The sequence below is a fragment of the Camelus bactrianus genome, chromosome 16, assembly GCF_048773025.1.
Source record: "Camelus bactrianus isolate YW-2024 breed Bactrian camel chromosome 16, ASM4877302v1, whole genome shotgun sequence".
Classification (NCBI taxonomy): domain Eukaryota; kingdom Metazoa; phylum Chordata; class Mammalia; order Artiodactyla; family Camelidae; genus Camelus; species Camelus bactrianus.
Genome location: NC_133554.1, coordinates 8114959 through 8184958, shown reverse-complemented (window position 1 = coordinate 8184958; position 70000 = coordinate 8114959). Strand labels below are relative to the sequence as shown.

General features: G+C 45.1%; 3 protein-coding genes and 3 long non-coding RNA genes across 13 annotated transcripts; 4 read left to right on the top strand and 2 right to left on the bottom strand.

Annotated features, from left to right (window-relative positions):
- The first annotated feature begins 8603 nt into the window (after positions 1-8603).
- Positions 8604-15351, top strand: LOC141573508 (uncharacterized). The gene is made up of 3 exons (XR_012499302.1): positions 8604-11522; positions 11766-11964; positions 13764-15351. It is a non-coding gene; the product is annotated as an uncharacterized LOC141573508 (long non-coding RNA).
- Positions 15352-22471: 7120 nt separating this feature from the next.
- Positions 22472-37788, bottom strand: LOC105077468 (uncharacterized). 3 transcript variants are annotated; one of them, XR_012499394.1, is made up of 4 exons: positions 37697-37788; positions 37248-37341; positions 28649-28753; positions 22472-22703 (listed from the first exon to the last, which is right to left on the bottom strand). It is a non-coding gene; the product is annotated as an uncharacterized LOC105077468 (long non-coding RNA). The 3 variants fall into 3 exon arrangements; XR_006728610.2 differs by lacking the exons at positions 37248-37341; positions 37697-37788 and adding an exon at positions 30892-34252; XR_006728611.2 differs by lacking the exons at positions 37248-37341; positions 37697-37788 and adding an exon at positions 30473-30868.
- A 9787-nt stretch (positions 37789-47575) lies between these two features.
- LOC105077466 (uncharacterized) lies at positions 47576-61319 on the bottom strand. The gene is made up of 5 exons (XR_012499393.1): positions 60969-61319; positions 59056-59136; positions 53489-53734; positions 51639-51764; positions 47576-50736 (listed from the first exon to the last, which is right to left on the bottom strand). It is a non-coding gene; the product is annotated as an uncharacterized LOC105077466 (long non-coding RNA).
- ALOX12 (arachidonate 12-lipoxygenase, 12S type) lies at positions 48548-59742 on the top strand. 3 transcript variants are annotated; one of them, XM_074342334.1, is made up of 14 exons: positions 48548-48682; positions 49328-49529; positions 50681-50762; positions 50867-50989; positions 51105-51208; positions 51465-51625; positions 52458-52601; positions 53424-53633; positions 55718-55804; positions 56004-56173; positions 56670-56791; positions 58730-58830; positions 58953-59123; positions 59246-59742. In XM_074342334.1, the coding sequence occupies exons 1-14, from the start codon at positions 48548-48550 to the stop codon at positions 59423-59425; spliced, it is 1992 nt and encodes a 663-aa protein (XP_074198435.1). In that variant the 3' UTR covers positions 59426-59742. The 3 variants fall into 3 exon arrangements, with proteins under 3 accessions (XP_074198435.1, XP_074198436.1, XP_010964160.1); XM_074342335.1 differs by lacking the exon at positions 48548-48682 and having other exon boundaries at positions 49136-49529; positions 58730-58799; positions 58991-59123; XM_010965858.3 differs by lacking the exon at positions 48548-48682 and having other exon boundaries at positions 49136-49529.
- A 31-nt stretch (positions 61320-61350) lies between the features above and the next one.
- Positions 61351-62925, top strand: RNASEK (ribonuclease K). 2 transcript variants are annotated; one of them, XM_074342339.1, is made up of 3 exons: positions 61351-61599; positions 62290-62366; positions 62772-62925. In XM_074342339.1, the coding sequence occupies exons 1-3, from the start codon at positions 61366-61368 to the stop codon at positions 62911-62913; spliced, it is 453 nt and encodes a 150-aa protein (XP_074198440.1). In that variant the 5' UTR covers positions 61351-61365; the 3' UTR covers positions 62914-62925. The 2 variants fall into 2 exon arrangements, with proteins under 2 accessions (XP_074198440.1, XP_010964162.1); XM_010965860.3 differs by having other exon boundaries at positions 61383-61603.
- Positions 62926-63187: 262 nt separating this feature from the next.
- BACC1 (BPTF associated chromatin complex component 1) lies at positions 63188-66211 on the top strand. 3 transcript variants are annotated; one of them, XM_074342336.1, is made up of 6 exons: positions 63207-63519; positions 63704-63798; positions 64419-64520; positions 65205-65395; positions 65600-65704; positions 65934-66211. In XM_074342336.1, the coding sequence occupies exons 1-6, from the start codon at positions 63499-63501 to the stop codon at positions 65996-65998; spliced, it is 579 nt and encodes a 192-aa protein (XP_074198437.1). In that variant the 5' UTR covers positions 63207-63498; the 3' UTR covers positions 65999-66211. The 3 variants fall into 3 exon arrangements, with proteins under 3 accessions (XP_074198439.1, XP_074198437.1, XP_074198438.1); XM_074342337.1 differs by having other exon boundaries at positions 63217-63519; positions 65938-66211; XM_074342338.1 differs by lacking the exon at positions 64419-64520 and having other exon boundaries at positions 63188-63519.
- Positions 66212-70000: the final 3789 nt, after the last annotated feature.

Sequence of the window (70000 nt, the reverse complement as noted above, 5' to 3'; positions counted from 1 at the left end):
CTAGCAAGTAGTTAGAAATCTTCCTTCCAAAACAAGCTAACAAGCCAACAGCAAAAAGAGCTATGAACACATGTACATAGAGACCTAGAAATTTTAGAGATGAGTTCTGCAAAGTATTCTAGGAAAAGATAATTCCAATCTTAGATAAGATATTTCAAAAAACTAGCCCCTCAAAATGAGGAATAGTATGCTAATAACTCAACTGAGCAATTCTAACCCTCTAGACAAAACCAGAGAAGGATAGCTTAAGAAAAGAAAATTATAGGCCTCTCTCAATGACGTAGCAGTAAAAATTGCAAGATATTAACAAATTGAACTCAGTGATGCATAAAATGACCCAGTTAGATCTATCTCAAAAACACAAAGTTAGCTTAACTTTTAAAAATTCATATAGAGGGTTCACATCTGAGGAAGAGATTAGATGGCAGAGTAGAAGGACGCTCGTGGCTCACCCTCTCCCACAAACGCACCAGGACTCACATCCACAGACCCACTCAGCCAACCAGAGCATCTGCAGAACTCCGATAGAACATCGCCCTCTTCAAAAGATAGAGACGCCAAAAATCTGGTAGAAGAAAAGGAAAAAAGAAGAAAAGGGAAAGCAGAGCGGGATGGGTCCCGCAGGGAGGGAGCGGCAAAGGAGGACTCGCGCTCGCTCGCTGGATCTCCGCTCTCCAACTGAGGCCAGCAGGACGGAGGGGGAGCCTCCGAGGCTCGGATCTGTACAGAGCAGCCCTTGACCGACAGAACTAAGTTAAACGGGCACAGAGGGTCCCCTCAACACCCAGCCCGAGACGCGGCCCGGCAGCTGGGGGCAGGGCCGGGCTGCCCGAGTTGGGCGGGGGACGGGGGACTGGAACGGGGGCATGGAGGCGGCCCCGGGGGACTGCAGGGGGCTGCGCGCCGTGCCTGTGGGTGCACAAGGCAGAACAACCCGGGCCCTCCATGAAACAGCATGGCTGATGTGCCCTGGGGGGAAGAGTGCACACCTCCATCTCTGAAAACCCGCGGAAAGTTTTCGGGGGAAGAGAGGCGGACCTCAGGCACAGCCACCAAATCCTCCGGCGCTGAGCACCCGGGCGGGGGCGCAACCTGCATCCGCACCGAAGGGCTCAGCAGCCTCAAGGGCCTGACGGAGACTTGTCTACAGCCCGAGGCAGGTAGGATCCTTCCGTCCTGGTCCCTCAGAGAACTTGCTCCCCCAAGACAAACAAGGAGCTGGGCTCTGGCCGGGAGCAGGGACAGGGCTGTCCCTCGGTGTTCCCCGAGCCTGCCTGCGGAGCGCCGACCCGGGGCGGAGCGCGCAGCCGCACAGGGCAGCGGAGCCACCGGCCCGGGATGGGGCGGGCGGCCCACCGCCTTGCGGGCGGGAACGCAGCCCCAACCGCGCTGCTGGGAGCGGGCGCCGCCCACCCTCCTACCCGGCCAGTCGGCATCATCTGACTGCGGCATCGGGAGGGGCAGTGACCCGCCCGCCCACAGCCAAGGAGAGCTGCACCTGACCCAGTGCTGGGAGGGGGCGCGGCCTGCTTGCCGACAGGCACTGGGAGCAGCACAGATGAGGGCGCTAACGGAGGGCCTCTGGTAACGGCAAGCTGAGCTTCCAAAACAGGGCGAAGACAGAAAGACTTCACATTAAAAGCACACAGTCTCCAGGAGAATACCGACCCCCCCCCCCTTTATACAATCTGTTTTTATCTGTTTTATTTTCTGTTACCCTCTTAATTTTTACTTCTTAATTCATTTTTCTTTCTGTTGGGTTTTGATGTCCTGTTATTGATTACACACAGGTTTCAAACACATCTTTTCATATTTTCCCCTTTTTTAAAAGGTTTTAAAAGGACGTCTCAACTCGATTGCTATTCTGCTTCAACATGCTCTTCTATTATTCATTATACACTGTTTTCAAACCTTTTTTTCTCCCTTCTTTTAAAATTCTTTCTCTCCCACTCTCATTTTTTCTTCTTTTTTCCTAAGTCTTATTCCTACATAGGCATTAGATAGATAAACTCCTTAAGGACCACAATAGATAACTGATACTCCATAAACCACAGTGCCAGAGAGGTAGGAGCACGATGAAGAAGCAGAGAAACCATTCCCAATTAAAAGAACAAGAGAAATCCCCTGAAAGAACGATCAATGAAATAGACATCGATAGCCTACTAGATCAAGATTTCAAAAAAGGAGTGACCAAAGTGCTGAAGGAACTAAAAGAGATAGTGTTTAGAGATATAAAATATGTCAAAAGTGAAATTGAAACTATAAAGAAGAGCCAAGTAGAATGGATAAACTCATTGACTGAGATGAGGAATGATCTAAAGGCTGTGCAATGCTGACTAGATAATGCAGAGGAACGAATTAGTGACCTAGAAAGCAGGACAACAGAAAGCACCCAATCAGAAGAGCTACAAGATAAACAAATAAAAACAAATGAAAATATCATAAGGGACCTATGGGATAATATAAAGTGTGCCAATCTTCGCATAATAGGGGTCCCAGAAGGGGAAGAAAGATCAAAGGGGACTGAAAAGGTTTTTGAAGAACTCATGACTGAAAACTTCCCAAACTTAAAGAAGGAATCAGATATCCAAATACAGGAAGCTCAGAGGGTCCCAAACAGGAAGAACCCAAATAGACCCACACCAAGAGATATCATAATCAAGATGACCAGAGCCAAGGATGGAGAAATGATCCTAAAGGCAGCAAGAGAAAAGCAAAGAGTGAGTTACAAGGGAACCCCCATAAGGCTCTCAGCTGATTTCTCTACACAAACACTACAGGCGAGAAGGGAGTGGCAAGATATATTCAAAGTCCTGAATGAAAAAAAGATGCAGCCTAGGATACTTTATCCAGCAAGGCTAACCTTTAGGATAGAAGGAGACATGAAGAATTTCACAGACAAGAAAAAGCTGCAGGAGTTTAGCAACACTAAACCCATGCTAAAAGAAATATTGAAAGGTCTACTCTAAATAGAAAAGCAGCGGATAATACAGAAATGATAAACTCACAACTGGAAAGGTAATAACTCATGAATTACAAATAAAATAAACACAAAATTATAAAAGAAGACATACAAATCATTGAGAGTGGGAGAGGGAGGCAGGGAAATATAGAATATTTTTTTCTTTCTTTTTTAAATTTTTTGTTCTCGATAGGATGGGTTTGAGATCATGTTACTATCAGTTTAATAAAAACAGTTATAGTAATGGGCTAATAGATTTATGAAAAAAGGTAACCACAAGCCAAAAACTTACAAGGGAGTCACAAAGATTAAATAAAATCCACGATAACACAAAGGAAAATTACCAAACCACAAAAGGAAAAAGAAAGGAACAAAGAGGAAATAGCAAATCAATTGCAAAGATAAGTTCAAAATGACAATAAACACACATCTATCATTAATTACTGTAAATGTTAATGGACTAAATGCTCCAGTCAAAAGACACAGAGTGGCAGACTGGATAATAAAGCAAGAACCTTCAATATGCTGCATACAAGAGACCCACTGTAGGGAGAAGGACACATGTAGATTGAGAGTAGAAGGATGGAAAAGGATATTCCATGCAAATGGACAAGCCAAAAAAGCAGGTGCTGCAGTACTGATTTCAGACAAAATAGACTTTAAAACAAAGGCCATGAAGAAGGACACTTTATAATGATTAAAGGAGTGATACAAGATGAGGATATTACACTCATTAATATATATGCACCCAATATAGGAGCACGTAAGTACATAGAGCAATTGCTAACAGAGATAAAGGGGGATATTGATGGGAATACAATCATAGCTGGAGATTTTAACACCACATTAACATCACTAGACAGATCTTCCAGACAGAAAATAAATAAGGCAACAGAGAAATTAAATAATACAATAGAAAAATTAGATTTGGTGGATATTTTCAGAGCATTACACCCCCCCCCCAAAATAGGATATACATTCTTTTCAAGTGCACATGGAACATTTTCCAGGATCAATCATGTACTTGGGCACAAAAGAAACCGCAACAATTTTAAGAAGATAGAAATTATCTCAAGCATCTTTACTGACCACAATACCATGAAACTAGAAATCAACAACAGAGAAACATAGGAGAACAAAAGGAAAGCATGGAGATTAAACAATATGTTATTAAAAATCCAATGGGTCAAAGAGGAAATCAAAGCTGAAATTAAAAAATACCTTGAGACAAATGACAATGAAAGCACAACCACTCAAAATCTATGGGACACAGCAAAGGCAGTGCTAAGAGGGAATTTTATAGCAATACAGGCCTTCCTCAAAAAAGAAGAACAATCTCAAATAAACATTTTAACCCACCAGCTGAATGAATTAGAAAAAGAAGAACAAAAAGCCCCAAAAGGCAGCAGAAGGAAGGAAATTATAAAGATTAGGGAGGAAATAAATACAATAGAGGTTAACAAGACCATAGAAAAAATCAAACCAAAAGCAGGTTTTTTGAAAAAGTAAATAAAACCGATAAACCTCTGGCCAAACTCACAAAGAAGAAAAAAGAGAGAGCACAAATTAGCAAAATAAGAAAGGATAATGGAGAAATTACAACAAATAAAATAGAAATACAGAATATCATACAAGAATATTATGAAAAACTACATAGGACCAAACTGGATAACCTAGAGGAGATGGACCGGTTTCTGGAAACATACTGCCCACCAAGACTGAATCAAGAAGAAACTGACCACTTGAACAAACCGATCACTAGAAATGAAATAGAATAGCAATTAAAAACCTCCCTACAAATAAAAGTCCAGGACAGGACGGCTTCACCAGGGAATTCTACCAAACATACAAAGAAGAACTCATACCAGTCCTTCTCAAACTCTTCCAGAAGACTGAAAAGGAAGGAATACTCCCAAACTCATTCTATGAAGCCACCATCACCCTGATACCAAAACTAGGCAAAGACACTACCAAAACAGAGAATTATAGGCCAGTATCACTGATGAACATAGATGCCAAAATCCTCACCAAAATCTTAGCAACTGGAATCCAACAACACATAAAAAAGATTATACATCATGACCAAGTGGGGTTCATCCCAGGGACACAATGGTGGTTCAACATATGCAAATTAATCAATGTAATACATCACATTTACAAGAGAACGGACAAAAACCACATGATCATCTCAATCGATGCAGAAAAAGCATTTGATAAAATTCAACACCCATTTATGATAAAGACTCTCACCAAGGTGGGTATAGAGGGAACATATCTCAACATCATAAAAGCTATATATGACAAACCCACAGCCAGCATAGTACTCAACGGTGCAAAACTCAAAAGCTTCCCACTAAAATCTGGGACAAGACAAGGATGTCCACTATCACCACTCCTATTCAACATAGTCCTGGAAGTCCTAGCCACAGCAATCAGGCAAGAGAGAGAAATAAAAGGGATCCAAATTGGAAAAGAAGAGGTAAAAGTGTCACTATACGCCAATGACATGTTACTATATATAGAGAACCCTAAAAGGTCCACACAAAAACTACTAGAGCTGATCAAAGGATTCAACAAGGTAGCAGGTTACAAGATTAATGTTCAAAAATCAGTGGCATTTCTTTACACTAATGATGAATCAACAGAAAAAGAAAGTAAAGAAACAATCCCCTTTAAAATAGCACCCAAAGTAATAAAATATCTAGGAATAAATCTAACCAAGGAGGTGAAAGAATTACACACAGAAAACTATAAACCATTGATGAAGGAAATTAAAGAAGACTTTAAAAAATGGAAAGATATCCCATGCTTTTGGATTGGAAGAATCAATATTGTTAAAATGGTCACACTGCCCAAGGCAATCTACAGACTTAATGCAATCCCTATCAAATTACCCAGGACGTATTTCACAGAACTAGAACAAATCATAATAAAATTTATATTTTATATAAACCATCAAAGACCTAGAATTGCCAAAGCATTACTGAAGAGAAAGAAAGAGGCTGGAGGAATAATTCTCCCAGACTTCAGACAACACTACAGAGCTACAGTCATCAAGACAGCATGGTATTGGTACAAAAACAGACATATAGACCAATGGAACAGAACAGAGAGCCCAGAAATGAACCCACAAACTTTTGGTCAATTAGTCTTCGACAAAGGAGGCAAGAATATACAATGGAATAGAGTCTCTTCAGCAAACGGTGTTGGGAAAACTGAACAGCAGCATGTAAAACAATGAAGCTAGAACACTCCCTTACGCCATACACAAAAATAAACTCAAAATGGATCAAAGACTTAAACATAAGAGAAGATACAATAAACCTCCTAGAGGAAAATATAGGCAAAACATGATCTGACATACATCTGAAAAATGTTCTCCTAGAACAGTCTACTCAAGCAATAGAAATAAAAGCAAGAATAAACCAATGGGACCTAATGGAACTTACAAGCTTCTGCACAGCAAAGGAAACCGTAAGTAAAACAAGAAGACAACCTACGGAATGGGAGAAAATTTTTGCAAATGAAACTGACAAAGGCTTGATCTCCAGAATATATAAGCAGTTCATAAGACTCAATAAGAGAAAAATAAACAACCCAATCCAAAAATGGGCAGAAGACCTAAACAAGCAATGCTCCAAAGAAGACATACAAATGATCAATAGGCACATGAAAAAATGCTCAATATCACTAATTATCAGAGAAATGCAAATCAAAACTACAGTGAGGTATCACCTCACACCAGTCAGAATGGCCATCATTCAAAAGTCCACAAATGACAAATGCTGGAGAGGCTGTGGAGAAAAGGGAACCCTCCTACACTGCTGGTGGGAAAGCACTTTGGTGCAGCCACTGTGGAAAACAGTATGGGGATTCCTCAAAAGACAAGGAATATACTTACTGTATGACCCAGGAATCCCACTCCTGGGCATATATCCAGAAGGAACCCTACTTCAGGATGACACCTGCACCCCAATGTTCATAGCAGCACTATTTACAATAGCCAAGACATGGAAACAGCCTAAATGTCCATCAACAGATGACTGGATAAAGAAGGTTGGTATATTTATACAATAGAATACTACTCAGCAATAAAAACCAACAACATAATGCCATTTGTAGCAACATGGATGCTTCTGGAGAATGTAATTCTAAGCGCAGTAAGCCATAAAGAGGAAGAAAAATACCATATGAGATTGCTCATATGTGGAATCTAAAAAAAACACACACACACACAAACAAAGCATAAATACAAAACAGAAATAGACTCACAGACATAGAATACAAACTTGTGGTTGCCAAGGGGGCGGGGGGTGGGAAGAGATAGACTGGGATTTCAAAATTGTAGAATGGATAAACAAGATTATACTGTATAGCACAGGGAAATATATACAAAATCTTATGGTAGCTCACAGAGAAAAAAAATCTGACAATGTTCATGTATAACTGAAAAATTGTGCTCTACACTGAAATTTGGGACAACAGGTAAAATGATTATAAATCAATAAAAAATGTTAAAAAAGGAAGAAAGAAAGAAAGCACTGCTGTACACCAGAAATTGACACAATATGTAAACTGTCTATATACTTCAATAAATATATATTATTAAAACTGAAAGCAAGCAAGCATTGGTGAACCAAGAAATGTCAACCCAGCAAAACTCAAAAGTGTTTTCGAAATTAAAAAAGTAATAATAATGAGGAAATTTACTTCTAAACTTATGCTTTAAAAAAAAAGGCTGAGAACGTGCTCCAAAAAACAAGGAAAATAACCCCATAAGACTTATCTGAGATGCAAGAATATAGTATCATGTCAGGAAATCAAAACAAACACTGCCAGATTAGAATGATCATACTTTATAATTTGCAGAGTTACTACTCTTTTAACGGCGTCCGGGGTCCTCTCTCTCTCCCTGAAGGCAACTATAAAGCTCTGGGTTAAACGTACGGAGCAGCCCTTTAAGGGCTCTGAAAAGTGGTACCAACATGCGGGTTAGGGGGAGACACCAGAGTGCAAACTGGCAGGAAGTTTACCATTTTTTTTCCCTCCAGTAGCCCCTAGGCTGACTTCAAGGCAGCCCAAAACCTGGACGTGTACATCAGCGTGGACAGAGGGAGCTTGAGGGGAAGCTCCCAGTTCTGGCCTAGAGAGTGGGGAAGGGTTCCCCTGGAAATGACAACAGTGGCAGCAGGGACCTGTAGGTACTTACAACTCTGAAGAAGGGGGAACTTTCCTCTCCAATCAGAAGAGGTGTGGCCCCAAGAGGATGGGAGGGAAAAAACCCCACGGATTAGTTTCCTCTCTCGTCTCTTGCTGCTTGAACCCAGTTGAGGGCACAACTGCAACATGTGTACAGCAGAGCAGGATAAATGAAGCCCCAACTTTCTAGCTGGCAGAACACAAAGGGAAAATCAAGGGAACCAGAAAGCACTGGAGATGTCACAGACAGGGAAGAACTTAGGAAAGGAACCCCAAAATGTTGTTTATGGACTCCTGGGATCACTCCTGAACTGCACAAGCAACGATCAGTTGACAAACAGATTCAGAGAACTGAACAAGTCAACAGACAGAGAAGTGAATTAAGAGACAGGCTACCACCCGAGTTCCAGACTGGCCACTGGGTGGCACCCACATGGGACAGATCCCAATAGCACTGCAAAGGCTTGGAAAACAACTGGCGTTGAAACCACAGCCACAGAGGGCTGACTGGAGCTTGTGACCTGAACCGAACCAGCTCAGTTGCCTGAGAAAACAAAAACACCAGCATACTCTACAGGACCTACAAAAAGATTGAGGCTCATACCGTAATATTCAACATACCCAGGTGATACTCCAAAATTGCCCATATTATGAAGAAGCAGGAATCTCTCAGCTCACATGAGGAGAGACAGTGGGCACCTCAGTGAAGGTGCTGGGACCGGTGCTGGGATTATTTGACAGAGACGTTAAAGGAGTGATTATAAAAGACTCCAACAAGTAAGGGCAAACACTGCTGAGAAGAAGGCAAGATAGAAAATCTTGTGGAATAAGCAGAAAATACAAAGAAGAACCCAATGAATATTTTACAACTAAAAATTAGAATGAGTAAACATTTTTTTTAAAAAATTCACTGAATGAACTCAACCACAGAATGGAACTGACAAAGGAAAGATTCAGTGAATCTGAGTATAGGAACTATGCAACTTGAACAACATAGAGGAAAAAGGCTTGGAAGAAAGTGCACAGAGCTTCAAGGACACGTAGGACAAAACTAAAAGGTCTAACACGCATGTCATCAGAGCCAAAGAAGAACAGGAAAGAGAGTGTGATACAGGAAAAAAAAAAACCTTTTTACAAAAGAAATAATGGTTAAAAGCTTCTCAAATTTTGTAAAAGACAAACACTCACAGACTCAAAAAGCTCAGCAAGTCACCAACAGGATAAAAAAAACAAAGACTCATCACCCAGGCACATCACAACCAAACCAATGAAAACTAAACACAAAGCAAAAAATCTTCAAAGCAGCCAGGGAAAAGCCACATTTCCTGGAGAGAAACAATAATTCAAAAAACTGTGGCTTCTCATCAGAAATAATGGGGGCCAGAATAAAGCGGGATAATATTCTTTTAAGTGCTGAGGGGGAATAAAAACTGTTAATTCAGAATTCTATATCCAGCAAAAGTACCCTGGAGGAATGATGATGAAATAAAGACATTATCAGATGAAGGAAAACTAAGAGAATCCATCACCAGCAGACCTGCTCCAGAAGACCCGTAACAAGAAGTTATTCAAACAGAAGAGAAATGAGATGAGCAGGAAACTTAAACCGCTGGGAATAAAGGAAGAACAACAGAAGTTTTAAAGATCCTTTCCTCATGAATTATTAAATATACTTGACGGTTGACAGCAAATACTATATATGACATTAGTAATGGGCTTTAATACGTACAGACCTGATAGAACAGGCTGACTTCTGATTCCATCTGCTCCCCGCTCTGAAAACAGCTGCCTCTCCCTCTGCTCAGCAAGTCTTTTCTCGGCCACGTGGCTTCTGCTTTTTTGGAATTGTTTCCTTTGGCCATCTTGGCCTCTCCGGCTCCTCTCCATCTTGGCTGCTGTGGCTCACCGCCTGATTCGCTGTGTTTTCCACACCACCACCTCCACACACATACACGCGCTCACACTCACACACACACACATTGTAGAGACTGGCCCTGCCCCTTCTGGTTTGAACAGTCGTTCCACTCAGGTTTACCTCCTCGGCTGCCAGACAGCTAACGACTTGTCTGTTTGGGGTCCCTGCGGCTGAACAGCAGTTTCATTTTGTGTAAAGCAAGGTCACCCATAGCTTCCCCTCAGCAAGGGCTGCGGATGGGGCGTGTTTCCTTACAAGGGGGTGGCAGGCAGGAACACTGCCACGGGGGGTGCGGCCGCACTAAACTGTCAGTCCGAGAACCAGGCCCCACACTTGCACCCCTCTAAGCCTTTGTATGGCCTGTTCCTTCTTCCTGGAATGTCTTTTCCTTCCTCTTGCCTAGAAAACTTTAAAACTCAGCACAAGGCCTGAGCAAGTCACTCCCTCTCCCCCCGAGTCCTTGTTGCCCTTACATCCAACTTCTATTCAGGCTTGTAAGATGCTGCTGGACACTCTGGCCTTGCATTTGTCTCCCCAGCCGGACAGCAAGCTCCCAAGGGAGGGGGACAGGAGACGTTCATTGTTGCATTCCCGCTACCAGACACGTTCATTTATGCATTCTGTCATTCATTCAACAAAGATTAATGACACGCCCACTGTGCGTCAGTCACTGCACCGGGCACCGGGCTGCAGCTGTGAACAAGGCAGGTAGAGTCTCCGCGCCCTTGGAGAGGCACGTGGGCTGCACCGTCTGGCCCATCGCAAACGTTCAGTAACTTAAATTGACGCTGGGCTGCACGTGCTTGTACTTCCTCTGCCAAGGATTCCTTTGGCCTTTCCCAGACATCAAAGCTCCTACATTTGCAAGGCAGCGGACGGTTAAGTGGGCCACGAAGTATTCTGGTATAATCCCAAGGGGCACCTCAAACTTGATTCGTCGAAAACCAAGTTGATCCTATTTCCCAATCCTTCTGCTCCTTGTATATCCTACATCTCAGTAAATGACTTCATCGCACACCTAGCTGCCCCAGCGAGAACCTGGGAGTCACACTGGATCCTGCGCTCTGTCTCTCTCACCAGCAGCTGCACAGTCTTGATGATTCCACTTCCTCAGCATCGCCTTCACCCCCCCCACCCCCGCCCCCACCTCCATTCCTGCTAACCCTGCCTTGTTGCTGGCCCTTATCACCTCTCACCAGCTCTGCGAAGAACTCTTCTCGCGGGCCTGCTGTTTCCTTTGCAACCACATCACTTACCTCCTCCTGGCCCCAACCGCATGAATTCCCCTGAAATGTCACCAGCTCCCTGAGACTCTGGCTGCCTAAGTGCCCAGAATGCCAACCCTCGCCCCGACTCTCCTGTTCCCACCAGCCTGGCAGATGCCTACTCAGATTTCAAGACTCAGTTTACGTTGCTCCCCCGAGAAGTCTTTTCTGTCTCCCCAAGGTAAGCCAACCCCTCCCTGCGTTATGCTGCACACGCTGTACAGGACTCATCTGCAGAGTAACATGCGGGTACACTTATTTTTAAATCTTTTTGTTTCCCTCGCCAGACTAGGAGCTCCTTCAGGGCAAAACCTCTGTATTCTAGGTACCTGGAGTATAATAGGTGCTCAATAAACACTTTTTGAGTGAATCTAATAAATAAACACAATACTTTCTTAACTTTATCCTTCTTTTTCTGTGAAAGAGGCAACCAGGCCTTCCACCAGCTGCTTCTTTGAGAACCTGAAGACTTGAATGAAGTCATTCATGGTTTGCCTGCCATACAGAGCTGAGAGGGCCAACTCCACCAAATCTACCTCCCCTAAGGACCATCTGGGCCCTCACACACTCACCTCCTGACCACACCTGCACGGGGCCTCCATCCTGGGTCCCACCAAACACAGGTAGGCGTGTGATCTTTACTCAATCTCATGCTCTAATCCTTCATTCCCAAACACCCATTCGCACCTCTCTTTCAATCTCTTCCCTTCGTCCTTGGCCACAATTTTATTCCTCATCTCTTCCTGTAATAGCCCTCTTCTTTATCCCCCAAACTTTATCTTCTTTCTCTCCACATCGTCGACCTAACCATCCTATCCCTAAGCATAATCATTGCGCGTGAAAGCTACTGAGCATCTACGATGCCCAGGCCCTGTGTCGGGCACTGAGGGTAAATCGGGGAATGAAGCATCGTCTCTGCGCACGGGAAACTCGGGGAGGCCAAACGTGCATCTGAAGAGATACTAGGGAAATACCGGTCTAGGCTGTCATTAACCAGTGTCCTCGGGCTGTGGAAGGGACAGTACCGCGGACAGTGGAGATGATCAGAAAATTCCCCTTGGAGGAGACAGGGCTTGATTTGGTTTTGAACTAGGAAGAAAAGTTCTTGGACAAGTTCAGGAAAATGCAATCAGAATTTCAGACTGAGTTAGTGGCGTGAGCAAAGATCCAGGAGTCAACAGGTACAAGGGGTTTTAAGAGAATAATAATTAAAATTGTTGGGGCTGGAATGGAAAGGAGGTGTAGAGAAGTCATGGAGATGAGACTGGAAAGATCGTTTGGGGCGGGACTGCGAGAGGCATAATCTCCAGGCTGAGGCGCTGGGACAGTGGCAGGGAAGCAAGAAGGTCAGGGGTTCTATGTTGAGAGGGAGGAGAAAATTAAGACATAAATCATACTTTATACAGGATGACATGGCAGCTACGGGGACATGGATTACAGCAGGGAGAGGCTTGTGGCAGGATGATTGTCATGGTGTAGGTGGTGAAAATAGAAACTGAAAACATGGGATAGAGGAGAAGGATACGGCAGGAGGAACAATCAGACCAAAGCCAGGGTTTTGAGCACATGATTTTAGGGTCTATAAATGACAAAAACCAGGAAAGCTGAAAGCAGCAGCCCTTTTGAGACACATGGCTGACTTTGACCGTAGACAAGGTCAAGTGCGAGGTGGAGGGTAAGAGATCGAGGGACAGACGTCCGGCAGGTGGTAGGTGACACGGACTTGGAATTCGTGAGATAAGTCAGGTGTTGAAGGGGCGACTGGGGAGTCATCTGCTTGGAAGGGATCTTCAGGAGCAAAGAAGCTAGTGGGAAGAACAGAAAGCCAAGGACTGAGCCTTGAGGCCCACCTCCTCTTAGGAGTGAGGAAGCAAAACGAGAAAGCTCACGTGGGGGTTAGAAGGGGAACCAGCCCAGGGACCAAGAAGCCGAAGGCAGAGAAAGATTCCAGGCTTAGGGAGGGAGCTGCTGCCCGGTGTGAATGTAATTTCATAGTATCCATGTTTTGTACGCATTACAAACAGTGTCAAAGGCCATACCCCAAATTATTAGGATCAGTTACCTCTCCAAAATGAAAAAGAATGGAAGACTTTCCCTTCTGTTCGGCATGAATTTTGACAATTAATTGCCATTACCTTTATAATTACCACTCACTCCCACACTCGCCAAAGAGCAGTGAGAAAAGCACTTTTCTCTCCCACATCTTTCTGTCTTTCCAGCCATTCCTCTTAGCTTCTCAGCCAGTGTCCTCATCTCTCCCCAGCACAAATCTCCCCGCTCCAGCCGTTACACTCTGCTCTCATTTCCTCAACGTGTTGATTAGCTACTCTTTGCAGGGGGAGGGTAAATGGTCCCGGGGGGTAAACATAAAAAGAGAGCTTGTTTCTGCCTCTAAGTTTTGTTTATGGTGGTCCCCTTCCAGTTGCTGCCCACCTACTTGTTGTTTCCACCTTTACTGACAGCTCTACAGGGAGCGCTCCAAGACAACTGTCTGGCTTTGACTGCAGCTTTACTCTCATCTCCCACATCTTGATACTTACTAGCCATAATAAGAACAATCGTACGGTGATATCTCACCTCTGGATGATGCAAGTTCAACACAGCACTCTCACGTGCGTTATTTCATTTGAGCCTCACCTAGGAAGTAGGCGTGACACATGTTCCCCATGTGACAAACGAAGAAACTAAGGCTCAAATAGACTACCAGCTTCACAGCCTGCACGTGGTAAAACAGGAATGAAACTGCAGAATTTCTCAGTCCCCATTCAGTGCTTTCTGTGTAACAGCTCCTTGTTTACACAGTGTTACTTCTTTCGTATTATCATGTCTTCTTGGCTACGTGCCTTCATCTTTTTACTCAAGTGGTAAAAGTAATAATAATAAATGACAGTACATTAAGACGAGGACTCCATCTTCTCATGTGACTGAAGCTTTGTTCTCAGACTGAAGCACTACCACTTTTATTATAACTTTGGCTCTTTTATGCCTTGTTGGTTTTACACACACACCCCATGTGTAATGACCAAATCCTAGAATCGTTCCTATTTCAGTGTCTCCTAAATTCCCTCCTCCATTCTCACCACTAAACCCACCTCTTCTTTCTTCAAAAGAAGGGTTTATTCAAAGGGGGGTTAGTATATTTGTGAGAGGAGGGTAATTATTTTCTCAGATTTCTATGCTAAAAACAATCATAAAGAAAATAATATACATAAAGCTGAAGATTTGGTAACTACTATACGACGTGCCCTCCTGACATTAAAAAACATAAACCCAGAAATTATGCAAAAACAATTCTCAAACACTGGAAAACAGGTAAGTGCAGAGCTGTGAAGGGAAACGAATGAGATGGCATCTATGACTGCCCAGCCTTCCTGCCCAGAGGAAATGTCTAGACTGCAGCACAGGTCGGGGAATCTCAAAAGAGCTCCACTGAATTGAGGAAGCAGAGATCAGAGCTCACGGAGGCTTGGGCAGAATCAGGGGGCAGAACACCAGAAAGGAGGGATACACACAGAGGAGGAGCTTGAGAAATTCACAAGGGCGGGCTCAACGCCAATCAGACCAAGGGTGAAGGTCCATGAGGCTAGGCAAATACCTGCCAGAAAGAGAACCGTTCCTCGTGGATTTGTGAGTCTAAGGTTCCCAGGACTCACACAGGGTGGAAATTCTTCAAGTGCCCATCCGCCCGCGTGGAGACCTCATTCAATTCAATACATGGGGCGTTTAGCAAGGAGCCCAGGCAAGTCTCCGACAGCAGTGGGGCTAAGTTAGCCTTGAGTACAGGCTGCTCTATATTCTCAAATAAATTAACCATGTGCCAGAATAAATTCCAACACTCTTTAAAGGGATACAACTGTTAAAAACAAGACAACAGACCCAAAATGGAGCTGCTTAGTCTAAGTCCCATGTCACCAAGCTGAGACTTCATTATTACAGTTTCGGCTCCGTCAGCAATGGAATTGAAGCAGTCAGTCTAGAATCACATGATCAGCATGAGTTGGGTCACCTGCCTGAAAGACCCGTGCCATCCCCTCAAGGAAAGTAACTTTGCAATAACTGACCCACTTTTTCGCCTAGTATAACTCCCCTGTCCCTGCTCCTTTCTGCCTATATACGTCTTTCATTTTGTACAGCTCCCCGGAGCTCCCTTCTGTCTGCTAGACTAGGTGTTACCTGATTTGGATAGCTTTTCGCCAGAATAAACCGTGAAAATTTTAATACGTATCAGTTCCTCTTTGCATATTAACAAAATCAAGCATTCAAGGACACAGAAGTCACAATATCTGGCATCCAGTCAAAAATTACCAGCTCTGCACTGGAATTCGACACAACATTGTAAAATGTTTATAAATCAATACAAAATGTTAAAAAAAAAAAAAAAAAAGCACGGTGGGAAGGACAGGAAACTACGGAAATGAAAACAAGACACCAGGCTTGCAGACATAGTAACCAATCTTATAGTTACCGGGGAAAGGGGGTGGGAATGGAAAAATTTGGGAGTGTGAGATTTGCAAATGTTAACCACTATGTATAAAAATAGATAAAAAACAAACTTCTTCTGCATAGTACAGGGAACTATATTCAGTATCTTGTAATAACCTTTAATAAATAAGAGCATGAAAGCGAACATATGTATGTGTATGCATGACTGGGGACATTGTGCTGTATACCAGAAACTGACACACTGTAACCGACTATACCTCAATAAAAATAAATACATAAATAAATACATTAAGTAGAAAAACAAAACAAAAACAAAACAAAACAAAATTACTAGCAGTGCAAAGAAGCAAGGAAATGTGACTCATAAGCAGTAGAAAATCCAGTCAACAGAAACAGACCAGATATACCAGAGATGATGCAACTGACAGACAAAGGCTGTAAAACAGCTATTACAAGTAGAATAATAAAATAATAAAGAGAGAAATGAAAGAGATAAAAATAATCAAATGGAAAATCTAGAGATGATAAATACAACAGCTACAATAAAGATTTCACTGGATGCAAATAACCGGAGATGAGAGTGTAGGTCAGTGAACTTGAAGACGGCAGTTTGAACTGTCCCCAGTGAGGCGCAGAGGTAAAAGGTAACCATTTAGTGTATGAAAAGCTAAAGCTTTCTGGAATATACTAAATATTTTTAAAACTAGGATGGGAAATGTATTGGCAATAAATATACAAACATTGTCTGTTTATATAAGAAATACTGCAGGTTGGTAAGAAAAGTCTTAAGATCCCAAAGATTTGTGCATAAAAAAAGTACCGATCACTCACTTGGGATGAAATAAAATTAGAAACAAATGTAGCGAATCATGTTCCTCCTCACCAATAATCAAATAAATGCAGGGAAAACATCACCAAGGTACGAATTTACAGCTATGAATTTAATTAAAAATTTAAAACACTCCAAACCTCATACCATCTGCCGGGACATATTTCAAAAAAGTGAAACAGTTCAATGTGAAAATGGAAATCATGAAAGCCTTCCCAGCTGACTCAAAATCCAGAACCCTTACAAGCAAAGATTGGCAAGACACATGACAAACTGGAAATAAATCTTTGCCCTTCAGATCACAAAGGGCCAATTTCCCTAAGATTGAAAGAACTCCTATTAACAAGAAAAACAGAGAGATTATCCACCCAACGGATAAATGGCAAAAGACATGCCCAGAAAAGGGGACCACAAATGGCTGTTACACACACATGAAAAGGGATTCAGTCTCACTCATCCAAAGACAAAAGCAAATGGCCAGAAAGAGAAAGAAAAATGCCACACAATATCGCCTGCATGTGCAATCTTTAAAAAAGGACATCAAATGAACTTATCTACAAAATAGAAACAGACTCACAGACGTAGAGAACAAACTTACAGTTATCAGAGGGGAGACGGGCTGGGAAGGGATAAACTGGTCCCATGAACTTCTAATTTGGGTAGTCAGTGAATTTTATGTAACTTATCTTTCTTATATTTACAGCCATTAAACTCCCTATTAAACATTTTCTTTTTTTCTTTTTTTTAACATTTTTTATTCACTTATAATCATTTTACAATGTTGTGTGAAATTCCAGTGCAGAGCACAATTTTTCAGTTATACATGAACATATATGTTCATTATCACATTTTTTTCTCTGTGAGCTACCATAAGATCTTCTATATATTTCCCTGTGCTATACAGTATACTCTTGTTTATCTATTCTATAATTTTGAAATCCCAGACTCTCTCTTCCCATTCGCTGCCCCCTTGGCAACCACAAGTTTGTATGCTATGTCTGTGAGTCTATTTCTGTTTTGTATTTATGCTTTGTTTGTTTGTTTGTTTGTTTGTTTTTAGACTCAACATATGAGCGACCTCACATGGTATTTTTCTTTCTCTTTCTGGCTTCCTTCACTTAGAATGACCCTATTAAACATTTTCTATTTTCAGTTTATTCATTTGTAAGGTCACAAGTGTATCAACCGTTTGAACTAGACACAGTCACACTGAATCTTCATTCACGAGAAGAAGGGCTTATTTCCCCGTTTTCATCATAGTTCCCAAAGTGCTTTGATGGGATGATTTCAATTCTTCTTCTAAGAAGATTGGCTAACCTTCCCTTGAAAATTATACCTTCAGCAAGTGTCTGATGTTCCATTTTGTCACAAATGAGAAAAAGAATTTTAACATGGCCGCCGTTCTTTGTGGAGAGCTTTGTGGGTGGGTGTCAGCATCATTTAAGAAAAAGACATACATTCCTTTGTCCTCCTGTGCCCCATCCAGAAAGGTGGGGTCTGTCCAAGCACTTGGAATTGTATCATTTATATCCCATCTCTCCTCTCCTGATAAGAAGGCTGTGTGCAGAGATGCTTAGAACTAAACTACCTATTCAGCTTGAGCTAGGATGAAACTTTCTATTTATTTTCCTGTTTCAAGTCAGCTTTCCAGCTTTCCAGTTTTTCCTATAATCTGACTCTTTCTCCAATGAGGAACAAAACTAAGAAATCAGAACTTGGATTAAAATGTACACACTAATATTGCGTGTGTACATTTTTTCTTTCATGGTCAGTGATGACCGGTAACAATATCCACTTTTTTGTATTTTTATGTAATAAGATTGAAGATGCTTTAATATCTCATTGTCTTTGATGTTCCTAACTATTTTTAGTTTAAATATTCAGAATTCATCCAGAAAATATTTTAGTGTTGTCTTTATGCTTGTGGTTCTGCATAAGAATTCATTTGAAAACGATTTCTACTGCCTTAAAACTTTAAAACCATTACTTTAGAATATTTCCTTTTTCCACTGTAAAAGTACCATATTCTCATTAAAAATATTTAGGAAATATAAAAGCGTTAAACCATGCCAGTTATCCCGGTTATACATCTATACACAAGCACCAATAATATGCGGTGTTTCCTTTCTGTTCTTTTTCTAATTTTCTCCCCTGTATATGATTTTTAAAATATTTTTATAAGCATATTGTGTAAGAGATTTGGCCATGACCTAATATTATATCACCTGTATTATTGTCACAGTACTATTAACATCTCTGGTAAAGAATATTAAAAATAGTTTTTTTCACAAAAAATAAAAACCCCAAAACAAAAACAAACAAAAAAGCAAATGGGAAGACACCAAGGCACCATCTTCCATCAGATTGGTAAAAATCTAATCGCAACAGCGGTAATGCAAGTAGGGAACACTCTTGCTATGTTCCATTCACTGTCCTAAGGTGCTTTAGACACATGTAGCCACAGGTGTAATAACACAGGCTTTTGTGTGTAATAGGATAATAGGGTCATCACAGTCTCGTACATTGCTAGGGGGAATGTGACCTGGACAGAACCCCTGTGAAGGGCAATTTGGTAATATTTTGTAAGGTCCCAAATGTATCAGCCCTTTGAACCAGCAGTCATGTGTCTGAGAATTCGTTACTCAGACCACCTCGCACCCAGGCGGAATAAGGGGGGCAGAAGGTTAATCATCTCCTCATTGTTCACTTTAGTAAACGTTTGGGAAAAAGATCTAAATATCCTTCAGCAGTCGACTGGCTACATACAGTAGTGTAAAACCATTCAGTGGGATACTTTGCAGCTTTAAAAAGAGCGAGGAAGTTCTCTGTGCTGATATAGAAAGATTTCCAAAATACAAAGTAAAAAGGCAAGATTAAGAACAGTGTGTTTAGTATGCCCTCTTTATGTTTTTTATTATTACTATTTTTTAGGAAAGATACTGGGGATTGAACCCAGGACCTTGTGTATGCTGAGCATGCGCTCTACCATGCAGTTATTACCCTCTCCTAGTACGCTCTCTTCACGTGCACTCGTTTTGCTGGCCTGTTCAGGGCACACTCTAAAAAGGAATCATGAGGAGAGAATACCATGATCTCCAAAAAAAGACGTGCACGGGAATTGGAAAGATGGGGACAGGAAGAAAAAGGGTTTTCATTCTGTACCTTTCTATGTATTCTAGAAAACTGAAGTGAAACTAGTATATTCATAACATCTTGGAGACAGTATTATGATCCAATATGACGGAGAACAATTTGCTGTTCAATATCTAGAAACGTAAAAAATATCCATGACCTTTTCCCCATTCATCCTTCTCCCAGATACCCACTCTCCAGAAAGAGTTTTATAGAAGGGAAGATTTGCAAAATGGAGTTTGTTTTAAACACTAAAAATCACTGCCACCAAATGTAATACTCAGAGTGGCTGAATTAATCATTGAAATCTACTAAATGGAATCAACAAATGCAAACGATGGCTATAAAAACCACATGGCTCTTCCCAACACCCAGATCTTGGTTTCTAAATACTATCCTCAAAGCAGAGAAACCAGGGCTCTTGCAGGAAATGGCTGACTCAAGGGCTGGGAAGTACAGGAGGAGCCGGGCGCATCTCCTACTGCCAGAAGTAAGGCAGTGCTGGAGAAACAAAAGGATGGAGCATGTCACGGGGACACAGGGGCCAAGCTGAAGGGGCTACCAGTGGCCAAAACCAGAACAGTCTGAGCAACAAAACAAACACTGTAGTATTGGACTACAACCCAAAGTATAACACAAGTATACAGACTGATCTAAACAAACGATTCCATCGATCAATAAATGGGGACAAGAAATCAATGTTGCTTACAGAATTCCAAGGAATTTATGAAGATAGCAGCCCCTCCAGGCAGAGGAGCAGTTCCCTTCACCTGTTTTGAGTGTGGACTGCACTCAGTGAACTCACTCCCAAAGAACAGAGGTAGGAAAGGGACAAACAGTAACTCCACTGTACGTGGAGAAGCCTGGCCAACACGGCCTTCACCAAGTGACCGAGGTTCACATCACCAGGAATGTCACTTGGATCTCAGGCACCACCCCCCTGCCCCATACAATGGGATGGGAAGGGTACATCACCTCTGTGACATTCTTTCCAGAAACACACAACCCCGTTCTAACTATAAGAAAAGCATCAGACAAACCCAGTCTGAGGGACACTCTACAAAACACTTGACCAGTACTGCCCCAAACTGTCAAGGTCATGAAAAGTACGGAACCAGCGAGAACCTGTCACAGAGCCTAAGGAGACATAACGACTAAATGCACTGCAGGGCAGCCAGTGTTCGCTTCTTCTTCTCCTTCCTTCATCTTCCCTTTCCCCCAAAATATGTCCCCCAGATATATTTTTGTCATCCTTTTTCATTTAATATTGCATTGTAAGCATTTTCCATGTTGCTAATAGGTTTTCTCTTTTGAGGGGGGAGGTAATTCGGTTTTATTTATTTTAACGGAGGTGCTGGGGATTGAACCCAGGACCTTGTGCGTGCTAGGCACCCACTCTACCATTGAGCTATACCCTCCCCCCGCTAATAGGATTTCTTAATAAACTTTTTGTTGTGGAATCATGTCCGCTTTACAGAGAATCTGCAAAGACAGCGGTGAGAGTTTTCCCACTTCCCTCACCCAGTTTGTTTCTCCCATGTCATCATCCTCCTTTACCGTGGTCCATTTGTCTGCACTAAGAAACCGCCCTTTGTGCATTAGTATCAACTACACTCCAGAATTCATTTGGATTTTACCCATTTCCCCATTAATATTCTTTTAAAATTTCAGGATCCTACCCAGGACACTACAGTGCATTTAGTTGTTGGACTGTCAATCTTTGCTTTTAAAAGGGGTTTTAGATTTTATTTATTTACTTTTTATTTTTTAAGGGGTCTAGGTTTTGAGTCACAGTTAGAAAGGCTTTCATGGTTTCCATTTTTACATTTAAGTATTTCATTATTTTGTAATACGTCCAGCAGATGGTATGAGGTTTGGAGTGTTTTAAATTTAATAGCTGTAAATTAGTACCTTGGTGATTTTTCCGCATTTATTTGATGATTGGTGCAGATTGATAAGCAGGTTTTTGCTACTGGTGACTGGCTTGACTGTTCATAGTAGTCATAATATATATGGCAGTTTGGTGGCAAGTTTGATCAAGTGGACACTTTAGAACACAGTACTCAAAGTTGCACAACACATAGGATTCTTTTCAAGAATACATAGAACCTTTACAAAGATGGAGCACACTGGACGGTAAAGCAAGTCTCAACAAAATTAAAAGACTGCAATCGGGCAAGCCATAGTTTGATACTGTGAGCAATGAAGCCAGGCACCAATAGCAAAAACCTGCTTAAGAAGACAGCTCAGATGAGTAATTTTCTTAAGTGTCAATGGACTAAATTCTGCAATCAAAAGACATGGCATGGTAGACTGGATAGTAATACAAGAGCATATATATATATACACACACACACACACATATATATATATGTGTGTGTGTGTGTGTGTATATATATATCTGAATCACTATGCTGTACACCAGAAACTGACACAACATTGTAAATCACCTATACTTCAATTTAAAAAGGAGGCGAGGAAGAGGTTAGTAAAGGTTATACACTTTCAGTTATAAGAGGAATAACGTCTGAAGATCTATTGTACAACATGGTGACTATAGTTGATAATACTGCATTGTATAGTTGAAATTTGCTAAGAAAGTAGAACTTAAGTGTTTGCATCAAAAATAAATAGATAAATGGTAAATATGTAAGATGATGGATGTGTTAATTAACTCAATTGTGAGAATCATTTCACAATGTATACGTATATATACCGTCACAGTGTACACTTTAAATATATTACAATTTTATTTGTCAATCATACTTCAATAAAGCTGAAGAAAAAAATTTGGGAGCCAAAGCACTCTTACAGGGATTAGCCACTTTCATACCCTCTGATATATCTTATTCTGCACAACATGTTTAACAGTCTCTCATTTGTTTACTAAATATGGCATGCCAGATATTTTTCTTCACGCCAAAACAGTCCATGTCCTCTGGAGAAAATGTAGGTAATCTGGATAAACAAAAAGAAGAAAAAAGAATATAAAAATCATCCAAAATTCTACCACCCAGAGATGTTACATTTCGTACATTTCCTTTCTGTGTAACAGGGAGGAGACCTGCAGTGCTTACTCTTTCTAAAGGAATTTCGCCTCTTATAGCCCCTGCTGCTAATGCTGCTTTAGTTTATACTGTGTAACCCCATCCCACAGGTCACTGGGATTAGACGCCGTGCCTGTATTAGCCAGGGTTTAGTCAGGAAAGCAGACAACACCCTGGGTTTTTCAAAGCAAATAAAGGAAATTGGTTACACAGGAAATGGAAAAGCTGAGAGCCCAAACACAGGATGGTGAGGCAACTGGAGGTTAGCAACAGCCAGAAGCAGCTGCTGCCCTAGGGCTGAAGGGATAACCGGAGAAGGAGGTTTGATTTGAGCACAGAGGTTGGGGCCAGCTGGAAGGAGGCAGAACCAAGGAGGGAAATTTCCAGGGAGCTGGAACCATAGAGGAAGAGTCTGTTGTGGGGGGAACAGCAGAATTCATAGAAGAGAAGCAGCCACAGTCAAGGACCTCATAGGAAGAGAGTAAGAGGGGGAAATACCCTAGTCTTTCCTCCAGTTCTCCAATCATCCGCCATCCTCTTCTATTGGCCACACTTACACAGAAGCCTCTAGACTAAGGAGCCTGGGGAATGATGGGGGAGCGGGTGAGGGAGGGGGTGAGCACAAATAGGCAACTGGCCAGCAACTGTCTAAGAGCAGCCAATCCACTGGCTAGCCACACAACATCACCTATGTAGTATTCTTACCAAAAAGGTTTAAGCTGAATCTAATCATGAGGAAATAATCAGGCAAATCCAACTTGAAAGACACTGTGCAAAAACAACTGGCCTAGAGTCTCCAAAAAGTCAATGTCATAAAAGATGAAAAGTGGCCAGAGAACTTGTCTAAACTCAAGGACGTGAGGCAGACAATGACAGCTAATTTCTGTGTGTGATCATAACTTGAATACTGGATCCCCAAAAATCATATATAAAGGACATTATTGGGGCAATTGTGGAAATACGAATATGGTAGTAAATTAGATTATAGTTGTATATAATTGTTAACTACTTGGCTGTGATCATTTGACTGTGGTTATGTAAGAGAATGTCCTTGTTCTCAGGAGATATATACTAAAGTATTTAAAGGCAAAAACATCATGATGTCTTCAATTAACTGCATACATATACTCAGAGAGAAAGTGTGGTAAAGCAAATGTAGAAAATGTTAGAATTTGTAACTCTAAGTGAAGCATCTATAGGCATTCGGTATATTATTTATGCAACTATTCTGAAAGCTTAACGTTTTTCAAAGTAAAAACTTGAGAAAAATATAATAGGCTTTGACCACTGGCATGAGGTAAAGAGATGAACGGAACCAAACAGTTCTTAAGAATTTGAACCTAAAAACACAAAAAGAATTTGCTAGTTAGCAATAAAGTGGAGGTGACATAAAAACATGAGTGGAGGTAAGGCACCAGCAAACTAAAATTATATGCAAATCAAAAGTATGTGGTGGGAGAAAAGATATGGCAAATTGTTTCCAAAAATAGCCCCCAAGTTGGGGGAGGGTGTAGCTCAGTGGTAGAGTGCGTGCCTAGCACGCACGAGGTCCTGGGTTCAGTCCCCAGTACTTCCATCAAGAAAAATAAGTAAACCTAATTACTTCCCTCTGGCAAAAAAAAAAAAAAAAAAAAAAAAAAAAGTCTGCAGTGTTCTTCCCATCTCTGTAAGCACCACACTACCTACCCATCAAGAGGTGAAGTCTATTTCTCCTCCCATAGTATGAACTAACTTTGGCCAACAAAATGCAGCAGAAGTAACACAGTGCCAGTTCTGGACCTAGTGCTTAAGGGGCCTGACAGCTTCTGCTTTACTTCTCTTGGAGCCTTGAGTCACCAGGTAAAGAAGCCCTGCTGGAGAGATTGGTCCAGCCAGCCCCTAGCTGTTCTAGACACCTAAGCTGAGAAGCCACACATATGGGTAAAGCCATCCACATCCTCCAGCCCCAGGCCAGCTGACCCAGCCAACACTTCATGGAGCAGACATGAGCTGTTCCTGCCAATCCCTTCCCAAATCACAGACTTATGAGCCAATAAATAAATGATGACTGCTGTTTTACGCCAAAGAACTCGGGGGAGGTTTACTATATAGCCAATAGGGGACAGAGCAGGCAGACACAGAGATGCCTGTAGGAAGAGTGAAAAGGTTTCTAAGTTTTATCCTTCAGTTTATGCCACATGTAGGCTTAGAACAACCTCCCTCTCATTTTTTGAGTTAAATTAAGCAAGTCTCTGTTCCCTGCAACAGTACGAGCCAGACACACGTGTCCCTTCCTCTCCTTTCTCTTTGCAGGTGTTTTCATTGTTCAAAGATTCTAGATGAACATCTCTCAGTTCAGCACATCCCCATTCATTTCCTCGCTTATTGAGTAACATCACCTGATTTTTAAGTGGTTTGTTGTGAAATGCGTCATTCAAATAAAAGGGACAATAAAAATCATTTGTGCAACTTAAATGTAGTAATAGAGCAAACAGTCATCTACCCAGTGTGAGAGATAAAACATAGCCAGTCCTTTCAAAGCCTCTGTTTACTCCTCCTCAATTGCCATCTCCTCTACACCCCCCCGTGCTAACCACTGTGTCACTCTCATGGTGATTGGTCCCATTTTTCCTTTCAGTTTTCCACCTATATATGCATCCTGAAATAGTACTCAGTTTTGAAAATCTGAGTGGCGAGCACCAGTCAAGAAGGGTAAGGAAAGGGCAATGCTGCCACTGTTGAAAGAGAAGATAAGCTGAAATGTCTCTGGGTCATGGTCTGGCTGCAGCTTCCTTGGGCATTTGTAAGAGCCTTTTATGGGAAAATCATTGAGTAAGATGATGAGTAACACAGGGCATCAGGGTCAGCACAGTTGAGACATGTGGCAGCACTGTGGCACAGGCCAGGTTGCAGGTGTTCGGCCAGGAGACAGTCAGAGGGAAAGGCTGCTCTGGATTTTCTCCTGACCATGACTTTCCCTCCAAGTCCTAGAAGAGGTCAAAGCAGAACATTTCTAGACAGTATGCACAGCAGATCAGGCAGCAGGACATGCAGGAGTGATCAGCATGTGGATGAAGTACAGAGAAAAATCTGGGCCAGACTCTCTGGGCATTTTATCCTTGATTTAGAAGTTTGCAGGATGGTGCACCCTAACATTCATAGCAGCGCTTTTCTACAATAGCCAAGACACAGAAGCAACCTAAATGTCCATTGACAGATGAATGGATAAAGAAAATGTGGTATATATATACAATGGAACACTACTCGGCCATAGAAAGGAATGAAATAATGTCATTGGCAGCAACGTGGATGGACCTGGAGATCATCATACTAAGTGAATTAAGTCAGAGAAAGACAAACATCATATGATATCATCTATATGTAGAATCTTAAAAAATGACACAAATGACTAATTTACAAAACAGAAACAGACTCATAGACATAGAAAACAAACTCATGGTTACTGGAGTTGGGGGAGGGGAGAGGGGAGGGAGGGATAAACTGGAAGTTTGGGATTGACTGATACAAACTACTATGTACAGAATAGATAAAACAACAAGTTCCTACTGTATAGCCCAGAGAATTATATTCAATGGCTTATAGTAACCTGCAATGAAAAAGAGTATGTGTGTGTAACTGAATCACTATGCTGTACACCAGAAACTAACACATTATAAATCAAAAGATAAAAATTTTTAAAAATTATACCAAAGGAAGTTTGTATGACGGTAGTGGGGTTCATGGGGGCGGCAGCCCGCAACCTGTCTCTCTCTGGAGTTGCACTACTGCAATCTGAATTTGTTTCCTTCTGCATCTAGCATACAGCTGTCATCCTGGAATCTCCCATCACCCTCACCCTGAGGATTCCCTTTACTTTTCTCCTGTGTCAGATTCCTGTATGTTGTATTCCATGCCTTCCTCTTGGTTTACAGCACAGCCTCCAGGAGCTTCTTCAGAAAGGATGCATGGGAGGGAAATGCTTTGCAATCTTGTATACCTGAAAGTGTCTTTATTTACCCTCATGTTGGGTTGATAATTGAGCTGGGTGGAGAATTCTAGGTTGGAAATCATTCTGCTTCAGAATTTTGAAGGGATTGCTCTATTGTCTTCTTACTTCCAGTGTTATTCATCAACAAATGCAGAGCCAAATCTGATTCCCGATCTCCATCTCTCTTTTTCTCTCTCAAAGATTTTTTTAATTAGAAAGTATAGTTGAGTGGGGAGGGTATAGCTTAGTGGTAGAGTGTGTGCTTAGCATGCACAAGGTCCTGGATTCAATCCCCAGGACCTCCACTAAAAAATAAATAAATAAATAAATAAATAAATAAATAAATAAATAAATAAATAAATAAATAAATAAATAAATAAATAAATAAATAAAAGAAAAGAAAAGAAAAATTAATTAAAAATATATAAAGAAACTTAATTACCTCACCCCTCAAAAAAAAATTTTTTAAGTATAGCTGATTTACAATGTTATGTTAGTTTCCGGTGTACAGCATAGTGATTCAGTTATATGTATATACATATTCTTTTTCATATTTTTTCATTACAGGTTATTATAAGATATTGAATGTAGTTCCCTGTGCTACACAGCATAAAATTATTATTTATCTATTTTATATGTAGTAGTATCTACAAATCCCAAACTCCTAATTTATCCCTCCCCTCTCTTTCCCCTTTGGCAACCATAAGTTTGTTTTCTATGTCTATGAGTCTATTTCTGTTTTGTAAATCAATTAAGTTAGAATACTCCCTTACACCATACACAAAAATAAATTCAAAATGGCTTAAAGATTTAAACATAAGATAGGACACCATAAATCTCCTAGAAGAGAATACAGGCATTCTCTGACATAAATCCCAGCAATGTTTTCCTAGGTCAGTCTGCCAAGGTAATAGAAATAAAAGCAAAAATAAACAAATGGGATCCAGTTAAACTTACAAGCTTTGCACAGCAAAGGAAACCATAAACAAACTGAAAAGACAATCTACGGACTGGGTGAAAATATTTGCAAATGATGCAACTGATGAGGGTTTAACTTCCAGAATATACAAACAGCTCAAAGTTTTTAAATCTCTTCGCCCCAGTGTTCTGAAATTTCATGATGAAGTGTCTTGGTAGGTCTCTCTTCATCTTTTCTTCTGGGCATTTGAAGGACCTGAGTTGCCTGCCTTGTATAGATTTTTCCATATTGTGGTAAATTGAGTTTGTTAACATTTAGGGATCCTGCATCCATATTCTGAAATTAAGATTATCAGGCTTTATTCTGGTTTTATAAAACAAGAAATATGGAGCTTTGAGGATGGACAAACCTGAGGTGGAGCCTGAGTTCCATGTGTAACTTTGGGCAATTTATTCTTCCTAACTTGAAGAGGGATGCCCACTGGGAAATGAGCCAATTAAACCTCACAGAACCTGGAAAGGTTTAGCCCTTGGAGATTCAAGGTAACACAAAAACTGTAGGTGAGACAGGAAGCTAAAATGAGGAGGTACTTGGAAGTGTGTTACTGAGGGACCAGACCACTAAACCCCCATGTATCCCACATTTGCAGGCTGGCACCTTCCACACTGCGAGAGACAGGAGGCTCATCTTATAAAGAAATGAGAGGTTCCAGGCTTGGGGAGACCAGTCTGAGTAGAGGGAGTTGGGCGAGGTACGGCACTGAACACAGGGAGATTAAGTGAACCTTGACACCAAGTGGTGGGGACCTCAGTCCTTCCCTAACCTGCTCCTAGATTTGCGAGCAGCTCAGACTACTGAAGCAGGAGACGGGACAGTCCTTTTCTGCAGAATGAAACCGCTCCAGAGAAAAGCCCTTCTTGCTCTAACTAGCAGGTGAGGGTAAACCCAACAACAGAGCCCTTTCACGTACCGATTTCCCTGTATGAGGCCCGCATACTCACAGCTTCCAGAGTTGTAATTCCGCACACATGTGGGAAGAGATAGCCAAGGAACATGAGACATTTGAAGAGAAACCCTAAAATGAGACAAAACAAATAAAAGGATTTTTATTCTTTTATTATAACTAAGGATTTTTATTCTTTTATTATAACTAAGTTTTATAACTTTTAAATTATATAACAAATTTATTATAACTTATTCTTTTAACTTTATTATAATTTATATTATGACAATAAAAGAAAATGAAAGGAAATAAAAGAGTAAACTGAAATAGTTCGAGGGGGAGGAAAGATGTAGAATAAACCCTTTAAAATACCCTCTTGAAAGAGGTGAACACTTGTCCCTTCTCCTGATGTTTCTTTGATGAGGAAGCTTCATCCATGTAAAGGTCCAGGTCTTGGGGCAATGAGAAATCTCACTGGTAATTAGGGGAAGAATAAAAAGGAACCCTTGACTCGGCTCCTCCATTTTTTTTCCTTCTTGGGAGCCGGTGGGCCCACGGGGATCATGAGTTCTCAGTTACTGCCCTCCGAGCTTCTAATTGAACAGAGACGGGTGGGAGGCTCAGCTGAGGAGTGTGTTTTACTGATTATTATTGCTTTAGAACAGGTTAACCCAAAATGTAAAGGTTTAAAACAAACATCTTAATTTGCTCCCAGATTCTGGGGGTCAGAAATCCAGATGGGGCCAGCAGAAAAGGCCGGTCTCTGTTGCACGACCTCTGGGGCCTCCGTTGGGAAGCCTCCAGGGCTGGAAGGCCCAACTGCTAGAGGCTGGACTCACGTGGAGACGCCTTCACTCCCTACTCTGGCGTCTGATGTGGGCTGTCTGCTGAGCCCCCTGCTGGAGCTACTGACCACAGCACCTACACGTGGCCTCTCCCTGCCACCTGGGCTCAGACTTCAGAAACAAGGCTGAAGGGCAAGCATTTATTCCGACCTGGTCTCAGAATTCACATATCCATCATTTCCATCACACTCTGTTGATTACAAGTGAGTTACAAATCTGCCCAGGTTCCAGGCGAGGGAAGAACATAGACCCCACCACCACCACCTTTCAGTGGACAGAATGTCAAAGACTTTGTGGACATTTTCTAAAACCGCGTCAGAGCATAATCTTAAAAACCCTACCATCCGATGCAAAGGACAAGAACATTAAGAAATAAATGAGGAATACAATTGAAAAGCTAACAAAGTTTCTCCCAACTGTACTTCCAAGCAACTATGGGCTGTAGTGTAAGGGAACTCAAGGCGAGAGGGTGCAGCTCAGTGGTAGAGTGCCTGCCTAGCATGCATGAGGTCCTGGGTTTGATCCCCAGTACCTAATTACTCCCCTCCCCCACCAAATAAAAAAGGAGAACGGGAACTCAGCTGCCTCCCACAGCAGAAAGACTAGCAAGGGGGAGACAGGGAAGACTCCCCCATGCCCCTGCCCCAACACCCCTCCAACAGCCTCCCCCCAACCAGCGCCCCTCCATCCTTCTAAGACCACCTCCTCAGCCCCAGCAAGCCTCCAGGAAAGCGAACCCCACAACGAGTCCCAACCCCAGTTTCTTTAGGTCTTTGCCAAAAAACAAGAAAATCTCAATAAGCTAGGCTTAATTTCAGGACGCAGAGAGGGACAGACACACGTGGAAGGCTTTTCTAACGTTCTCCCCTTCATCCCCAAGCTAAATCACAGCTAAGAGATATTCAAATAATGTCCATGCAAGTTTTAACCCTCCACAGCTGAGATAAATTTTTTTTTCACACCTTTGAGGATTTCTGATGCTCCACCTTCCTGAAGGGCTACCTACCTTGGGCTCAGGAAAAACAAGCAGGCAGGTTCAAGGGCAACCTCCTTCCCCCCTAATTCTTGAATAGCAATAAAATTTAAGTAAGCAAAGCTGAAGAGGACTTATGGTCAAAGAGCTCAAGTAGGAATTCTGCAAACAGTGAAGTTCTTCCTTCGTTGCAACATTTATCTTTTGCAAAGAGAGTAGAACTTTGTGGTTATTTGTTTAATATGTAGTCTGTCATCTCTAGTTTTTTCTCCAGGAAGAAAAAAACAATTTTATGGCTAGCGGCAGGCTGTCTTTACGCATATAAAAAGGAATTTAAACAGTGTTCTCTGAGAGTCATCAAGGAGTATTTTGAGTCCCTGTAACAGAAACCCACTTAAGCCAGCTTAAATTTGTGAAGGAAATTGTATTTTAAGAAACCTTTGGTTACTCACAGAACTCAACAGCAGAGATGGCTGAGCCTCAAAATCAGGCTGAGACAAGGCTGGAACCAGGGACCAGAGCACTTCCGGGGGACACAGGAACCCCTCCTTATCTCATCAGTCCAAGCTGAAGTCTCAGCCTTTACTTCCAAGTTCTCGGGAATAATTAGTCAGCCCCAGTCAGGTGCTTATCTCTAAAGCAATCAACCACACCCAGGAAAAGGATGTCAACCTGGCTCTTCTTGTCAACTGTGGATAGAGGGAGATCAAATTCCCAGAAACCTGGGGATGGAAACAGACTGATAGATGAGCGAGTCCATGGGTGACTCAGAGCCGCTAAGCCTTACAGTAATAAAGCTTAGAGGAGAAAAAGAGGGAGAAAAAAAAAAAAAAAAAACCACAGTGGAGAAGGGGCAGACTTCTTGATTTGGCCAAATATTCTGGACACTCCCTTTTGGGTGGATGAGACTGGATTGGATCACAAGCATCCTGGCTATTTCTAGATCTAGCAACTAGGTGCAGCCAGTGCCCCCAGGATTCTGTCTGCGGTCATCTTCACATAACCATCCTTGGCCACGTTCATCTCTTCCGATGCCCTCAGATACCATCTGTATGCTGAGAGCGGGGCCATTCAACTAGAGGCACCAGAATGGATCCAGCCATGAGAATCCTGAATAATTCAGATCAATCGACTTTAGTGTGGTGAGTGAATCGGATGCAGGTCGGAGTAGTTGGGCAAAGGCGGACATATTAGGATCCTGCTGCAATAGCCCAGACAGCTTCAACAGGGGGAAAGATGGTGGAGAGGCAGAGAAAATAAAGGATCTGAGAGGCATTTAAGGGAGAAAATCAACAGGGCTTGAGAAGGGTTGGAGGAGGTAAAAGTGACTCCGAGATTCTGGCTTGCATAACTAGTACACAAAGAAACTGATTCACAGACATTGGGAACATTGGAACGGGATCAGGTTTGGGGAGGAAGATAATGAGTTCAGATTGAACGTGTTGAGACAGAGGTGCCTTCTAATATCTAAATGTTGATACCCAGCAGATAATTGTGTCCAGGGATCCTCAGTGGAGATGTAGGGTCTGGGGGTGCCAAGGTAATCTTAATCCCCAACCCCATGCAGTGCCCTAATCCAACCTGAATTTACATGACAGCCTCGTGACTGCCCTGCCCAATCCACTGGTCTCCTCCAATCTATTGACACAGAAACTCAATTGGGGTAGGGTTAGTGTGATTCGCATGCCTGAGGTCCTGGGTTCAATCCCCAGTACCTCTATTAAAAAATAAATAAATAAACCTAATTACCTCCCCCTGCCAAAAAAAAATTTTAAATAATTAAACCTAATTACCACCCCCCCCAAAAAAAAGCTTTAAAAAATAAATTAAATTAATTTTAAAAATTTAAAAAGAAACTACGGTGAGTGTCCCAAAATGTCACTCCCCAGTTTGAAACCCTTTCCATTAATTTCACAATAAAATTTCCCAGCAAGGCACACATACCTAGTGTTTCCCTGGCTATGCCAGACTGTGGATGCAACAGAAGGTCAGATAATAATCAACCTGCCACTGGTATGAATGGGCAGAACTTAGTAGGGCACAATCATAAAATCTCTCTTTGTTTAATTGAAGTCTAGTTGATTTACAATGTTGTGTTTCATATATATAGCATAGTGATATAGTGATTCATTTACATATATATATTCCTTTTCATACTCTTTTTCATTATAGGCCATTACAAGGTATTGAATATAGTTCCCTGTGCTGTACAGTAGGACCTTGTTGTTTATCTATTTTATATATAGTAGTTAGTAACTACAAATCCCAAACTCCCAATTTATCTCTTCCCATCGCCACTTTCCCCCCAATAACCATAAGTTTGCTTTCTATGTCTGCAATTCTGTCTCTGTTTTGTAAATAAGTTCATTTGTGTCCTCTCTCTCTCTCTCTTTTTTTTTTTTAGATTCCACAAATAAGTGATACCATATGGTATTTTTCTTTCTGTCTTACTTCACTTAGAATGACCATCTCCATGCTATGAACAATGGAGTGCACACTGTCTTTTTGAATTAGTTTTCTCTGGGTATATGCCTAGGAATGGAATTGCTAGATCATAGGGTAAATCTATTTTCAGTTTTTTAAGGAATCTCCCTACTATATTCCATAATGGCTGCACCAAACTACATTCCCACCAACATTGCAGAAGGGTTCCCCATTCTCCACACCCTCTCTAGCATTTATTGTTTGTAGACTTTCTAACGATGGCCCCCGGTTGAGGTGATACCTTATTGTAGTTTTGATTTGCATTTCTCTGATAACTAATGATATTGTCAATTAATCTTTGACAAAGGAGGCAAGAATATACAATGGAGAAAAGGTCTCTTTGCCAAGTGGTGTTGGGAGAGCTTGACAGCTGCATGTAACTCAATGAAATTAGAACACTCCCTCATACCATACACAAAAATAAACCCAAAATAGCCTAAAAACTTAAGACAAGACACCATAAACCTCCCTGAAGAGAACATAGGCAAAACATTCTCTAATACAAATTGTAGCAGTGTTTTCCTAGGGCAGTCTACTGAGGCAATAGAAATAAACAAATAGGACCTAATTAAACTTATAAGCTTTTGCAGAGCAAAAGAAGCCATAAATAAAGCAAAAAAGACAACCTACAGAATGGGAGAAAATATTTGCAAATGATGCAACTGACAAGGGCTTAACTTCCAGAATATATAAACAGCTCATACAACTTAATAACAAAAAGCCAAACAACCCAATCCAAAAATGGGCCAAAGACCCAAACATTTCTCCAGTGAAGACATACAAATGGCCAATAGGCACATAAAAAAAAACTCTTTATTTTTAACTCTCCACTGTCCTAGGACTTGCTGTTTAATATCTCCCTTCTATACCTCTTGATTATATTACAACCTGTGGCTTTCTGTTAAATTTTTATTGAAATATAAGGTACATATAGAAAAGTACACATATGTGTATACAGTCCAATAAATTTTTACAAACTGAATAGACCTGCTTAATTAGCATTTAAGTTTCTATAGCTTTTTGTGTCACTTTGGTTGTTGGAATAATGATAACTTCAGATATTAAAATGTCTAGTCTAATCTATTATCAAATTTGCATTTTCATCTAATTCAAAGCTTATACCCTTTCCCCCTGCTCAGGCTTGACTGAGACTCAGAAACCCTGCAAAAAGGAAAATGGACGTAGTGGGCTGCGTCTTCAAATATTTTCTTCATTCTTTTTCCCTTCCTTCCTCTCCCCTGTTTATTATACTGCTCTGGCTCCTCCAGAATTTTTATAATTTTACAAATAAAGAAGTTGAAGCACAAAGAAGATGAAATAACTTTCCTGAGTCACACATCTAGTAAGGGTGAAGCCAGGATTGCAAATACAGAAGGTCTGGATCCATAGCCTGTACTCTTCATGCCTGTCCTGTACTGCCTCTCTACACAGGAGTGCTGTGTGCTTGGCTGCAACCTCTAGCTAACTCTATTCCAAGGTTACTCAATTGTATTTATCTACAGAACAGATTTCAAGTTTCAATAAACTTCATGAAATGGCCACAGGATTCAAAATATGTACTATATGGCTGAATTTAAAAAGGAAAAAGAATGAAAGACTAAAAGGAAGGAAGGGATAAATGAACAAAGGGAGGAGAGAAGGGAGAGAGGAGGCAAGGAAGACAGAGATAAAGAGGACCAGAGGAAGTGAGGAAGGAAGGAGGGAAAACTGGTCTCAGAATTACAAGACATGACCAAAACTGAAAATTTAAATCTACAAACATTGTGAGAAATATTAAAGAACACCTAAATAAATGGAGAGGTATATACCATGTTCACAGATCAGAAGACTCAATATAGTTAAGATGTTAAGATGTCAGTTCTTCCTAGACAAGCATATGTAGAATAGATAAACAAGATTATACGGTATAGCACAGGGAAATATATACAAGATCTTGTGGTAGCTCACAGCGAAAAAAAAATGTGGCAATGAATATATGTATGTTCACGTATAACTGAAAAATTGTGCTCTACACTGGAATTTGACACAACATTGTAAAATGACTATAACTCAATAAAAGAAGTTTAAAAAAAAAGATGTCAGTTCTCCCTAAATTGATCTATAGATTAACGCAGTACCAGACAGCTATTTTGTAGAAATGGACACACCGAATCTCAAATAAAATAAAAATGTAAAGTATCTAGAATATCCAAAACAATTTGGAAAAATAAGAACAAAGTTGGAGGACTTAAACTACCTGAACCTTCAAGACTTACTACGGAACTAGCTAACTATAAAGCTAAGCTACTCTACTATTACATATTAATATATATTAATATATGAAACAGTATTATATATTATTAGCAGTACGATATTGGCATAGTAGACAAATCAATGGAATAGAGTGCAGATATAGACCCACACATATAAGGTCAACTGATCAGCAAAGGTTCAGAGGTAATTTAGGACAGTCTTTTCAACAAAAGATTAGTCTTTTCAACAAAAGATGCTGAAATAATTGGGTATCCATATACAGAAGAACGGATCTCAACCCTTACCTCATACCATATACAAAGATAACTCAAAATAAATTATAAACTGCAATATAAAAATTGAAACTGTAACACTTTCAGACATAAATATAGGAGAATTTTTTCTTTATTCTGGCTTGGGTAAAGTTTTCTTAGGTAGGATCAAAAAAAAATCAACTACAAAAGAAAAAAATTGATAAGACTTCATCAGATTTCATCAAAATGTAAAACTTGTTTTATTCAAAAGACACCGTTAAGACAATGAAGAGACAAGCCACAGACTAGTAGAAAATATCTGTAAAACATATATCTAATAAACGACTTGTATCCAGAATATACAAAGAACTTTTACAACCCCATAATAAGAAGACAGACAACCCAATAAAACAAAATAGGCCAAATATTTTAACAGACACATTACCAAAGATATACAAATGGCAAATAGACACATGAAAGGATGTTCAACAACATCAGTCACCAGAAAAAAGCAAATTAAAACGAGAATGACTAAAACTTAAAAGACTGTCAATACCAAGTGTTGGTGAGGATGAAGAGCACTGGTGTTGGGAAAGTAAAATGGTGCAACTACTTTGGAAAACAGTTTGACAATTTCTTATAAAGTTATAATTACCATATGACTCAGCAATTCCACCGCTAGGTTTTTATCCAAGAAAAATGAAAATGTGTTCACACAAAGACTTGGTGATGTATATTCTTAGAAGTGGTAAATCATATTCAAAGCAGCATTATTCATAGAGCCAAAAACTGGAAACAATCCAAATGTGCATCAACAGGTAATTAGACAAACAAATGTGGTACTGCAACACAATGGACCATTACTCAGCAAAAAAAACAGAAACAAAAGCAAAGGGATGAAGTGAAGATGAAATAGATACACTTCCTTCTATACTTCCTAAGTACAGCTAAAAACTATGGACATTATATATATAACAAACATAAGAAGACTCTAAAAGGTAGAGATAAGAAGGTAGACCAGGTAGGGAACTTAGGACCTCGGGAACAACATGGCAATGAGCTCCCTGGGTTTTCTTTTTGCCTTGTATATCTGGGTGCTGGAGAAGCTGCCAACCTGGGAACACCAGTGGGCACAAACAAAATAATCCTCAAGAAATCCCTCTGGGAAAAGGAAGAGGAAAGGAGCAAACCTGCAAGACAGAAAACTTCTAGATGTAATCACTCTATCCCAGCCAAACACCATGGAAAGAATCATAGCCCCATCACCATGCCATCGGTAAATGCTACACGGGGAGCCCAGACTTCCATTCTTGCCTGGCTGGAATAAGGCACCTCTAAACTGTCCCTTGCTGGGGGGGTCTCAGAGAAGAGTGGGTGGAGATCCAGGACTTTCACCCCCAGTAGGTATTGATGGGGCTTCCCTTCCAAAATGTCAGGGGAGAGATCACACAGAGATCATAAACTTCCATCTCCACCCAGCAATAACAGGATACCACCACCCTCCCACCACCAACCAGAGTCAGAGGAGGCCAAGGGGATTGGCACAGTAGATTAAAAAACATGATTCCACTATATGCAAGAACATCATGCTGAATGAAAAAAAAAGCCAATCACAAAAGGCCACATACTATGACTCCATTTACATAATATTCTAGAAATGACAAAATTACAGAGATGGAGAACAAATTAGTCAATGCCAAGGGTCAGGGATGTTGAGGGGAGAAGAGAGAATGTGAAACCAGGGAGATCTTTCAGTTAATCGAATTGTTTTGCATCTCACTTGCAACGGTGGTTACACAAATCCGCACGCATGAAAAATGGCATAGAACTATACACACCCATGGTACCAGAGTCAGTTTCCAGGTTTCGATCTTGTACTGTAGTCAACGTTAAGATGCACATGGGACTTCTTTGTCCGACCTTTGCAATTTCCTGTGAATATTTTAAATACTTCAAAATACAAAGTTTTCAAAAAGGAATGAACTACTGATACCCATAATAAAGTAGATAAATCACAAAGACATTATGCTGAGTAGAAAAAGCCACCTAAACAAAAGAGTATATATGATACCATTTATATGACTCTAGAAAAGACAAATTCAACCCATGGTGACAGAAAGCAAACCAGTGGTTGCCTGGGGCCAAGGAGGCTGACTGGTGTTGGGCACAAAAGAACACTGTGGGGTAATGAAAATGTTGCATATATTTTCATGGTCAGAGATATAAGGTCGAAACTCATGGGAATGTATATTTATGATAAATGCATTTTATTGTACATAAATGATACCTTATTAAAGTTGATTTAAAATCACTTCACAAGTGGAACACAAAGAGAAAGAAAAATGCCATATGATATCACCTATATGTGGAATCTAAAAAAAAAGAAAAAGGACACAAATGAACTGCTTATTATTTATAACTTAGATGTCTGATTTCTTGAATATGTATAACTGCATTTGACTGTCCTTTATGACTGGATTATCACATTCTGTTGATTCTTATTACGTAGTTGGCTTTATTCTTTTGATAACTATGTAAGTTTATAAAAATTAAAGCTCTAATCTGTTCTTAGAAACAACGATCAGTACATATAGGTAAACTAAAAAAAATTTATGCAGTATATTGTATATATGTAGTTACATGCAATATAATGTATATATGCGGTCAAACTGTAATAATTCTACCTAATAAAACTGAAAAAGGGAAAAAAATCACTTCACAATAAAACAAAAAAGATCATCAAATCATATAACTTGATGAATAACAAAAGAAGAAAATATTTTAATGTACAATAAAATATTCAATTGTATGTTTTTGTTATAAAATACGGCCATTTGAGTATAAGGTGGCTGAGAAAGTCAGATCCAATTGTGATACCCAAAATGGACACACAAACCTTGCTAACACCGACCCTTTGTCTGTATATATCCTCCAAAGTAATATTCCTAAGTTGTATACCTTCGTATTACCCTCAAAGACTGAGAGGCGGAACCTTAAAGACCTATTTGTGTTGATCGGTTAATTCACCAACTGTGTAGAGGCGTATCCCACCTGAAACCAGAAAGTGACCACATCTGCACAAATATAATGAGGGGGAAATGATTCTTCAACATAAGGATTTCTTGATATAATCCACTCTGATTATGAAAGAGAGACTGAGATCAAGCCACCGTGTGAAAGAGTCAGCTTAGTCAGTATCCAAAAGTGCGCAGCCACCACCAAATAACTCAAGAGAGAACTCCCAATTACAAAGTTTTCCAACAAACGTCAAAATCTTGACAACAAAAACCTCTGTACTCTTTGCACAATCTCCCTGTAAATCTAAAACTATTCTAAAATGTAAAGTTTATCTTAAAAAAAAAAACTATTCTTTTATAAAAATAAATCACTGAATTAAAAAAAAAATTTTGCTGATGCTGACCCGAGCAGGAGTTGACATTTTTGAAACATGAATTGGTAAAACCTTAACAATGTCACCGGCTTTACATGCCACTTTTGGATGCTAGGTGGAGACCACAACGGCTCATAGATGGATGCTTTAGAGTGGATTTGTGAAAGGGAGATATAGAAGACCACACTTAAAATACACCCCACCTCAAACATATCGGCTAAGTATTGCTGCGCCTCACAAAAATGCTTCCATGTGCCAGGAACTATGGAAAAGATAACAAATGTTACTATAAAGTAACATAAACTAGCTGACCAGTAGACAGATGCCCTATCTAGTGATGGAAAGACTTGGAATGTTACCTGTGAACGCATGCAAATCGAATGGAAGACACTAAATCAAGGAGACCTAAAGTATCTCCTCTAGGTGACCTGGTGGACAGAACTGTCTTGCCACCCCTCCCAAACTCAGCAGGCAGCAGAACAAAACTCAACACCCCCACCCCCCAAAAGCAGTTCTCCAGGAAAAAAAAAAAAACAACAGAGAATTTCTACTTCCAATTACACATGAGAGGAAAAAGGAAATATTAAATCATGAGTCAAAGTGAAAATATAAGCTCAGTCACGGGGGGGTCTTCCCACACCCAGATGCAGTGGCTGTTCAACTAACTGACTCACCCCAAGAGGTTCTAGAAATAGGAAAAAAAACAGGAGATGCCAGGCCGCCACCCCTGAGAGGAGAAGGTCCCGTCTGGAAAAGGACCCTAGGAAGAGAGCAAGAAATCCACATCCAAACTCACTTACATAGATCCTAGGCTGCCTGGGGAGAACGCCACTCATGGGCTGGCACATTGTTCTAAGTCACTATCTCTTGGACCCAGACCACAGGTGCCCGGGTGTTCTAGCCTACAGACTGTATCACTGCCTTACCCCCTACATTATTTAGGATTCTTTGTACACGTATAACAGAAAGTCCATTCAAAGTACTTTTCAAACAAGAAAAAGACATTTATTGGTTTCTACAATTTGAAAAGTCAGGAGCAGTCTGACCTCAGATGTGGCTGGGTCACAGGGTTCAAACAATATCATCAGGACTCAGTCTCTCTCTCTCCCTCCATGACTGGCTTTCCTTTCCTCTGTGTTGGCTCTATGCTCTGGCAGGTTTTCTCCAAGTGGAGGCCAGTGCAGTCAACAGACCTATAGTCTACAGGTTTGGGAGCCATGGTGGAGACACAAAGACTTCATTCTCTCCATTTCCATTAAAATCCCCAAAATAAGTGTCTTTGGCTCTGATGAGCCCACCCTGGGCCATGTGTCCACCTCTTAACCAACCACTGTCCAAGAGGCTGTGATACTCTCATTGACAGGTTTTCTACAGGCCATTTATCAGTAGACAAGGAGCAAAATCATTAGGCAGCCTGAAATTCACCAGCAACCCATATGTGAGTAAGAGCAACAACAGTCAAAACACACACACACACACACACACACCAGGAATCTGGCAGAATGAGCAGGCTTTTAGATTTTGTTCACCTCAAGACAATAATAACAAGCACTAACCCCTTACACTTAAAAAGCTTCCCTGAGGAGTCTGAAGTTACTACAAGCTACTATCTATATAAAGCACTTAGAAGAATGTCTGGCCCAAAGTAAATACTACAGAACTGTTAACGATCATCATGGAAAAAGGATCTCGGAGGAAGAAAAAGAACACATTCTAATACGCAGGGTGGAAGTAAAAAATAGCTTAATCTAAATGCTGACAGGAGTGTAATCTAATTTTGTAACAAACTAGTAAAGCAGGATATATTGGTTAAACTACTTTTTGCTTCTTTGATCCATAGATTGAGAATCACAAGACTGTTTTCAAATATCTTTTTGGTCATCACTCCAAGGGGATTTGCTACAGAATAAATATCCAGTACTGATTACAAGATGGTAGACCTATAGATACTGGGGTCTACCCTCCTACAAACTATACACATAGAAACAATAGGAAATACATTGTAAATAAATTGATAACTATGCTCCAAAATTAGAAAGTGAATGGCTGGTAGAATAGAAAGAGAGAACTTGCTAAAAGATATCATGCTAGATTAGACTAAAATGGAGAACTGTAGCTAGAACATCAGCCAGAACAGAGGGAGAGAGGAATATATTCCTCTCCCTCAGGAGGAAACAAGACCCTGAGGGGTGGGCCACCTGGAAGCCATCCACAGGGAATACGGAGTAATCACACTCTGTACTCCGACTTCCCAGGTACCTCACCAGCAACACATCCCACCCACTTCCAACTTCCAGTGAGAACAAATACAAACTGGAAGTTATTAAATGAAGCAATTTGAGAACTAGGAAGTTAAAAAGTCGAACTGTTGAGATTAAAAATCAATAGCAGAAAAAAAAATCAATAGCAGAAAGGCCACACTCTTTGACAGCTGTGACTTTGCCGTCCACGCCTTCTTAACTTCCAAAGAGAAGAATGTAATGAAAAAGAACATGAAAAGGAATCTATGTATGTATATGCATAACTGGGACATTGTGCTGTACACCAGAAACTGACACATTGTAACTGACTATACTTCAAAAGTTAAAAAAAAAACAAAACCCAAAGAGAAAAATGGAGGAAGAGATGTTAAGTCTACCCACATCCTGTGTTCTTGACTTTTCTATTCTTGTTTTAAGAGACTATGACAGTATTCTGGGCAGGGAGGGGAGAGGGTATAGCTCAGTGGTAGAGCAGGTGCTTAGCATGCACGAAGTCCTGGGTTCAATTCCCAGTACCTCCATTAAAAAATAAATACATAAACCTAATTACCCCCCTCACCAAATTAAAAAAAGAGAGAGAGAGAGAGACTATAACAGTATTCTATACATTTGCTTTCTCAATCCTTCCTTCTCCTAAGGATGGGAAGTAGTTTGATGTTTCTTAGGCTCCAGGAATATAGAACTGGGGTGGTGGGTAGATCATAATACTGGTCTCAACTCTTCACTCTCCCTTCCTATGAAAGAATTGCCCTTCCTGTCCATTTCCATAGACTTAGTCACTCCTCTGAGAGGAGAAATATACAGCCCTGTGCTCTTGACCTAAGGCTTGGCCGTGTAACTTGCTTTGGCCAATAGACTGGAAATGGATATGACTCCTTCCACATTTAAAGAGAAGCCTTTTGCCATGAGAACAGCATGTTGAAAATAAGGGCTGCTCCTTCAGCCTGTATCCCAAATAAAGGAGACTTATGGAGCAGAGTCCAGCAGAGCCACAGGGGACAGAAATGAACCTTTGCTGTTGCAAACCACAGAGGACTGGGGGTCATCTGTTACTGCAGCAAAGAGGATCCACGTGCCATTGGTTTAACCACCTCCAGTCATCACACAGTTACCTCTGCAGCCTGAAGATGGTGGATACAAACCTCTAATTCTTGTCCCTCTCTCCTGGGACCAGCAGCAGGATTCTGCATGGGAAAACATTGTTCCATGGCACATGGGAGTTTAATTCTTTTTCTGAATGTCTGTATTTGCCTCATATGAAAAGAGGCTCCTCGGAGAATAACACCAGCTGCAGTGTTTAAAAAAAAAATCAGTAGCAGGATGGCCACAGCTAAAGAATGAATATGTGAGTTGAAGATCCAGCCAAGGGATTCTCTCAAAGTATAAAACACAGAAACGAGACTTCATAAAGTGAGGAAGAGACACTGAGGAACATGGGGGAAAAAATCCGGACGTTCCAACATCTATGTAAAAGCTCAAGGAGAGACTAGAAAAAAGTGAAAGAATGGCGCTATTGAAACAAAGAATGTTCTTGCAATTAATCATGAAGGATTGAACCTCTGCTCCTTTCTTTGCTCTCATTCCTCCCTCCACTAAAACATCAGGCAAGGAATTTTTTAAAAAGCATAATTACAAAGAGAATGGAGATAAGAGTAGATAACAGACCATGTCCATATTTTGGAAGCTTAAAGCAGATGGACAAGTGGTAATTAATTTGGCAGACCAGAGAAAGTTAAAGGGCAGACGACTACAGGGTACATACATCTGGGCCAGTGAGCACAGATACCCAGAAAGGCTCAGCAACTGGAGAATCAGTGATCCCCGAAGATAGCGGTGCAGGTAAAGCTGAACACAGTAGGACTGATTGAAAAATCTGTATGAGAAGCCCACAAATGGCCCCCCATTAATCCTGAGTTGGGTATGGGGGTGCTGGGGATCAAGCCAACCAGAGAGAGATTTCTGGTGGCAGAAAATGGCAAAAAATGTGGAGAATATACGTAGATGGCTAATATTCAGTCTTACAACTGATCTTGTCTTTATTTAAAATTTTGAGGGATAGATGGGATTTCAAAACTGTAAAATAGATAAACAAGATTACACTGTACAGCACAGGGAAATATACACAAGATCTGATGGTAGCTCACAGAGAAAAAAATGTGACAATGAATATATATATGTTCATGTATGACTGAAAAATTGTTCTCTACACTGGAATTTGACACAACATTGTAAAATGATTATAAATCAATAAATTTTTTTTAATTTTTGATATTTTTGTTTACTGTGAATTTTTGCATTAATTTTGATCTTTTCAAATATTGTATTAAAATATTATTTACCTTGATGAACAGGTTTTGGTGGGACACTTTAAATGTTGCTCCCAAGGTAAGTGCCTCACTCGCCTCACCCTATTCCCCACCCTGGCTATTGCCCTCTCAAACCTTCAGTACAAATCTGTTATGTGGGTTAGTGGGTTAGTGATAGCTTTTAAATATGGTTCAGCACAAGATGGAGCAAAGAGATCACAGGCGGCAGGCAAGACATGAAAATTATCTAGGTTATTCTAAGTGAAGTAAGCCAGAAACAGAAAGAAAAATACCATAGGATATCACTCATTTGTGGAATCTAAAAGAAAAAGAAAAAGAAAAAAAGGACACTAATGAACTCATCTACAAAACCGAAAGAAACTCACAGACACAGTAAACAATCTTACAGTTACCAGGGAAAAGAGGGTGGGAAGGGATAAATTTGGCAGTTTGAGATTTACAAATGTTAACCACTATATATAAAAATAGATTTTAAAAAATTTCTTCTATATATAGGGAACTATATTCAATATCTTGTAATAACCTTTAATGAAAAAGAATATGAAAATGAATATATGTGTATGTATATATGCATGACTGGGACATTGTGCTGTACACCAGAAATTGACACATTGTAACTTACTATACTTCAATAAAAAATAAAAGATTATCTAGAAATCAGTGTGAATTAAAAATTTTGAGTAATGTAGGATTATTAGAAAAAAGAGAAAGATAAACAGAGTTTGGGATGGTTTGGGGGATGCTGGCAGGGGTCCCAGAGAAGGAGTGGAATTTCTCCTCTGATGGACCCCACAACTCATTTGTCCCTTAACCGTTGTTTCTCCAAGATGGAGTAAAAAGCCCAAAATGCTGTGGGTCTGGCCTTGCAGTTCAGTCCTGAAAAAGAGAGGCCAGGGGTTGGATGTTGGATTCTTGGGAATCCCAGCACCTTCTCCAGAGTAGTTGGAATAATCCTCCCACTTGGTAGCATACGAAGCTCCCACGCCCATAAAAACTAACAGCCCCACCCCTCATGGCCACTCGCTCTTCTGATTGAGGTGGCCCGCACTCTGCCTTTGGAGTGTAACTACTTTAAACTGAGCACCCAACCCCCACACCTCCTGGCCTTTCTCTTGCCTTCTGAAATAGCCCACACTCTGTCTATGGAGTATGTATCTCTCTAAATAAATCTAGCCTTACTCAACTGTGGCTCACTCTTGAATTCTTTCCTGTGAGAAGCCAAGGACCCACACTTGGTGACGCACATCCCAGGGGCTCATCCAAGACCTGGGACACGGCCATCCTCTTGCCTCACATTTTTCCCTGTATCAGTTCCAACAGAGACCCATCAGCAGGAAAGAACCAAAAGGGAACCCTCTGTGAGCAAAGTTCTCTGGTTAAAGGACCAGGTTCAACACCAATGCCTAAAGGTTTAAGCAGCTGAGGCTGGACATGGGCCTGACCCAGGCCCCTGGCACCAATCATGCTTGGGGCCCTTGCCCAAGCCTGTGTGAACAGGAGTTGGGAAGCCCAAGTGTGCGTCACTGTCGTGGCCTGTGCAGTGGTCCCTGCAGCACCAGAAAATAACCCATAGAATGTGCAGGAACAATGTTCCCGCATTCGACCACTGAACAAGAACAGAAGCAAGTAACACCACTCAGAGAGGGAAGTGCTGGGCTTCGTGCAAACAGGGGCAGGTGGGACCTCAAATGACTCAATGGAAAACATGTGCTACAGCATCGGCCCTGAAATCAGATCCTATGTTTGGTTCAAAGCTACACAGTTTATAATGTCGTGTTTGTATGTTTAATTTGCCCTCAAGGAACAAATACAAATGTCTATAGCCCTGTGCCAAATATGGGTTCCAAAGATTCATGCAGAGGGGACAACTGAGTTATCCTCTAACCGACTGCAGTTTGAGCCACCCTGGCACAGAGGAAAGGAAGAGGATGAAATTATCCTTGTGATTAGGAGAACACTTTAGCAAGACTTTTTGGCTTGAAAGGCAAGGTCCATCCCCCTTCCCCACACCCCTTGATGAGAGAAGCTTTGACCAAGTTAAGTTGTTCTGCAGAGAGAGTTCATGGGAATGTGGGTTGCAGAACAGGGCCCCGGGAGTCTGGAAGAAGAGAGAGTCTGGCTCTGATGTGCACACCTGGGCCTTCCCACCATGAAGGGCCCGGCAAGGCCAAGGCCCTGGTCCTTCCCGGGGCATAGGTACACAACAAAATGGTAATTGTGAAGACAAATAAGCAGCTTCATTCTCCCTGCTGAAAATAATAAACTTCTTCCTCTTTCCCCCTTTTCTTAGCACATTAGCTTTATTTTTATTTATTTATTTATTTATTTGGAGCATTAACTTTAGAAAACTTGTAGCTACAAGTTCTTCCTGTGCCTCTTTGAAATGTGTGGAAATCTTCTCAGAAGCTAAACCAGCCTCTTGCTGGTTTTTGACCCAGGAATGTCGCTCCCAAGGCCCCCCGCCAAGAGCCATCTCTTTCAAATGTAAATTTCAGGGAGTAGCACCCCCATCTCCCAGTTTCGGTGGGAGGGTAGGACCTTAACTGCGGTGGGCTCCTTCCACCAAGTTGCAAAACTACCTCCTATCATAAAGATATAAGAACTTAGTCCTATGATTAAGCCTACTAGTAACCCAGAGGCTCACCAGTTACCAGGTAAAGTTAGGATAAACTGTGTGTGACAAACGGTGCGGTCAAGCCTCTTACTCTGAGGACTAGTTTACTGTTCATCTTGAGGACATACGTGTAACAGCTGTATCTGCTTGGCTGTGCTGCTTTATAAAAGGGTGCGATTACTTTATCTTTACAGTCTCTTAGCGGATGGCCTGTGACGCATATCACATTCTGGGAATGCTTATTCAATTATACAACTGTTTTCTTTCCTCTGCCACCTTTGTGGAGGGGTTTTAGGGGTTTTTCTGGGTTGGGCAATTTTGTTTTAAATTCTGTTCCTCAGCATAATGCATGTGCTGAAAAAAGAAAAAAAAAAAAAACTGGAAGGGTCTTGAGGAGCAAGATCCCTAAATGGGAGGCTGGGGTCTGTGGAGGGACATGGAGAAACAGTATGGGGTGGGGAACGGCGGAGGAATTTCCAGAAGGAATGATGCTGACATTCAATTGGAAATTGTTTCCAGTCTGTAAATAGAATAATGGCAGCAGGTGCATACAGAGACTAGTGTCAGGCATTGTTCTAAATATTTTCAACATTAACCCCTTTAGCCTATGTAGTCGCTTGGATTATAGCTCTTAGTCATTCGTTCCCCGCCTCGCCCCGCCTCTGCTGCGTGACCTCGAGGGATGCTAGAATGGGCAGAAAAGTTGTCACGAAACAGCAGAGAAGCAGGCTGAAGTCTAGACGGGTTCTGGAAATAGGTGTGAAGCAAACTGTCTTTTCTAGGCCAAAGTGACCCTTGAAGGGTATGTATGGAAAACCAGATTCAGCTACTATGTAAGATGGGGACATGAGATAGTCTAAGTATTACAGGATAAGGGGACCCCCCCCCGAACTGGAGGAAACTAGGGTCCAGCATGTGACAGACACCAGCCCTGAGCACAGAGGATGTAGGCAGCAGTGGGCCCAGAAGATAAGAAGAAAGCACACTGTAAGGATGAGACACTTCCGGAAGTTTGGAGGCTAGAAGGCAGGACTGGAATCCCTCTTATGCCCTCCCCCGCCCGAGTAACCACACATCAAGTCATTTTTGAGGGTCTGGCTCAAGAAAGCAGATTTACCTTGCCCTGACCTAGCCCTGGCCACCAGACACATCCACTGGGAGCCAAAAGCTTATAATGATTTGGCCAAGAAGACCTAGATAGGGACCTGCAAGAGGCTGCACCTGGTTCCTGTGTGGGTGGCAGAGCATGAGGCCTGAACATCTTCTGATGTTTACAAAGTCCCTAACCAGCACTGGCCCCTCCGTAGCTCCCTGGTTTCCTGCCCTGAGTGCCACAAAGGACCAGGAAATAGCTGGGGGGAGCAGGATAAAGACTAGAAAGAAGATGAAAGAGGTAGAACTTCTTGACTAATAAAAACTTTGCATCTAATGTCTTAGAAGAAAACTGAAAAAAGCTTCAGGTGGGGGAAGCAGGTACCAGGGTCAGTAAGGCCAGAATAAAAATGAACCTGATTTCTTCTGTATACAACAGGGAACTATATTTAATATCTTGTATTAAACTACAATGAAAAAGAATATGAAAACGAATATATATATGTATACGTATGACTGAAACATTTATGCTGTACTGCAGAAGTTGACACACTGTAAACTGACTATACTTCAATTTTAAAAAATTAAACTTTTAAAAAATAAAAAATTAACCTGGAACATATGGAAGGGGAAGAGGTTGTGTTCACCTGGAAGGGAACAAAGTCCAGGGGAACTGTCCATGGATGCTGTGTCCCTAAGTTACTCCATACTGTACCCTGATAGCTGCATCCTAACATTCTCTGCACCCACTATGAACGTTGGACAAAAGGAGGTTTTCACTTCCCTGCCTCAGCGGGGCCTCCCCCTGCATCTGGCGTGCCTGGGGTCTTAACCTGGCCATGTTGGAAAGCAGGTTGAGGTCTGGGGTGCAAGTCTTTGAACTGTTACTTTTCCAGGTTCTAGGAAGCCTGGGGGACCCCAGGTCATTTACTAAAAAACTGGGCTCAAATGAGGTCGAAAGCAGGAACTGAAAACCTACTGGCCATACCGGGTCTAGCAGCAGGACACTACGTGCTCCCTGGGGCCCAGCCAAGAAAAGCAGAGACTTTCCCCTCCATTGGAAGACCGACCCACCTCCTCTTCCGCCTAGCTCTCCGAAAGGCCTGGGGACCCCGGGAAGTCCTCAGCCTTGCTCCCTCCAACCCCGAGGCCCCCTCGGAGGTCCAGAGAAACCCAGGCAATTCCATCCTCTCGGCCTCACCGAGGCTGGGGCCCCTTTATCTCCCGCAGCTCCGCTCGGATCCGGAGGCGCGGCCCTTCCCCACAGCCGGCTCTGCCGCTCACAGGTTCGGGCTAGTCTGGGGCGGGGACTGAGAGCGCCAGCAAGTCGTGAGAAGGGCGGGGACGCGGACCCATCTTTAAAGGCCCGGGCCCCAAGGCGTCTCGACACCCGCCCACGGCCCCAAGAAGTGCGCACGTCCCGGTTCCCCTCGTCTAAGCCGCCAGGGCCGCCATGGGCCGCTACTGCATCCGCGTAGCCACCGGGGCCTCGCTCTTCGCCGGGTCGCACAACCGTGTGCGGCTGTGGCTGGTCGGGGCGCACGGGGAGACGAAGCTGGAGCTGGAGCTGCGGCCGGTGCGGGGCCAGGTCAGCAGGCGGGAGCGGGGGCCCCCACCCCGGCCCGAGCTGGGGCTCGCGGCGGGAGGGCAGCCCAGAGGCGAGAGGCCGGTGAGGCGCGGGATCCAGGAGCTAAATGATAGCTGGACCGCACTGGCTGGGACTTCCAGGTGTTGGGATGCCTGCGCCTGGGCAAGGAGGGGCGAGGAGAGGGAGGGGCGAGGAGAGGGAGGGTCGGGAGCCAAAGACGGGCTGAACGCCACCCCCTTCTCCCTTCCCAGTTACCCTGGTCCTCACAGCCTCCAACTGACTCTCTAAATGACCCCAGGCCAGTGTCAATATAGCATCAGTGTCAAATGGGAAGCTCCTGGGAGAGCGCAGACGGGAATGGCTCAGTTAAAGAACGGATGGAGGTGATGGTGCTCAGGCATCAATTCAAGACAATGCGGGCCACGCGCCGCCTTCCCTTGTCCTCCTGGTGCCATGGGGCGTCTGAAATCCACCGCGCAGGTGTCCAGAGGAGGGAACGAGGTCTTTGGAGGCATTGTCAACGGAGGCCACCAAGGTCCCCCCTCTTCTGTCCCCACCCCACCTCAGACCCCCAACCCTCACTCTCCGCAAAACGGCCTCTCCCAGGACCCTCCCACTAAAGTCTCCGGGTTCTGGCCCCCACAGGAGGAGGAGTTTGAGCACGACGTTCCCGACGACTTGGGGCCGCTGCAGTTCGTGAAGCTGCGCAAACACCACTCCCTGGTGGACGACGCGTGGTTCTGCGACCGCATCACGGTGCAGGGCCCTGGACCCGGCGAGGAGGCCGCCTTCCCGTGCTACAGCTGGGTGCAGGGCGAGGGCGTCCTGTGCCTGCCCGAGGGCACCGGTGGGGGCAGTGGTGGGCGGTGCGGAGCCTGGGGAACTGCTGACGAAGGTGGGGGGGAGGACTGAGGAAAGGTCAGGGGGGCTTGAAAAAAGTGGGTGTTCAGCAGGTTAAGTGCGAAGAAGACAGGAAATGGGGGAAAGTTATAAAACACCAAATTTACACATAGACTAAGAAAAGCTGCGAGTGGGGCTGGATAGGGACATAAGTGCTGTGTAGCTCCCACCTTCCAAGAAGGTGAAGACACAGAATGGGCGTTGAAGCAGTGATGGAAAACAGAGAAGTCCAAGTAAAAGTGAGAAGGAGATCTGGATGGGACTGGGAAGAAGTTAGGGCAGGACAGGTTAAGATTAGCATATGGAATAGGGGCTGGGGAGGACCCCTGCGAGGACACAGCTAAGGGAAACAATAAATAATATGATTTGGAGGGCTGGTTTGGTTGGGAAAACATGGAAGACAACCGTCAGGGACAGGGAGCACGCTGACAGGAGGCGGGGATGAATGACAGCAAATTCAGAATTTGTTGGGGAAACGAGAGATGATTATGGAGGCAACTGAGGCAAGGGCAGTGATGACGGAAACATGAAATCTATCACTTTGAGGCAGGTAAGTATAAGTACAGATAAGAGCAGAAACAAGTTGATAATATAGACTTTGCTGGTGAGTCTTGGAACAATGAAGTCAGAAACAGAAAGCAAACATAGCTCCTCAAAGCTTTTTGAGGATGGCCAAGGTGCGGCAGGTGAGGTTCAGGACACATGAAATTAACCAAAGCAATATACTGTAGAAAAGAGGTATAGGCATATGAGTGATTAAGATGTTATCACCTTAATTAAGGTGATTTTTCCAATCATAGATATTGATGAAATAAGATCAGGAAGGGAAAGACAGTTAAATGACAAGAAAGGGTGTCAAACATGAGACTGTTGTCTCAAGGCAAGAGATGAGGTCTGAAATTAGCACAACCAGGAGTGCAAAGTTGGCAAAGATAAGATAAATGTGTCTGGGGAACTGATGGAGTGAGGCAAGGCCAGGGATAAAAGCAACAGAGCATGACTGAACACACGGACTATGACTATGGAAAGGAAGATTAGGATAGGTGGCGGGGCACAGGACCACACAAACTGTGGCCAATCATCTTCATGTCTCCCCAGCCCGCCTGGCAGGAGACAATGCATTGGACGTGTTCCAGAAACATCGAGAGAAGGAACTGAAAGAAAGACATCAGATATACTGGTGACCACCCACCTACAGGGCCCCTTGGTTGTACCCCCATTCCCTGACCCCGCCCCCATCACTGACCTGGACACCCTCCCTGAAGCCTTGTCCCTGTCTCCTAGCTGGGCCACCTGGAAGGAAGGCTTACCACTGACAATAGCTGCGGGCTGTGAGGATGATCTACCTCCAAACATGAGATTCCAGGAGGAGAAGAGGCTGGACTTTGAATGGACACAAAAGGCGGGGTGAGAAGAGCCTGGAGCTCAGAGTGGAAAGAAGGCTGGGAGACCCCAAAATGGTGATAAGTGGGGAGGGGCTGATGGATCAGCAAATGGGTTCATGCCACCACACCTGTCCTAGGGCCCTGGAGATGTTCCTCAAACGTGTGTACACCCTCCTGAGCTCCTGGAACCGCCTGGAGGATTTTGATCACATCTTCTGGGGCCAGAAGAGTACCCTGGCTGGTCAGTGGTCCCCCCAGGTCTCTAGAACCCCCTGATGGCCCCTTTTGATGACCCGACCATCACACTTCACAGTCCCGCATAACTACTTCCCAGATGAGAACATATTATGCTTGGTCATTTCTCAGAGGCCCCAAGATGAAAAGGCAGGGGCTGGATACGGGCTGGTCATATGCTGGATCGCTGGGGTAGGGCCTGGAGGAGGGGGATATCCCAACTGTGTACTGTCCTCCTTCTCCACTCCACCCCGACCCCACAGAGAAGGTTCGCCAGCACTGGCAGGAGGATGAATTTTTTGGCTACCAGTTCCTCAATGGCGCCAACCCCATGCTGTTGAGACGCTCCACCGCTCTGCCCCCTCGGCTAGTGCTGCCCTCGGGGATGGAGGAGCTACGGGCCCAGCTGGAGAGAGAACTCCAGGTACCCTTCCCACCTTTGCCTTGTTCTCTCCTTGGCAGTGTGGCCAGCAGTTGTGAAGGGGAGGGACCAAGGCTGAGTCAGGGTCGGGAGGTTGTGGGAATCCACTGCCTCTTGGTCCAGAGTCCAGTGCTGGAAAAACCTAGAGATAATAAGGCATGTAAGGGAAAACTATAAGGAGCACCCAGCGTGGAGGGGAACCAGGATGGATTCCCAGGGCACAGATGGGGCCAGAGATGTTAGCAGGGACGATGACTTTCCCTGGCTGATATCGGTGCTCCAGACACCAGTGTTCACAGGCAGGAAGAAAGATAAAGAATGCACCATCAGGTAGAGAGAACTGGGGAGGTTACCTGGGTTTGGAAGAGATGAGCAGGGCGGGATGTGAGTTTTGTCTGTGTGCGTGTGTGCTGGACTCCATGGTGGTGGTAGGCAGGGGAACCTCTGTGGATCACTTGGCAGAGGAGGTGAGGTTTGGATAGGGAGTCAAAGAGTGCTGGCTGAACTGATGACAGTCAAATCCAGCAAGCAGATCATTGAGGGATGGGGGTAAGGGGCCTGGCCATCTTGACAAGGGGTCGGCTTGCAAACCGGACTGAGCAGTCCTGGTTCTAAAACCAGATCTCCTACTACACAGCCCTCACTAGGTGGTTTCTTCACTTATCTAAAACGAGAGGAACTGGGCCAGCTGCTCTGCTCCTGACAGGACTCTGCTACTGACACAAGATGATAGCAAGAAGCAAGACAAATGTCTTTAAATGTCTTCCCCCTTTGCCCTGGCCCTCTAGTGGTGGACTTTGAACTCTAACGATGGATACATTCCTCCTTTCCCCAGAACGGTTCCCTGTTTGAGGCGGATTTCATCCTCCTGGATGGAATTCCAGCCAATGTGATCCAAGGAGAGAAGCAGTACCTGGCTGCCCCCCTCGTCATGCTGAAGGTGGACCCCCATGGGAAACTGCTTCCCATGGTCATCCAGGTGAGGCGCCCTGAGCATCCCCCTCCCAACCCTGCTCTCTGACCACCGCAACCTCTGTTCCCAAGGACACAGCCCCTTGGTTCTGGGCTCCTGAATTCCATCCTTACGCAGTGAGACCTGTCCTCATGTCACTCTGTTTGCGGCCTAGTTTCTCCTTGACTCATCCAACTGGAAGGACTTGTTCAAGAGTCATAAAGGCCTTCTGGAGTTCTCCTCATATACCCAGTGGTTCTCAGACATTACTGTGCCTCAGAATCATCTAGAGGGCTTGTTAAAACACAGGTTGCTGGGTGTCCTCCCCACCTCCCCCACCCCACACACTTTCTGATTCAGTAGGTCAGCAGTGGGGACTGAGAATTTGCATTTCTAACAAATTCCCAAGCGATGCTGATGCTGCTGGCTTGGGGACACACTGAGCATCATGATTTAATCTCCCAGTCACCTCTGACACTAACTACCCATCTACCTTTTCTTCTTCTGTTCTCAACAGTTAGGTAAAAAGTACGGTCAATGATCTCACACAGCCCACTTCCCCTTCCATCCTCCCACCATAATTCAACCCTCATCATGTTTCTCCCAAACCACTGGCAGGATCTCCTCACTGGACGCCCTGCTTCTGACTCTCCCTGATTCAACCTGACCACCGTGGCGCTCGCACGGTGCCACAGCTAGGGAGAGACAGGGTGGAAAGTCCTCATTCCTCCTACAAGATTATAACTTCTTTGATGGCAATCAACATACTCATCTGTTTCCCCAAGAATGCTGACCATAACGTCACACATAAAGCAGGAGTTCCATGACGGCTTCATTTCTCCTTCCCAGCTCCAGCCTCCCAGCCCCAGCTCCCCGACCCCACCACTCTTCCTGCCCTCAGATCCTCCACTTGCCTGGCTCCTGGCAAAGTCCTGGGTCCGAAATTCAGATTTCCAGCTGCATCAGCTCCAATATCATCTGCTGAACACTCATCTGCTGGCCGAGGTCATCGCTGTGGCCACCATGAGGTGCCTCCCGGGACTGCACCCTGTCTTCAAGGTACAACCTCCACCCTCCACATCCCACTTGAGTCAGACCCCAGAGAAAGGAAACCGCCCAGTGGCAAATGATACTGCAGCATCAAAAAAAATTTACATCACCTTGTGAGAGAAAGAGGGGAGAAGAGAAGGAAGACAGAGTCAATATGTTGAGACTCAGATTTTAATTAGGTCGAGTCACTTAATGTTTCTTCAGAACATATTATTAATATGGCCCTCTGAAATCCTCAGAGATCTGACGATCTAGCAATGGGCCTAGCCAGAAGATTACTAGGAAAACAAAAGCTTTGTTCCTGCCTTAGGAGATTTATTAGCCAGAAAGACAAGTGGTGTCCATTAGAACCGCCCAGAGAGCATCTGGAACTAGACTGAAATCACAAGAGACCACCTATAAACACTAGGGCGTTGATGGAGCAAATTCCACCCCAGCTGAGTCTGCTAAGTAGCAACAGATCAAAAGGCAAGGACGGGAGCCCAGCGGGCCGTTTAAACCTGCCCCAGAGATGGAGAAAGACATGCATTGGCGAGGTGGCAACAGGAATGAAAAGGACAAAAATCAAAGGGCTGGTGCAGGGGGGTAACAGCAGCTGCGGCATGCCTGCGTGCCAGAACGGAGACAGAAAGGTCAGAGGTCTAAGCTGCTCCTAGGAGCCCAGGGGTGGGTGTGCTGGAGTGACCTGGAAAGCCTGTGGGCTTGGGAAAGACTGAGTTCAGCATCTGTTGCCAGGCAGAAGGCAGTCACATAAAGCCTGTGCTTGCTTCAAACTGTCCTTAAAATCTTGATGACACTTTAGATACAGGGAACAAAGCAAAGGAGGGACAAAAGTGATACAAGTTGAGGAACCAGAACAATGATCAGAAACAGTAAAGCCAAGAGAAGCAGCCAGTTGGGAAGCCAAGATGAGGTGCTCCATTTTAGGTACGTGGAGTCGGAAATGTTGGCAAGAGATGCCAGTGAGCACCTGGTCAGAAGAACGACAAAACTGTGTTTCAGTGGGGCTTCTGCCCAACCCTCCAAGCCTGGCCAGTAGTAGCTGTGGCCTCCTGGAGTCCTGGGTGACACAGAAAAGATGGAGACCAATGGAACTGACAGAATCTGGGATTTCACTGATCTCTAGGGGGCCACGCACCACCATCTTCCGCTCATCTTGACCAGGCTCAGCCTCTATTCACACTTAAATTCCCCCTTCAGTCCCCTCCAAGCCCCATCTCCACTGCCATGGCAACAGCACGGCAAACAGCTGAGCTGTTACCGGTACACGGGGAGAGCCCAGCCGGCACATGTCCTGGAGGTGATGTGTGCAGGCTCGGGACTCAGACTGCCCAGCTCTGAATCCTGAATCCTGACCTCTGTACATACCAGATGTGAGCTCAGTGTCCTCCCCTCTAAGTGGGGACAACAGGAGCTCCACTGTGGCTAAAGTATAAAATGACACAACAGTGTGACAGAAGCTAAAAGCTGTGAAAACATTCGTTCTTGCAGCGATTGTTACTGTTATTCAGAGTTGTCTGTCCTCAGGTGTCTTCTCTCCTCATGCGGACTTTGGGCTTTCTATGACACTCAGCGCCTCTCATGAACTTTCTGAAAAGCTTCAGTTCACTGTGACCAGCTCTGACCTCCTGGCACCAGAGGTATCGCTGGCTCATCCCGTGTCCAGCAACAACTCATATAGATACCAACACTGCATGAAACCTGCACTCCAGAGGGAAACAATAACAAGGACCCTTCCTCCAGGACTTCTGTGTGTACCAAACATTCCTCACACATCACTCACATAAACACCACAGCCTCCCGAGACAAAAGACCCTACCATCACCTGCTGCTGACAGATGAGGTGCTAGACAGGAGATGAGTCAGAGCCAGGACCCTGAACGAGCATTAGAGTGAGGGCTGAACTGTAGATTGAAACCCAGGCCAGTCTGCTCCAGAGCCTGACTCAGAGGGGAGTAAAGAGAATGAAAGTGATCGCAGAAGCAGGAGACCAGCCTGTCAAGGGAGGAGAGGAGAGAAGGCCACCGTGCTCTGCAAGGAAGGACCCAAGCATGACCCACCATTAACCACCCCCATAATCTCCTCCGTCCCAGTTTCTGATGCCCCATATCCGCTACACTATGGAAATCAACACCCGGGCACGGACCCAACTCATCTCAGATGGAGGTGTATTTGATAAGGTAAGGAGATGACAGGGCAGGGGGTTGCCAACCATCCAACTGTCTGCGATCTCCTGCCACTTTCAAGATCCCCAACCCACCAGTGTGAAAGTCCTGACCCTTTATATCCAGAGCTTTAAATGTGAAAATCCCACACTTGAACCCCTTAAATACTGTGCTTTGGCTTCTTCCTCAAGGTCTCACATCTCTCTTGTCCCAGGCAGTGAGCACCGGTGGTGGGGGCCACGTGCACTTGCTCCGCCGGGCCATGGCTCAGCTGACCTACTGCTCCCTCTGTCCTCCCGACGATCTGGCTGAACGCGGGCTGCTGGGAACCCCAGGTGCTCACTACGCCCACGATGCCTTACGGCTCTGGGACATTACTGCCCGGTGGGTGAGAGTGGGAGCCAAGAAATGGAGGGGTTGGGGGAGAGGGTGAGTGGGGCTCTGGCCTGACATCAGCACGGGGCAAAAGGAATCTAAATACAAGAGGGTCCAGACAGGAGGAGCAGAGACTCCATCCTGGGGAGAGATGAGGACGAGTGAGGAGTCAGTGGGTAAGGTCCGAGAAGGAGGAGATGGGGGACAGAAAGCCTCGGTCAGGAAACTGTGGACTGGGAGGCTGAGGGATCTGGACAAAACAGGGTTTTGTTTTGTTTTTTGCCAGGAAGAATGGCTATCACCCACGCACAGGGAATTCCTAAAATGGATGACCCACATTTCCTTCCTTTCTCACCTAGTTTGTAGAAAGAGCTGGGAATGACCCAGAAGGCAGGTCTTGAACAATCTACGCTCAGACACTGAGAGTCAGCTGGGCAGAGGCCACAGCAAAGTGGAGAGGTCGGAGCCTTCTCTCCACCAGCTCACCTCCTGCTCCCCTGGGCAGGTATGTGGAGCGGATCGTCCAGCTCTTCTACCACGGGGACGATGTCGTGAGAGGGGACCCTGAGCTGCAGGCCTGGTGTCGGGAGATCACTGAGGTGGGGCTGTGCCGGGCCCAGGACCGAGGTGAGACCACTCCCCAGAGATGGGCTCCTCGGACCCTCTGCCCAGGCCCCTTCTCAGCCTTGTCCGTCTGGGTTCAGGACGCCAACCCTTCACCGCACCCCCGTCTCCCTCCACATGTGAAGCACCTGAATCCCATTCCCACCTCCAGAGACTCATGACAGTTACAGACACCCAAGGACCACCCTTCTCAGAGACCCTGGTCATCAACCCTCATTTCCACCCCTACCCCCAGCCTGTCACAGTGTGGAGCCCAACAGGGCCAGAACCCCGGCCAGGCAGGGATCTGCCTGGGTCCTGCCAGAGCTCACATTCTCGCCTCACGGTTGTCAGTTTCCTAGCCAAGGATATAAATGGGGAGCTTATTCCCATCAACGCCCATGATGGCCTTCCCTGGCTCCTCCCACTTCTGCTCCTGTGCATCACACAGACGGTCCAGGCACCCTGCACACTCACCACAGAACAAGGTCATTTCTAGGTGCAAACTCAGTGCTCTGTGTGCTTTGGCTCAACCCTGAACTCAGTGTCCTACCCCTTGAGACTCTCATTTCTTTGGCCAATCCAGCCACCATCTGCCCCCTGCTTCTAAACTCTGAGGAAGAAACAGCCTTTCTTGAGCTCTTCTGAGGTCTGTCCTCCTCTCTCTAACTCACGTGGGCCAGCCTGTCCCTGCTGTACATCGTCCTTTGGTCCCTGCCCCTCACACTTCACACCAACATCTCTGCCTCTGTGGGACAACTACAGACATTTACTGGGGAGCCACTGTGGCCAGCCTCTGGGGGTGTGGTGAGTGCTAACCAACACTTGCCCTCTGGAGGGGTGTCTCCCTGCAGAGTCAGTGGCTGCAAACTGCCCCCTACCCTCCCAGGACCAGACTTTCTCCAGTACATCTCAGTGCTGTCCCTTAGCTCCACATGCTCTCGGAAGACCCTGCCTCCTCTCCCCAGCCATCTTTTCCCCAACCAGTATCTACATTTGGAAGATGAAAATAAACATCTGCCTGTTAACTTTAACCTCAACTAACTGCCTCTCATCCCCTCCTCCTCTACTCTCCTGCAGTTCTTATAGCTCACCTTTGCCTCATTTTCCCAGTAGACTTTTTAGAGAAAATAGGCTAAAATTTTAAAAGCCAAAAAAAAGGGGGGGGGGATATAGCTCAGTGGTAAAGCTCACGTTTGGTAAGGTTCAATCCCCACTACCTCCATCAAAAAATAATAAATTTTTTAAAATAAAAAAGCCTGAGATTAGCAGTCAGGCACCCCAGTTCAAGGTCAGCCACTGCCTTTCCCCAACTATGTGATCCTGACAAGAGTTTAATCTCTCTGGTCTTTGATTTTTTTTTTTAAATGAATAACAGGGGAGTGATTATATTTGTTCTACTTGACTGACAGGATTATTGGGTCTCTGAGCCCCGACCTCCACTGTCAACTGAGTAGCCTGACGTGTTCTTCGTGGAAAGCCTCTCTTGGCTGTGACACTACAAATCCATGACTTCTCTTATCCCTCAAGTTATAACTCAAACATTCATAATTCCCTGTCTGGAAATAGGAGGCGGCATCCCAAATTTCTCAGCCACTTTTTGACGCAGAGGATTTTTGATCAGTGAGAACTTTTCAGTCCCCTGCTCTTCCATAATAACAATAATTATTAATTATTGAGCCCTTGTTCCATGCCAGGTGACTATCTCATGCACAGGGTAGGGGGCGTTCCACATTCCACAGCTGAAGAAGTTGAGGCTTAGGGAGGTTCAGCAATTGGCCTAAGGTGACCCAGCTATATGACTTGAGCCTGAATTGAAACTCAGTCTGATGCAAATATATTTGAATAAATGACCAAATAAGCAAACACCCACCAATTCCAAAATACAGGCATCCCAGACATTGGTCTTTTTTTCTCTCCTCTCAGGCTATAGACTCTAAATCCTGTTCCTTTCCCACCCAGGTTTCCCTGTGTCCTTCCAGTCCCAGAATCAACTCTGCCATTTCCTTACCATGTGTGTCTTCACATGCACTGCTCAGCATGGGGCCATCAACAAGGGCCAGGTATGGACAGCTAAAAGCCCAGGTCCCTGAAGACAGGTGTCTGGACCTTGGGATGCCCAAGGGAGAGATGGGGGTTCAGACCCTAAGTACCAGGATCCTAGGGTTGCAGTTTCTTCCCCCAGCTGGAATGGTATGCCTGGGTCCCTAATGCCCCATGCACAATGCGGATGCCCCCACCCACCACCAAGGAAGACGTGACAATGGCCACAGTGATGGGCTCACTACCTGATGTCCAAAAGGCCTGTCTTCAAATGGCCATCACATGGCATCTGGGTCGCCGCCAGCCAGACATGGTAAGAGAAGACTCTGGGGAAAGGGAAATGACAGTTGGAAGGGAAACATCAGAGCGAAGGGCTGGACTCTAGGTGCGTCTGCCTTCAAACTGGAAACCGACTGATCTTTTGTTCCTTCTTAGGTGCCTTTGGGGCATCACAAAGAAAAATATTTCTCAGAAGCCAAAGCCAAGGCTGCACTAAACCAATTCCAAACAGATTTGGCAAACCTGGAAAGGGAGATTACAGCCCGGAATGAGCAACTTGACCTGCCCTATGAATACCTGAAGCCCAGCCTCACGGAGAACAGCATCACTATCTGAGCTCTAAGGCGCCCCCACCAGGAAGACCACAGATCAGCTCTAGGGCTGAGTTTCATCTTGAGTTTCATGGTTTCCTAATCTCTGCTGCTGAGGCTCTCTTTCCTCCCCCAATTAAATCGCCTACATCTGTACCCCATGAGCCCAAGGGGCAGCAAAACTTTTCTGTAAAGAGCCAGATAATCTTTTAGGCTCTGTAGGCCACCCAGTCTCTGTCGAGACTACTCAACCTTCCTGTTGTAGCACAGAAGCAGCCACCGGCCGTATGTAAATGGATGTGATTGTGTTCCAATAAAACTTTATTTATGGACAGCAAAATACGAACTTCCCATGTCACAAAATATCCTTCTTCTTTTGGTTTAGTCAACCATTAAAAAGCAAACAAACAAACAAAGAAACCTGTGCTTTCTTAGAGGGACATGCACAGGTTGCCGGCTGGACTTGGCCCTCAGGGGCAGTACCTGCACAAAAGTGCCCCGCAGTAGCCTGAGGCACTGACCTTTCTTGCAAACCATCCAGAGAATGCTGGAAGGGTTTCTGGGAGATTTCTGGGAAAAACTGACTCTCTCAACTAATTCTCCTTTCCTGGGAGCTTAACTTCATGCTTGGTGGCTAACTTAAAAATTCCTGACACTTCTTTGGCAACTTTTTCTCCACCCCGATTTCTCCTATTCACACACCTACCCCAAAAGTCCTTGAATGAGAGTAGTGCTCCTAAAGCAGAATAAAAACCTTCACCCCAAAATGGCTTCCTTCTCCAGACAGTCTCAAACAAGAGACATGAAATTCATGCCTCAAGATCACTCTACTTCTCTTTCGGGCCCTGGGGTCTCCACGTGTTTCCTAGGTTCCAAGTTCTCTTTCACAACACTTTTAAGAACTATGTCACAAAATAAATGGAAAAATACCACAAAGTTATGCTAACCACTGACAGCATTTCTTTGATTCTGGGGTTTTAGGATCAAAATGACCCCTCTCAATTATGTTGTGATCACTGTCCTCACTAGAATGGGTACAACAAACTCAGTGCAAAATTGTGTTCTTTAAACACCCCTATTTCCCTGAATAATTATTACAAATCTTTCACCAGGAAAGTATACAAACTTTTTCTTTGGAGAGTGTGATCTATTCGTATTTTTAAAATCTTGTACCCCGCCTTGTTCAAAGCTTCCTTAGTTTACAACAGGGAAGCAAAGTGACATTTTTGTGTATTCATCCCCTTCTCCAGCACATTTGGCAGGACCATTCACCTTAACAACTTGCTCATTGAGTCTGCTTTTCCTGGGCTTCTCCTAACGCCCATATTTTTCCCGATTTGGCATCCAAAACCCTTCAGTATTCCATGTTTGGTAATAAAATATTACATATTTCCAATGCCAAGAAGCCTCAGCAATTTAAAGCGTCCTAGCCACAGCAGCACGCCTGGGCGCGGGAAGGGGCTGCTACCTCCTTTTACAATGTCAGAATGTCTATTTTAAAAGGTAAGGATGAGTAGAGAAAAGATGGAGGCGTTCTCTCTTGGTGTAAATGTCTATGTCTCACTTACCATTTCCCCATCACAGGATACCACCCGAGACTAAGGTACCGGAGAGAAAAATCAGGTAGTTTCAATCCTCTGCTCCTAAGAGCGCATCGCCAAGGTTACCAGGAGCTCCGCAAGCGCTAAGCCCTTTTCCCGAGGCCGAGCTACTGCTTCTTCCTCGTCACGTGACTTGCCATACTCCGTCCCGTGATACAATGGAGCCTCCTATTCAAACCTGAAGAGGGAGGAACCAAGAAATCGGAGGCCCTTCCTCCTGCAATACTCGCACCCGAGCTACATATGGGTTAATAAGGATTCCGAAGGACCTGATAAGATTTCGGACACGCTGCGTTTTCCCGCCGAAGTCCCGAGAGGACCCGGCGCCACCCAGCGCTCTCTGCTTGGCGCGCCCCACAGCACGATGGTTGGGTCCAGAAGCCACGCCCCCTCGGCCGCCCCACCAGTTCTCCGTCCTCCGAGCGAGCCCCCTAGTCCAGCCCGCTTCCCCACAGCTGGTTGGGGCTTCCACTCACCGCCTTCCTACCCGGCCTACATCAAGGCGATCCCCGACTCCCTTCTTCATGGCGTCGCTTCTGTGCTGTGGGCCCAAGCTGGCCGCCTGCGGCATCGTCCTCAGCGCCTGGGGAGTGATCATGTTGGTGAGGGGACTGCCCAGCGAGAACAGGAGAGGAAAGGGCCTGAGGGCCCCGGTGTTGGAGGGCTGGAAGGCTGGGGGACTCCAGGCCTCGGAAAGCAGCAGGCAGGCTGGAGGGGATAGTTAATTAGCCTCTGGAGAAGGAGACAGAACTGAACTGAGAAATGGGGAATTGGAGAGTGGAGGGGGGAAAACTGAAGATTGGTATGGGAGCTGGGCTGGTAAATTTGGAAAACCCTCAAGGTAAGAGGAAGAAGAGCTGGGTTCTTGAGAGATCCTTGCACTGAATGGAGGGCAGTGGGGAAAGGGAGTGCTTGTTCCCGAAGTGGGCAGCTGGGCCTTGTTTCCCCAGGACTCTACCCGCCCCAAACCAGGAAGAAATAATATGAAGAAGTACCGATTCCTCCTAACCCCTCCCCTCTGTCCCGTGATAATCACGCCTCTGGAGAGAGGATAATCTGGGTTCCTGGTTGCTCACTATTCTTGCCCTTGCCCCAGCCAAGTCTCTGTGTCACACTCACGCCCTATTCTGGGTGACAGGAGTCCAAATCCAGCAACAACCATCCCTAATCCAGCTCATTCTGGCAATCCCAAACATAGATGTTGTGGCAACATTCGAAGTGGGAGGAGGTTAGGCAGTGACCAGTTCAGGTGCCTGAGTTCAACAACCTGCGCTTTCCCTTTTTTCAGATAATGCTCGGAATCTTTTTCAATGTCCACTCCGCTGTGCTTATTGAGGATGTTCCCTTCACGGAGAAAGATTTTGAGTAAGTAGAGAGGCCAGGTGAGGTGGTCAGAATGACGGGCGGGGAATTGCAGGAGGCTGGGGAATTGCAGGAGGCTGGACGCTTGGGGCCCGGAGGATAGGGAGCTGGGTGCGAAGAGCTGCTCTCTTAGCACACAGTTACGAGCGGTCTTGGGAGTCAGATCTCAGGCCATCCTAAACCCACCACTTTAGATGTGGCTTCTTTAGGTATTACATTTGACTTCTCTGTGCCTCCGTCCACCTCTGCAAAGTGGATGCTGTAAAAGAACTCAGAGTTATGGAGAAGATTGAATAAGACAATACACGCAAAAGCGTTTAGAATGGTACCCAGCACATAATCAGTGTTCGGTAACTATCGGCCGCTATTAATGTTTCTGACATTTCTCTGCCTAATCCTCACCTCTAGGAATGGCCCCCAGAACATATACAACCTTTACGAGCAAGTCAGTTACAACTGTTTCATCGCCGCGGGCCTTTACCTCCTCCTCGGAGGCTTCTTTTTCTGCCAGGTTCGGCTCAATCAGCGCAAGGAATACATGGTGCGCTAGAGCACCGTCACGTTTCCCCTCTCCTGCCCCCACCTCTATTTAAAGACTCTCCCCACCTGGTCGTCGTCCCCCCCCCCCCCCGCCATCCATTCTGGCGCCTTCTGAGGATTGGATTTCCCTGGCGGAAGACTGAATCCCTTGTTCGCCAACCTCTGGCACCCGTCCTCAATGGAGGGAGGTTGTGGCCGTTCCCTGTCCCTCTGGCCCCCTCGCCTTGTCCTTTTCCACAATAAAGAGAAACTGCTCTCTTAAGCCTTGTGTGTGTGCTTGGGTTGGGGGCGGGGGCGGCACCTGGGCTGGAGCTCGGCCTCCAAACAGGGAGTCCCGACCCCTCGACGGAAGCGAAGTAAAGCCGGGCCGGAAGTGAGGCGGTGTCTTCCACTCTCCTCTCCGCACCCGGAGGCGGCCTAAGTAACTGCGGCTGGTGAGGCGGCGGGAGGTCGAGCTGGAGCCAATCAGCTGCGGAAAGAGGCGGGACTTCCTGCGCGGGGGCCGGAGCCGTTCGGTCGCCGGGCTCTCCGTGGTCCCGGCTTGGCTTCGTGGTAGCGGCGGCGGCTGCGGCTCCGTGAGGAGGAGCGCGGGGCCATGACGTCAGCGTCCACAAAGGTTCGACCTCCCTCGCGGACAGCGCTCCCTGGTGGCCACGGGAGGGCGGGCCCCCCAGTTGGCTCCCGGATTTTCCGTCCCGGACGGGGGTGGGCGGGAGTCCAGCCTGGGGTGGGGCTAGGGGCTCCGGGCGGGACGGCGCGGGGATGTGCGCCTGCCCCCCGTAATGCTGCCCCGCCCCCAGGTCGGAGAGATCTTCTCCGCCGCGGGCGCCGCCTTCACGAAGCTCGGCGAGCTGACCATGCAGCTGCATCCCGTGGCCGACTCTTCCCCCGCGGGGTACGTGAGCCCGGGCCGGGACGTGGACGCTGAGAGCGGACGCTGGGACTCGATCACAGACACCGACACTCTCTAGGGCAGGGACAGATGTTAGTTTCCCTTTGTGCCTGGCCCAGCACAGAATAGGTGTTAATAAATGATTGTTGAATGAATGAATGAATGACAGATAAACCACAGACTGAGGCTCATAAGCCGGACTCATTCATTGCGCAGCTCTACCCTGCTGCAAACTGGCACATTATAGACCACCATCACTACCCACCTAGCCCAAATCACGTGGAATTCCGTCAGACTGCTGCAGATTGTGTTTAGGGTTTCTGTAAGACCCCTACTTGTTGAATTAGTTTTAGTGGGTTGTTTACAGCAGCTGTTTCGCGTTGATGGGAGAGAGGTTTTCTTCTAAGGTGGCGGTTGTTGCAATATCATGTGGTTGGGGGTCCTCACAGTTCCCACAGGGCCTTAAGATTTTTTTTTTTTAAGGAGGGCCTCTTTATGGGCTCATGGAAGAGGCTCTAGACATTGCGGGGAGGAGGCTGGTTGCTGTGGAATGCATTGCCTGTGGGCTGGCTCCACACCCCTCCTCCTCCCACTTTCGCTATTCCCCTCTCCCCTTCTGACAGTGCCAAGTGGACGGAGACGGAGATAGAGATGCTGAGGGCTGCTGTGAAGCGATTTGGGGACGATCTTAATCACATCAGCTGTGTCATCAAGGAACGGACAGTGTGAGGGAGGGTTGGCTGGCAGAGAAAGGGCGGGTGGGCAGCTTTTTTCCTCCACACCCATTGTTCCATCTTCCTCCGAACTCCCTTCCAGCTCAGCATCTTTCCTACTTTGTTGCTAGTTCTATTAGCATCCCCTTGAGGACTGAAAGAATAAAAGAATTGTCACAATTGGTCAAAAGTTACTAACGTGCTATGGTAAATGGGAACTTACAAGAATTTGATTTTAGTTTGCCGGAGATACCCAATCCTTGAATTTGGTCATCAGAGTTCCCTGGTTATTTATACAGAGCTTTTGAGACTCTATTGTGGTGTTTCCTCAGATAGTGCAATTCTGAACTAGTTGATCAGGATCTCCTAATAGGTCTCAGTCTATCTGTGGGTCGCGCAGGCTTCCCTGGTAGCCTTCCATATCCATACCCCTCTCCCAGAAGAGAACTGGGAGATGGGCCTGTCCTGCTACTCAGTTAAGGGACTCCACTCCTCAGGCTCCATTTGCCCTAAGTGATTGCAAAGCTTCAGGAAAAAGAGCCCTATCAAAAAGTTGGGGCCCCCCACCTGGGTTCCTTTGAAGGGGTTCCCCAGGATTCCTTCCGAGTGGCCCAATGCCCTGCCCTCCCCTCCCCTCCCATCTGCCCTCAGTCTCTCTGATGACTCCCTTCCTCACATGCTCTCTCTTTCGTTTAGGGCTCAAATAAAGGCCACTGTGAAACGAAAGGTGTATGAAGACTCCGGCATCCCCCTTCCAGCTGATTCACCCAAGAAAGGGCCCAAGAAGGTGGCATCTGGTGTCTTGTCGCCTCCTCCATCTGCCCCTCCACCAAGCAGCTCCAGTGCCTCTGAGGCTGGGGGTCCCCCCATAAAGAAACAGAAGGCTGGTGAGGGCTGTGGAGTTGCTGCCTAGTGGTTCAAGATCCCACCCGAGGTTCAGTGGGAGAATTGGGCTTGAGTCAAAGGGCAGATCTCTTTTCATCTCCCAGTGAATGGCTGAGGGGAGGGAGGGAGGGAGAGCTTGAAGCTTTGGGAAGTGGGGGTGGGTAACCATCAGGGAACCTAGAACTTAGCTTATGCCCCCCTTCCAGATGTGACACTCAGTGCTCTGAACGACTCGGACGCCAACAGTGACCTGGTGGATATCGAAGGGCTAGGAGAAACTCCTCCAGCCAAGAAACTCAACTTCGACCAGGGTAGGAGTCTTGCTCCTCCCACAGCTGTTGAATGGGTGGGGAAGGACATGCTGACTGGGCTGGGATGGGAGGGGCTCAGCAGAAGTCTCCTCCCAGGTCCCTGGTGTTCCCACCTGTGCATGCAGGGGATCAGGTCTGTAAGGAGCTAGGTGCCCCAGGGAGGTGGGAGTCGTCTCGGAAGCATACTTGGGGCTTGCTCCATCTCGGCCCATTTTACTTCCTGTTCCAGACAGCCTGACCCTGGATTCTGGCCTTCTCTTGACCTCTGCTGATCCTCCTCTGCTCTCTTGCTGAGCCTTTCACCTCTGACCCCTCCCACTGTTCACCCTGGACCTGTGGATCGCCTGGGACTCTGAGCAGGGCCTGCATGAGTGAGGGGTGAAAACCTGCGGGAATCGCCCATCTTGCTGTTCCTGTATGAGCATCTGCCCCCAACCCCTTTGACTCCCCCCCCCACCCCGTCCGATGGACATTTTTATACAGAAGACAATAAAGATCTCCCTCTTAGCTTGGTGCCTTCAGCCTGACATTGATGGAGGACAGGGGACACTCCCCTCTGTCCTTAGCCCCCTGGGCTCAGCCCCTCCTCGGCAGCTCTCACCACCCCGCCTGGAGCAGCACAGCCAATATTGGCAGACTCTCTTCCCAGTGCCAATATTTCTGTGCTGCTAGAGCCAGGGGAGCTGGGTGTGGGCAACAAAGACTCCACTTTGCTCTTTGGAGGCAGAACTTACTCCCGGGTCTCTGGCAGTCAGGATTCCTGAGACTACCCTGGGGATTTCAGAGGGGCAGCTGCCAGCGCGTTCACACCTCCCACCCCCCTGCCCCCCTTCACCTCATGAGAAGGCCCCAGATGTTTTTTGTGTCGCTTCTCCAGGGTGGCCTCCTGGGCCAAGCCTCGGCGGTGCCTCCCCCACCCTCGCTCTAACACCACAGTGTGGTTTGGACGTGGCCACAGTGCCGTACAAACCACAGTGTGCTGCTGGGGCGGGAGCAGGACTGGGGTGGGTTGAGGGGAAGGGAGCACAGGACAGTGCTGTGAAGATCCCCCACCACCAAGAGCAGGGAGTTAGAGAAGGCTGAAAAGGCAAGCATGGCCCCAAGAAGGGTTGGGGAAAACAAGAAACCAGAGCTGGGAGCTGAGCAGGCAACTGGAGGGAGAGGGGCCTCGGGTGAGCTCGCAGTGTCATAGACTGGAGCCATCTTCCCTGTAGGAACTCTGCTCAGGGGATCCCTAGGGTGGGGTCAGAGGCAGAGGAAATAGGGAATGACTATGGGGGACCAACAGACTGCCTCTGGACTCAGCAAGGGCAGGGACCCAAGGCTTCCTGTGTCCTGTTCCTCCCCTCCCTGGGTCAGAACCCAGGAGAAAGCAAGGAAAGACAGAAGGCCAAGGACAGCAGGGTTGGGAGTTGGCAGTCCAGAGGTGGTGGGGCCGGAACATGGTTGGGAGAGGGGGGCCGGAAGTCGCCCTGGGCCCTGGGCCTGCCACAAGATGGAGGCCAAAGGCAGGAAATGGAGGCCAGAGAAAAAAGGGAGCAGCAAGGCCCAGGAAGAGGGCCATCTGGACCTGGGGGCCAGGTATTCAACCCCCAGCATTGTTCTAACTCCCCACGGCCCCCCAGGACCCAAGTCTCACCCCCCGTGACATCCCTCATCAGCCCATCCACCAGGCCCAGGAAGGCGGGCCCACCCCAGAAAGCCACGTTTAAGCTGAGACAAACATGCCTCTCCCCACCCCCACCCTAGGCCTTCCCTCAGCCTTTCTCTCCTGTCCAGGACTTGATTTTTAAAAAACACCCCCCACCAGAAAGCGAAATCCAAGGGTCAAAATCCCTTCCGCAAATCAAAATTATATCTCCTAAAATTCAAAAGTTATCCTCCCACCTCCCATCCCACCCTTTACCGCCCCCCCTCTCGACACACCCCCCAAAACTCTTAGCAATCAGACAAATCTAAGATGGTGGTGTAAGCAGTCTTTTTAGGCCCCAGGGGATGCCGGACCCCCTCGGTCGAGACCCTTATCTGTCCTGTATCAAATCCTGCCAAGGCCTCCTGCTCCTCACGCCACCCTCCATAACCCCCAAACTGAACAGCTGCCCCCAGCTCCCATCCTCGGCAAAGCCTTTGTGGGGGTGAAACAGAAATCAAACACTATACTAACGGCTGGGGACGTTGGGGGGCCCTCTGGTCTGTCTTTGGTTTCCATCTGGGGGACTGCAGTTTAGGGGCATAGGAGAAAGCCTCTCCAATCATCCCCCCAGTTTCAAGACTGACAAAGCCCAACCCCACCCCAGCACGCACCTCCAAACCTCCCCCCCAACCGCCATGTCTCTCCTGAAAACAGGGGACACTTTCCTCCCCACTTACCTCAGCTACTCTCCCCTGAGATCCTGGTCCCCTATTTTGAAGGGAACAAAATTTGGGGTGCATCCCTCACATTTGGGGTGCAGGAGAAAGGAGCCGCCCCAGTCGCATCGCTGGCCTCCTTCCTCTCGGCTGGCTCAGGGAGTGGGGAGTGCCCTAGGGAGGGGGGACCCCCATAAGAGAGCACAGGAGGGGGTTCCTCCACTCCCAGTTAGAATTGGGGACACCCCCCCAAAACTCGTCCCAGCCCATCCGTCTCCAACTCGGCGGGAGAGGCAGCTGCAATGCCCCAGTCAGATTCCCCCAACACTACATTCCTCACCCCATCTAGAGGGGTCCCGGGGGCCCCAAAAAATCCCAAAAAAATCTAGGATGTTGGCAGGACGGTCCTTGACTAGCTCCCCAAATTTGGGGTCCTTAGATCCCCCCGTTTTTTCAGGAAAATTCCGTCTTTCACCTGCCTCCCGCCAGCCCTGCTCTGTCCCGATGCCAATTTTGGAAGTCACTCCCTCCTTCCTCCTCCCCGTCTCTCCAGGCCCCCCCGCTCGGGGGCTAGGGTCCAGGACACCTGGCTTCCAGGCCGGGGGGGAGGGGGGCACTCCTCGAAGGGCTAGGGGCCAGGAGGTCAAGCTCATAGCCCCAGTCTTAGGGAAGCAGGAAAGCCCGATCCTCCCTTCCCCTCCCCCCTGGCTGGTCTCCGTGGTGGTTTAGGAAAGCCTGGAGGATTGGAATCTGCCATTGCTATTGCACAGGCAGTTTTTTTTTCCTTGGGTTGGGGGGGTGGGCGGTGGGAGGGAGAGAGGGGAGGAGAGCTGAGGAGAGCAGGGACCGGGGTGTGCAGAGCTGGCCTGGCTTACCCCCCAGCCTCGGCTGCCGTGGGGAACCCCCCCCACTTCACCCACACTCCCAGTCCTCTGTCTGCTTTCTGTTTGGGGCTCTTATCCTGGAAAATCAGGGTACAAGATTCACTGCCTTGGACCTCACCACCTCTCCTTGCCGCAGTTCCAACAGCACTGTCCTACTCAGGGGTGTCCACTTTACCACAAGACACCCCATTTCCCCCATTGTCCCCCAAACCGAGGTTTGCTCCCTTAAGAAATTGGGGTTCAGACTCCAAAACCACCTTTTGTCTCTCAGATCTATCCAGGTCACATAGAAGTAAGAGGAGATACACTCCCTTTCCAAATTTCTCCCTTCAATCCCTGGGCATATTTGGAGGTTCATTGAAGAAAAAAATTTCTAGAATCTGGGGTGAAGGTGCCATAAGCAAAGGACATTCCAAACCAGCCTTGTGCTCCAAATTAAGTGAACCCTAAAATCAATCTCACCTTATGAGTCATTGCTCGGCTTCACCAAATGCACCCAAAGAGTAGCAAATCACCCCAAAATAAGGACACCCCAAAACTTTAGTCTCTTACCCTTGGCCCTCACCTTGTTTCTCCTCCTGGAAAAAGCTTCTTGACTATCAATGCATACACAGAACTATCCGCCTCCTGAAAGTAAGGTTGTACAACATTCAAATATAAAGCCTTCCCCCCCCGTCCAGGACCCACAATCACAGAAGGCCTTCACACTTGCTCCCAGGTCCCCACTATGTTCCACCTCAAGCTAATACAAACCCCAAATTAAATTTCATGTCCCCCAAATACAATCTGAACCTTGAAACTTATCTGGCACCCCAAAACAGACCACATCCCAAAATCAGCATGACTACTCCATTTGAAAATCAGATTGTCCACATACACCGATGATGATGAATTCCCCCAAAGAAAATCCTCATCAACCTACGAAGAACACCTAGCAGGTTCTCCTGATATTCCAAGATGACAGTCTTCAAATTGTCAGTGTCAGAATCCCCAGAACTAATGTAGCTTCAAAATCAGCTCTAAGCCTCAGACTTACTACTGGCCTTCAAGCCTGAATGCAGCC

What these genes read in the sequence shown, in the direction of transcription:
- ALOX12 (XM_010965858.3), top strand. Translation starts at nt 49,136, where the DNA reads ATGGGGCGTCTGAAATCCACCGCGCAGGTGTCCAGAGGAGGGAACGAG. An exon ending in GTGCCGGGCCCAGGACCGAG is followed by an intron (nt 56,792 to 58,729) that starts GTGAGACCACTC and finishes TTTCCCACCCAG; the next exon opens with GTTTCCCTGTGTCCTTCCAG. An exon ending in GTCGCCGCCAGCCAGACATG is followed by an intron (nt 59,124 to 59,245) that starts GTAAGAGAAGAC and finishes GTTCCTTCTTAG; the next exon opens with GTGCCTTTGGGGCATCACAA.
- RNASEK (XM_074342339.1), top strand. Translation starts at nt 61,366, where the DNA reads ATGGTTGGGTCCAGAAGCCACGCCCCCTCGGCCGCCCCACCAGTTCTC. An exon ending in AGCGCCTGGGGAGTGATCAT is followed by an intron (nt 61,600 to 62,289) that starts GTTGGTGAGGGG and finishes CCCTTTTTTCAG; the next exon opens with ATAATGCTCGGAATCTTTTT. An exon ending in TTCACGGAGAAAGATTTTGA is followed by an intron (nt 62,367 to 62,771) that starts GTAAGTAGAGAG and finishes CCTCACCTCTAG; the next exon opens with GAATGGCCCCCAGAACATAT.
- BACC1 (XM_074342336.1), top strand. Translation starts at nt 63,499, where the DNA reads ATGACGTCAGCGTCCACAAAG. An exon ending in GCCGACTCTTCCCCCGCGGG is followed by an intron (nt 63,799 to 64,418) that starts GTACGTGAGCCC and finishes CCCTTCTGACAG; the next exon opens with TGCCAAGTGGACGGAGACGG. An exon ending in CATAAAGAAACAGAAGGCTG is followed by an intron (nt 65,396 to 65,599) that starts GTGAGGGCTGTG and finishes CCCCCCTTCCAG; the next exon opens with ATGTGACACTCAGTGCTCTG.